This window comes from Osmerus mordax, chromosome 7 (genome assembly GCF_038355195.1).
Source record: "Osmerus mordax isolate fOsmMor3 chromosome 7, fOsmMor3.pri, whole genome shotgun sequence".
NCBI lineage: Eukaryota > Metazoa > Chordata > Actinopteri > Osmeriformes > Osmeridae > Osmerus > Osmerus mordax.
In genome coordinates, this window is record NC_090056.1 from 5,857,812 (window position 1) to 5,919,867 (window position 62,056).

The following is a 62,056-nucleotide window of genomic DNA, read 5'->3' on the forward strand; positions in this document are numbered from 1 at the left end:
TGGTATAGTCAGCTGTGGTTTAGGTGGTGACTCATCTGGAGACTTTAATTAAATATCTGCAGGCGTCAGCTCACACACTCACACAAACACACAAGGTGTCTGCCACCAGATGATGTTCCTGTTCAATGTTTTTTTTTTTTTATCAGTATATTAGACCAACGCACACCCAATTACAGAACCCAACATACAGCAACCCCTGTAAAAATACATTCAAGGCATGATGTCACCCGGTCTGAAACATTGACGAGGTTCCCAGAAGCTGTTTACATGTGAGTCCTGTGTGGCCCCGAGGAGGGCACACGATCACTACACAGCAGGTTAATAATGCACTAATGCATGCAGAGGGAGCCCCAATTACCCAGTGCTTCCATCTCCTCCCTTATCAGGGTCATGGCAGACTGCTTGATGCCTGGAATAGGGATGTTAGTGTCAAGCAGGCACAGTTAGGCGGCAGTTAGTTGAAAGCAGGGGGAATATTAACCAGATATGGACCAAGGAAATGTTGTCTAGAGTAGGACTGAATGTTTGCGGTGAAGGAAGGAGAATATTTTGAGATATTCAAACAAATGACTGTGTCAGTGATGAATAAATATTGTTTTTCTGATTTGCTATTTTTCCCAATTTCCATCTATGTGACTCATCAAATGCTCTAATAATAACTGGTGAAATAGTCAAGGGGAAATAAATTTTCTTCTCTTTGCTCTCTCACCCTCTCGCTCCCTCTTTCTCCCTCCCTCTTACTCTCTCTCTATCTCCCTCTTTCTCCCTCTTCCCCTCTCTCTGTGTAGGTGTCCAAGGGAGAAAGGTGGTGTAGCTGTGTTCCTGTCCTATAGCGGACACACCATTCTCGGTTCTGCTGCCCGAGCCGTACATCCTCAACCCCTGGCGTCTTCCTAGCCTGGGGGCCTTGAGCCAGGCCGTGGCTGACCAGCAGCAGTCATGGATGTGGCTTTAGTGGACTTCGAGAGCCTGCTCGACATCAACAGCAGCCTGGAGGACGAGCTGGACAACCCAGACTACGCCAATGAGACCACCGCCCTCACCCTGGACATGCCCCCAGATCTCAGTCCTGGGAGCAACCACCACCTCCGCCCCCCCCAGACCTCATGCCTGGCCTCGAACCCCTCCCACCACAGCCCCTCGCCCCTCAGGGGGGCCGTTCCCGGCTCCCCCACCAGGCCGCCTCAAGGCAGGCGAGGCCGCCCCAGCTGCGCCAGCATGATCTCCAACTGGAGGCTGCTGCTGAACAGCGAGGGGACTCAGAGCGAGGCCATCTTCAGCAGGCTGGCCAAGGAGTGCTGCGAGGACCTGTTTGTGGACAAGCGGGGCCTGGATGACGGCGACCAGAAGGTCATTATCAACATCGCTGGCCTTCGCTTCGAGACTCAACTCAAGACCCTGGACCAGTTCCCCGAAACGTTGCTAGGAGACCCCGCGAAGAGGATGGACTTCTTTGACCCCATGAGGAACGAGTATTTCTTTGATCGGAACCGGCCGAGTTTTGACGGGATCTTGTATTACTACCAGTCCGGAGGGAAGATTCGGCGTCCTGCCAATGTTCCGTTGGACGTGTTTGCTGACGAGATTCTGTTCTATGAGCTGGGGACCGAGGCCATGGAGCAGTTCAGGGAAGACGAAGGCTTTATCAAAGAAGCGGAGATCCCTCTGCCCACGAACGAAGTGCACCGGCAGTTCTGGCTGCTGTTCGAGTACCCGGAAAGTTCCAACGCGGCGCGCGGCGTAGCGCTCGTCTCCGTCTTTGTCATCGTGATCTCCATCATCATCTTCTGCGTAGAGACACTCCCTGAGTTCCGGGAGGAAATGGACCGGATCATCCCCACTGCGATGCAGCCCTTCAACCAATCGGGAGGCTCGGCCCCTGCCTTCACCTCCCCCTTCTCCGACCCCTTCTTCATCATCGAGACGGCCTGCATCGTGTGGTTCTTCTTCGAGCTGTGCGTGCGCTTCGTGGTGTGCCCCAGCAAGAGGGACTTCTTCCACAACCTCATGAACGTCATCGACCTCGTCTCCATCATCCCCTACTTTGTCACCGTGGTGACGGAGGTGGTCAGCACGCCCCAGGAGAACTCGAGCCAGAACATGTCGCTGGCCATCCTCCGCATCATCCGTCTGGTGCGGGTGTTCCGTATCTTCAAGCTCTCGCGCCACTCCAAGGGGCTCCAGATCCTGGGCCAGACTCTCAAGGCCAGCATGCGAGAGCTGGGCCTGCTCATCTTCTTCCTCTTCATCGGGGTCATCCTCTTCTCCAGCGCCATCTACTTTGCCGAAGTGGACGAGCCCAGCACGCAGTTCGTCAGCATCCCCGACGGCTTCTGGTGGGCGGTGGTGACCATGACGACCGTGGGCTACGGGGACATGTGTCCCATCACCATGGGGGGCAAGATGGTGGGCACCCTGTGCGCCATCGCCGGCGTGCTGACCATCGCCCTGCCCGTGCCCGTCATCGTGTCCAACTTCAACTACTTCTACCACCGCGAGACGGAGGGTGAGGACAAGCCGCCGCTGGTGGATGCCGTGGAGCAGGCCATGAAGACAGACGTGGAAGCCAAGCAAGGGAGCTGCTCCTCGTTGAACAAGGCCAATGGGACCTGGCAAAGTGACAAAGGAAATTACACTGGCCTGTGAGGACAGAGGAGAGACGCCCAACCGGAAGAGATTTTTTTTTTACCTGAACAAACTTTTTGTATTAACTCTTGGTAATAGCTTTGAAGTTTTGGGACCCCACTAGTAGCAGATGTCAAAGAGGAATTTGATCAAATCATTTGTGATTAGGTAGATTCTTTATAAGGTCGCCAATGGTGGTTAGAATGGACAACCGTTACCTCTTGTGCAAATACACTTACTGTTAGCAACCATGCAAATAGTTACATCTTGCAACCATGTAAATAACAACAGCCTATATTAGATTAGGTACATTACATTACATGCGTTTTCATCCAGTAACTAAGTCAAAACACTAGCGATTGATTTACCTCCATGTTCTACATCTTTCAGAGTAGTGTTCAGCCAGCATCCTTCATATGACAGTATCCTAGATTTAAAGAAATGTGTATGTTTAAATGTTTTGTTGACCAGTTTGTGCACCTTCTGGTTCTACATTTACTCATTAGATAACAAATACTGTATTTATTTCATGATGATGTTATTTATTATACTCAAATGTACTTATTTGTTTGTAGTTGGTTAAAGTACTTCTAGATTACTTTAGTTATTACAGTTTAAACAGCTACTCAATCATACTGTGGACTGACAGTGAGTGCCTTTTAATATGTGGTGTAACTTTGGAAACTTCTGATGTTATCAACATACTGGATGAAAAAAATGAATACCCCCTTTAAAAATTACTTTACCAGCACAATAATCTGAATACTCATTAAAAAAAACGATAAAAAATCAAATAATGAAGTATCTCATGTGAGTGTCCAGGTACACCCCTAATGAACTGATAATGGTGGGCCCATCAGCATCTCATTAGCTGTCTATATTTCATCTTGAATGATATCATTGTAAGGGGGCATTAGCATGTTGTGAAAGGGGGCAAAAATATTTTAACCACAATAATACAAAGAAGTAAATACTATCAAACATTTGACATCAGATTAGAGAGACATGAAACCAGTCTTGATAAAAAAAATATAAATTGCAGTACTCCACAATATAGGATAATAGAAAATATTTGATTTTTATGACTTTCAAAACTTCTTTCTTTAACAGGCCTACCTGCAACCCATTATTAATTATTCAAGCCTTTCATTTAAGAAAGATTTCTCTTGTCTTTACCTTTTCAAAAAGGGAACTATTTTCAGTTCTATGGAGACCGTTACACTGTATAGATGATAGTAAATGTCATTTCTCTGTGTACTACAACCTTGTACAAATATTTAATGTATGTCCTGTGGTATTTTCTGCCATGAAGAAAGAGTTAAAAATACTACATATACAGTACTAAATGCTATATGGTGTATGCAGTGTGTGTGTGTTTGTTTGCTGGGTTCTGCGTCTGTTTGGGCACTGTGCCAAGGTTTTTATTGCTTTCGTCATTACCACTGTATCTGTAACCTGTCTCTGCTTTCACTGTAACCTGAGAGCAGACCGAACACACACACTCACGCACACACACTCGTCTGAACACGGTGAATCCAGGTCACTCGGAAGAGGGATGTGGGTCAGCGCCGGGCCCTGTATCTGCTCACGAGGCTTCACCTCTGGATCCAGGCCATGTCGTCACAGGACCTGAGGCCTTCTCAGGATGATACGGGTCTGTTTGCTAGCGAGCCGCTAACCTGGGTGGCCTCGACAGCCTTACCTGGCACCGTAGAGCCATGTAATCCCCCGTGACACCATCCTTTACACAATCCACCTTCAGTACTCACCTGTGCACTTTACCCTGGGCCAGGGCTCAATATTTATGTGGATGCAGTGTTTCATTTCATAAATGCTATTCGTCCCTTTGTAAAAAAAAGAAGAAAGTGGTCGTCCTTTATTAGACGTACAATGCTTTAGTTATGTTAGGACCATATTTGAAAATGATAGAAGATAACATAACATTCTAAATATTAAGGGAAGGGGGCGTTACTATGCAGACGATGCAGGGAATGGAGCAGGTATGTCAAGGAATAATTCTGTGCGTAAACAAGTTACACAGGAAATGAAGGCACTTCGAAAAACGTTTTGGGGGGGTTTCCTTAAAAGGTTCTCTAAAGAACCAGGACATGAAGAGTTATTTGTGCAAAAATGTCTCCTTATGGTATGACATACCCAAGCATTAAATGCAACACAGACTGTTATAGTGGAGATTGTGGAGCAGGATAGGACTTCATTAAACTTGCAAAGGAGAAATCACACGTCATACCATCATACCATGCCTGTAGCAATCCTGTTACACTCTGTCTTCATATCCTGGCAAAGCCATCCTGAAAATAGTGTGTGTGTGTGTGTGTGTGTGTGCAAATGTTTGTGTATGTGCACAGTATGCATTTTTCATACTAATGTTTATTGATAGGCCATGCATGTGTTAACAGCCTGTGTCATCCACATGCGTGTTTGGAAATTCCACAGTGTTCACAAGGGCAGACACGCTCTTTATTTCTGTGCTCAGCAACAGCAAAAAGGGGTGTGCATGACGATCAATGAGACTGGATGAGGCTTCAGATTCGACTGTTGCACCTCCCGTTACTTGGCTGTCCCCGTTTGTCTAAATCTGGAGAAGGTTCATCTGGGAAGTTAGGAAGGGATAGAGGTGATTACATTTGCCAACTCAATCAGCATGTCCACAAGCAGATGTTGTCAGGTCTACAGGGTGACACAAGGTTAGTGTCTGTGTGTGTGTGTGTGTGTGTGTGTGTGTGTGCGCTGAAACATCAACTACTTGCAGCATAGTCCTCTCCGCCCAGACCGCAGCAGAATAGTGAAGCAAATAACCAGGTCTCCTAAGCCCTGCCTCCTCCATGTAGATTAGACCAGGAGAGAGAGGGACTTGGAACTCAACCCAGATGACACACACTGGAACTGTCTCCCTGTCCTAATCTTCTCTCCTTCATTACCAGATCGCTTTAATTTAGGATTGGATGTTTGTGCAAGGCCTTCTCCATCCATGGGTTAGGATTAGTGTCCTTAGGGACAAGTAAAGATTTTTATGGAATGTTGGGGTTTAATAAATCACTAGTTGTCATTGTTGTGTGGCAATAAAGTTTGTATCTATCTATCTAGTTACAGGTGGGGTGAAGTCAGGTAAGGTCAGGGCCATCAACAAGTACCCTAACCCAGTACTAACCCTAACCCAGTACTAACTCTAACCCAGTACTAACCCTAACCCAGTACTAACCCTAACCCAGTACTAACTCTAACCCAGTACTAACCCTAACCCAGTACTAACCCTAACCCAGTACTAACTCTAACCCAGTACTAACCCTTACCCAGTACTAACCCTAACCCAGCAACATCACATCTGCGTTCTTGAAATTCATCTATATATTAGTCACTAACATGAGACTGAGGTGTGTTCAGTGGCCCTCTGATTCCGCAGTTATCCAGAACACACTTTAGGAAACTGTCTGTTTCCAGGCCTTGTGGCAACACTCCACAACATGCGTTTTATTACCTGTGAAACACTGTTAATTATAGATTTGGGCTTGTGTGAAAGTGACTGAGCACCCCCTCACCACACACACACACACACCCCTCTACACCCACACACCCCTCTACACACACACACACCCCTCTGCACACACACACCTCTCTACACACACACACACACACACTCCTCTACACACACACACACACACCCCTCTACACACACGCCCTTCTACACACACGCCCCTCCACACACACACATGCCCCTCTACACGCACACACACACCCCTCCACACACACGCACACACACACACAAGCCCCTCCATAAATCCGTCACAGACACTGACACAGAGAGGCCCGGTGAGGACAGAAATAGCCCGTCTGTGTCGATTCTCCTCCTCACGCAGGCTCTCTCCACCTGGTCAGACAGAGCCCTAACCTTTCTCTCCCTCTCCATCATCCCTCTCTCCGTCTTCCTCCCTCCCTCGTGTCGCCGCAGCCGCGTGGAACTTTCCGTATCTCGTTAAAGATGAAACGCGCTCATGCATCTTTAAGTTTGACAGGAACATTCCAGCATGCTGTTTCAGGCCTGTAGTGACATACACACTCACAACATGCACCCACATGAACACACAGATCTACAGGACGAAACCAGAAAGGCAGCGAAAGAACTGCTTTCTCCTTGAAGCCCCACACACGTTGTGAACAGGGGTGGGTGTGTGTGTATTATTGTGTTTACTTGCATCTCTCTACGAGTCAGAGTTCTGTGTGTGGAGGGTGTGTATTTAAAAGAACACCAGGAGGTTAATCTCATATCATCCCACAAGATTATTTCCGTCTGGTACTCCAAAAATACTCAACTGCCTTTGTTTTCAACAATAGGATTATCACATATTATTTTTTATGGAGAGTAACATAGAAGCACCTAGAGCCAATCCCAGAAAGCTTTTTTTTGTCCAGTCTAGGTCATGCTGATGGCATGACTATGTGTTTCATAAAACACCACAAGCTCCTCGAAATTCCTTGCGTGTATGTGTGCGTGTGTGCAATATTATGAGTGTTTAAGATTATAAACGTGCAGATTTGTCAGTGTGCCTGAGCTCTCTGTAACGGCTAGCAGGGGGGGGGGGGGAGGGGGGAGGGATCATCTATGAGAGCTGATGGACCAGAAGCAAGTCTATGCAGCGTCAGTTTGGCAGGCTGCAACACTAGAAAGAGACCCTTGGATTAACGCTTCAAGCTTTTTAGGGGCAGGATGATGATGATATCATGTGGATTTAGAAAGTCAAGCATGTGATATTCTCTTGAATATATTCTTAACCCCTCCCAGAGAAGTCTTTCTATTACACTGTTCAATTGTCTTTGGATGACTTGATGACTGGTCAAAGGCCATACTGTCGCCTGTCTTCACGATCAGAAAGAATCCAGCCAATAGCAGGAAGACATCACGTGGCAGGTTGTTCAAGGTCATTGTCAAGCTAAACATCACAACTGCTACCTCACCAAGGACTAATTAGAAAGCAGCGACAAAGAGACACAAACTGAAGGTTGAACACATGATGAATGAGTCTTTTTTTTCTTGCTTTACCTATGACGTTTTGAATCTGTGTCTGCTGGTGCCCCTGTGACTAAGTTCCTCCCCTTAAGGCCAGGCTGAGTCCTTAGTGAGTTGTGTTGTCATGTCACAGTCTGGGTTGTGAGGCCATAGTCAAGTGCTGGAGGGACTGTTTGTCTGGTGAAAGGTAGAACCGACCCCAACCACAAACCTTCTGTACCGCTCATGCTCATTCAGACGTGTGTTCAGATGTGTGCCGGTGTGCTAGGAGCTCATTCAAATGAGCATGAGTGGTTGGTTTAGTCTGAGTACCGCGTGTGCGTGAGTGTATTTGAGGGAGGAAGCGAGAGAGAGAGAGAGAGAGAGAGAGAGAGAGAGAGAGAGAGAGAGAGAGAGAGAGAGAGGAAATGAAAAAGATTGAGAATGAAAAAGAGCACCGTGCTCCATGTTAGTGGTTGTGGAAAATATATGGGTCAAAGTTAAAGGGTTTTCCTCCTGCAGACAACTAGAGGGAACACACACACACACACACAAACCCAGACACACACCTCTAAGACTGTGGGACATGGACACCAGACGCTGGGCCAGAGATCAGTAGACCTGGGGTCAGATAAGCTAGCTAACTCAATACATCTAATCCTCCAAACACTGTACGTAGGTAAGCCCCATGATCTCACCAAAAAACTGGTTTTCGCTGGCCCTTCCATGACTACCGCCCTCCTCAACCCCTCATTGGTGAAGGCAGGCACCCTGGTCAACCCTCCCCTCCTCTCCTGTCCTCTCCCCTCATCCATAGTTAACCACAGCTGGCCTCTGAGCCATCAGCATCCGTGTCTGGATACGTTTAACATTTGATGGAGGAGCACTTTGCTCCTGTCACTTACACGCGCACACACACACACGCGCGCACACACACGCGCACACACACGCAGAGAATATCACAGGCTTTCCTACTAGACCCAAACCCCTCTATGAACCCGGATAGTTGATGTAGTTAAATGTGAGATACTACTAGATTAAGTTTTAGTGCTTAAGTTGTTTGTGCTATGTTTGTGTGTGTGTCTGTAACTTTGACGTCTACCTCCCTGCCCTTCCTCCCTCCTTGGTTCCTTCTCTTCTAATTCTTTCATTCATTTATTGATCTGTCTCTCTCTCTCTTTTATCTCTCCAAATCAACAAAACGTTGGTCAGCGCCCAGCACATACGTGTCCTTTCTGCACCCTGTCTGTCCATGTATTGTGCTCTGTCACTGGGAGGATTAGCGAAAGGTTCTGATCCTGTCCTGATGTTATGGTTGCAGGGAGTCCAGCCGGTGAAAGCTGTATTTTAGGAAATGCTTTACTCACAATCTCATTTTAATAGAATTGGAGGTCACATTCCTTTCTGAAAAATGTGTGTGTGTGTGTGTGTGAGCGAGAGAGAAAGAGAGAGACGTGTCATTAAGATGTAATAACAATATGATTGCTCACACAATACGTCCTATAGACCTATGTGTGAGCAAGATTTTTTAACTCTCAACACTTTTTTATGGCTAGTGTGTGTATTATGTGTGTGTGTGTGTGTGTACGATTGCCCTTTCTCAGCTCTACACAGTGTTGCATTCGGTGCCCAATGGCTATCTGGCCAGAGAGGTGCAGCAGATGTGTGTGTTTATGTGTGTGTGTGTGGATGCGAATGATTATGTGTCCTGTAATTATGTCATACTGTGTCTGTGTATAATAATGATATAACCAGATCACTCTCAGACAGCTAAACACCATCCATATGATTGTAACCTAAAACATCGTACAATGTTTCCTGCTTGACACTTGGTTGCACAGAGCAACACGTTCAAATCCGGTGTTAATATTAGGTCTGTTTTATTAATGTCCTGTTAAAGATTCAATAGGTATGATTATTTGGTAATAAAATAAAGGTTGTGTGCCCTATGAACATGTTGTGTACACTAATGAGGCCCTCTGAGAGTTGTTTAGCAACACAGACAGCTCAGTGCTGGTAGAATGTAAATTTCAATTATTTGGCGTGGTCTGCTGCTTTTCAGCCAATTATGTTCCAGCATTTGGGGCGCTGTTTCTCAATGTTAATTTATCTTAAAATGTTATCGAGTGCATCTTTAAGTATACATGGTCTACGTTTATCGAAAAGAGGCAAATACAGTGTTTCCCTTTCAACAAATAGCCTCTCCAGATATGTGTCGGGTTCATCATCACAATCTCCTTTTCGGCTGAATTATGCTGCGAAACTTTTTGTGCGAAAACGCATGTTTTCAAGACTAGCAAGTGATGACAAATATAAGATTTTGTTGTATATTCAAATAAATTTGTGCTGGCGAAGATGATATTTTTTTGAAGTTGTCAGTGCATAGACTGTACAGCCTGTCATCATTATGGTAGAGTTAAGAGGTCGGAGGCAGTCTACTTACCGGACTTTTTGCTTTTGTTTCGCTTTATATAGTGCTAGATCACAAAATTAATTGTATTTGCTGAGTATTTCTTACTATTACTTTTTACTTAGTCGTATATATCATCATTCTCTATCTGTTGCTCACTCGCTGTGTCTCTATCTCTCTCTCCCTCTCTCTCTCTCTGTCTCTCTCTCACACACACACACACACACTTAAACAGCAATGCCTCCATTCTTGTGCTCACTGCCCCACTGTGTGGCCATATTGCATTACTGCATGCATTTCCTCAGCTTACCCTAACGTGACTGGGAAAACACACTGTACCATCTCAAAACTAGTGAGACTGAGGGGACAGGGAAAGGGAACTCTTTAAGCCTTTTGAGATTTGTGGAGGCAAAGTCTGCATCTGGCTCAGAGGGAAGAGCTTGCCGAAAGGAACTTAAAGAGGATTTGCTGTGTGGCTCTGGGTGCCGGGTGCAGAACATATGGTTGAGGCCAAAAAAACAGAAGGTTGCATAGGACCTAATCTTCAATCTCATGGCCCTTTTACTCCCTCTGGATGCTGAGCTTGTGTGGGTATGTGTGTGTGGGTATGTGTGTGTGTGTGTGTGTGTGTGCGCAATTGCTTGAGAACTCCTCTCCAGTCTCATATGATGCATTCTTGGTGTTGCTTTAAGCACACCGCCCTTCTCTGACATGAGAAAGCGAAAGTTTAAAAAGCTACAAGCGAGTTATCAGACATATCTGATTCATCAGTCAGCCCCCCTTCCCTGTTTCTCTCTCTCTCTCTTTCTCTCTCTTCCTCCAGGCTTCTCGTGGCTTACTGCATCCAAAGCATATCTACCTCTACTTTACCATGCCCAAATCTGCAGTTTGAGATTCCACCGACAGAACATTTCAGAATGATTGTGTCTTGTTTTCAAAAGGCCAGTTCTGGCCACGGGGCACGTCCGCGGCTAGGTAATGTCCAAGTAGCCATGTCCAATCCACCTCAAATTGGGCCCTTTAGGTTGGTGGTGGTGAGAAGGAGAGAGCGGAGGAAGGAGAGGAGTGAAAGAGTCTGCTGTTCTGATCAGACTTGTCACATGACTTACCACCCTGTCTGCTGTAGAAATGGCATTCGGTACAGTTTGTTCTAACCTCGTGTTTTCAGCCCTAGCTGGCCCGTTAGAACCGTAAGCACTCACTGAAAAGTAGATGGTTTCCTCAGGACACTTGTTTTGAAACTGGAACCAACAGATTTGTGATGTGGGGGTTCTGACAGGGGGTTATGGTCTACTAGGTACACAGGGCTGGCTTCCTGACTAAAAGTGAGGCCCAGGCTAGCTTCCTGACTACAACTGAGGCCCAGGCTAGCTTCCTGACTACAACTGAGGCCCAGGCTAGCTTCCTGACTACAACTGAGGCCCAGGCCGGGGAATACGTTCTCCACAGGCACAAACTAGGCTTCTTATGGGTTTGAAAATCCACTGTGCATAAATGTGTGAATGACTATAAGACATGGTTTGGTTATGCATTTCTTCCAATATGTTTATTCCAATATATCAAATGTTATATCTCTTATGTAAAACAAACAAACATTGATGGGCTTCATCTTTGGCAAAAGTGGTGTTGTAAGGCATTTAGCAAACAGACTCATATGGTATTTATAGGGCAGATATAAACTATTTAGACATACATAAATAATGAGGATTTAATTCAACAATCCATCTGATGTGGTTCTTTTGTCAAGGGATGGCTGAGTCATAGCAAACAGACCGAATGCAAGCCAGAGTTGAGCCTGGTTTAGTCCCATCTCTCAGCCCTTGACGGATATGTCCTTAGGGGACTTCATCCACACCTCCCTTTCCCCAGGCTCCACCTCCAGCCGGAACAGGACGGTGTACTGGAGAGGGTCCGGAGGAGGAGAAGGAGTGTGGCGAGAGGTGGGGCTGGAGGAGGACAGGTGAAGGCGGAGGTTGGAGCTCCACTGTCCCTGAGGCCTCACCACTGGACCTTCATACTCCACCTCGACCTCAAGCCTGAGAGGACACACACGTGCGCGGGGTCAAAATATATGCTTTGAACGAAACCATCTAGGCCTACACAGGAACGATGGGATATGGCTAAAGAAAGAAACCTCCATACACAATGTGCTCAATCATTCTGAGACTGGAGCACTTGACACAATGTGCACATCCATTCTGTCTTCATTCAAGGCAGCTTTTAAGTAGCACTTTTTTCAAGGAAAGGCTGTGCCGTCTCATTCTTGTGAAAGCCCCACAACCCACCAGTCCTCCATGTTCCTCTCGATGGTGGAGACAATGGTGTTAACCGCGAAGAAGGTGAACTGCCTCAGGTCCTGCCACACCCAGAAGGTGAGATTGAGAGCCTGTGTCAGCCACACCCCCAGGTCACTCCACCATCCTCCCCGGCTCGGAGGCAGAGAGAGACACGTTACTTCAAGAGTATAGTCTGTAAGTACGACATAAAGTTGTGCTGAGTTCGAACGGTTGCATGTTTTGCAAGGTTACCTGGGTATGTTTTGGATGTTTATGAGGAAAAGGCAGAGAGGCAGGGTGACGGGTAAGAGCAGGTATGACAGCAATCGCATGGACATGTAGGTCCACAACAATTTGTTGTTGCTTAGATACGCCAGGATGTTGCAGAGCATTGCTAAAACACAAACACAGATACAACTGACCCAAGGGTCTTGCTAGGAGAGACAGTAAAACGAGTTTTTGTGTATGTGTGTGTGTGTGTGTGTGTGTGTGTGTGTGTGTGTGTGTGTGTGTGTGTGTGTGTGTGTGTGTGTGTGTGTGAGGGTGTCATACACTTTTGTAACCAGGCAGGCATGACCAGGTATAGATCCTGCTCCAGGCTTGCCAGATCCACTACCAGGGAGCCTTGTCTCTGACGGTCTTTGCTGTCAGTCATAAAGATCCTCAGCTTGTCTTCCCAATCTTCCAGCTGTTCCTTCTTCTTCTCCTGTTCAACCTCCTCCTCCTCCTCTCCCTCCTCCTCCTCTCCCTCCTCCTCCTCTCCTTCTCCATTCGTCTCCTCCATCTTTACCTCTGTCTCTCCCCCTGTGTCCTCCCCCCAGGCTGCTCCTAGATCTGTCCATCCATCAGGAAGCAGGGCCAGGCAGGATTCCGACGGTGTTTTGACCAGTGACAAGTACGAGACCAAGTCTGGGAGAAAAGGGATGACGGATAAAGAAAAGGAGAGAAGAGAAACAACTATCTATAAATACCAGGTGGAAATAATAAGTCTTTGCTCATAAATCGCTGCTCAGAAACCAAAGCATCAGAGAACATTTTGACATGGCATCTCTTCCTACTGGCAATAGAAAGACCCTTGCTGTTGGCAAAGAGAACTGTTCAGAAGTGTAACAATATCAGACTCGAACTAACTCCTGTCGTGGAGGAAACGGATGGTGTCCCTGTATCCACTGCTGTAGGCCTTTTCCAAAGTCTGAAAAGAAAAAAGAAAAAAAGGAATACCGGTATGTCAAGTTAGTTCATATAATTCCGTGTGTGTGTGTGTGTTCTCCAGAGCCATATGAGGGCTGAAGTTGGGAGTACAGGTCTCTCACCTCTAAATGAAAGGGGTAGAGAGCATGGATGACTCTGAACCCGTTGGCCACATTCACCCTGAAGGAGGCTCCACTTATGACCACGCAATACCACGATGCGCTCTCTTGGCCTTGGGGGCAGATGTCCATCTCGCCGGCAAACGGGGATACGGTGAGGATGTGACTAGATGGCGCCCCTTTCAGCGGCTGAATGCTGGTGAAGCCGCCATCCACGTAATGCTAGAACACATACACACCCATCTAATTCAGAGCAAGAAACAGCCATGCTGTCTGGCCATTGTTCTTGATTAGATCCTTTTGAAATACAGTGAGCACTCACCACACCCTTGTAACTTGGGGGCACCATTCCACAGTAACCAGGAAAAAAGCAGCTGCACAATAGTGCCTCCATTAGGAGAAAAATAATCAATTATGATCAAATGTTTGACAGTCATACAAATCAATTTTAAATCTGAACACGTTTTTATTAAGTTGTCTGATAGCTGTCATGCGTCACCAGCACATATGGAAGAAAATTGTAAGAGGCAATTTGTCAACTTCTGTACTTCTAAGTAGTATTGATTTGGCTGTCTTATTGGCAGACGAAACCAACCCTGAAAATAAGAATTGGCGAATATTTAACACCAGTCTGTCCGTCTGCACACCTTACATTTTGAAAATCTGAAGGGTTTATTAAAACACAATAGCCTACCGATAAAATGAGAACAAGGAATAGTCATTTCAGTGCGGGCCTACTAACCTGTATCACATCTTCACGGGACTCGTATTTTGACACCAAGGTGTTCTTGCCATCTGGAACTCTGGTCATCGCTACCGCAAGGCGCCCGCTGGCCAGTCGGTGCGCATCGTGCGGTAGAATCTTTCTCATCGTGCGCTCGATCCAATGCAACACATTCCCTGACGGATTCAATGGTCCAAATGCAAGCACCCTCAACTGCCGCACGAAACTTAACAACTCATCCAGAACTCGTTCTGAAAGACAACGTTTTTGAGTGTAGCAAACTGAAAGGTAATTTAAAGTCTGTCTTTTACAGCAAAATGCACCTCAATCCCCAATGCTGAGACGTACAGACTGAAATGATCTTAACACCACACATCGTAGTTTTTGAAGCTTTTGATATTCTCACCCGGTCTCACTTTGCATACCACAGCAGCCGCCACCAGAGAACCGGCAGACGCACCAAAGATTCTCGGTGCAACGTGCAGTACCGTTGGCGCGTGGTTCAGAAAGCACCGCACTACCCCCAGCTGGTAAGTTGATAAGAACCCAGAGCCAGAGAAAGAGACGGAGAGCTTCTTGTCAGCATATAGAGAACTGGATCTCGCTGATGGACTCATGACTTAGTTATGACCCTGCCTTTTGTAAAGTGAGTGATTGTGTATTCTGCGTCTTGAAGAAGAGACTATGACTTATTGCAAGAGGATGCTTGAGATGTCGCGAACGAGAACCAAGACGAGCTCAAGAAAGGGATTGCATCGCTGGGACACTGGGGTGTTTTTGTAGTCACATCCAGCCGAACTAATCAGCAATTCCACACGCAATTTTTATCAAATCATGGGATTGACATCGATGAATATTAGTTTTGTCTCTTATTTGCGTCACTGATCAGATGTGTAATAAACCTTTATTCGTAAGTTCATGATGCACAGCAAAACCTTCTAGTCCCTCTCACCAGGAGGTTGACTTCGAGGGTGCATATGTCACAAGGTGGAAGGGGGGAGGGAAAAGGCTTCAGATTCAAAGTATTGTAGTCAAGACCAGCAGCGTCGTCAGGGGTGGGGGTGGGGGGGGGGGGGGCCACGGCCACCCTGAGAAAATTGCTGGTCCCCCCACTAACCCCAGTTCTGCCAGAAAGCTGCTGGATATCAGTAGTTCTCATTTTTGTAGAGTAACATGTAAAAAGTTGTGTTATACCTGTGAGGCATCGGTCAAGTTTGTCCTGAGTTGCAGTCTGACAGACCCACTCATACAGGCATATTGCCGGTGCAGGCCTCGGCTCTGTGGTGCCCCATGCAGACGTGTTAGCTCTCATCTGCAAGAACGATCTGTTGACCTTCACATTCATTTATGAGGCAAGATGCTAAAGGTCACAGAAGGTTGTAATGATTCACTGTATAGACTCATCTCTAAGATGGAGTCTTATTAGTCTTTTAACAGAGAGAGAAAATGAGAGGGGGAATGACTAGTATTCAATAACTGTATTTGATGATAGGGCAATTGTTTTGGGTGACTCATAACCAGGGGTGGACATTAGCCTAGTACATCTATTTTAGTACTGTAGTTAAGTAAATTCTTCAAGTATCTGCTTTACTTGAGTATAAATATTTTGGAAAGCAAATTACTTTTACTCCACTACATTTGAAACACAAATATGGTACTTTTGACTCCACTACATTTGAAACACAAATATGGTACTTTTGACTCCACTACATCTATGTAGGTTTCCATGACTCATTACTTTGGAACATACCTTTTGAAGTCAGCATATCATTTTTCTTCTCTAAAATGTGGTAGACCATACACTGTGTCCTTTTAAAGAGAAAACACAAAGCTAAAACTCACGTTTAAACGTGGTTTCTGCCTATTTTGAACAGTTAAATTTGAACTTGGCACTGGTGATTATGGCTACGGCGGATAAAAATGACTATTCTTCACAAAATGTAAATGAATAACGTGACAAGTATTTGCCAGGAGTATCTATATTTGGATTCAAGTAATTAAGTTGTGTACTTTGTCCACCTCTGCTCAAAGCCCTGCCTGTGACCTGATCACTTGCATAGTCTCAGTCCTGCTGCTGTCATGCGAGATACAGGCTTGTTACCTCGCCTCAACTGCTCAGGCTTCAAGCAACATGCGCATGAGAACAAAAACAAGGAAGTCAGTATGGGCCAACTTCCTCACCAAACCTCTGCTTTCACTCTCACCCACCCTTAGCTTGGAGATCCTGCAGATTGCTAAAGCTGGATCTCACCTGTGTGTAGAACGTTTTGCTCTCCTCACTGCCTTTTTAACCACCTGCATTCTGCACGGACCTGTACAAACTGCATGGGTACGTATCTCATGTCTCCGTCTTTTGTTTTCAGCACAGATGAGGATGAGACGAGAGGAAGAGATTGCTGTAGACTATTGAGGCACAGTTTGCTTCTGGTGAGCATTCCATTCTTAGACTGCCAGTCTGGACAAGAAAGGAGGGAGGGAGGGAAATCAGAGGAATTGGAACACATGAAATGTAAACGTTCATCTAGCTAGCAGGGTTGTATTGTGCTGACCTATTAGATTTAGACTCAGGTCACATCACATTCCTTAAATGCTTTCTCTCTCTCTCAGACAGACATACACACACACGCCCGGAGCCAGCTCTCTAACCTCTCTGGTTACACCCATCCAAGCCCCTCCCTTCTTCACATCTGGGACTGTAGAGCAGCGAGGCACAGCCAGCCAGCCATCCAGCTCCCCGCTTCTCGTGTGTGTTCAGACTGCACACATCAGCCCAACGATCCTGTTTCCCCCACAGCAGCCCAGCGCCAGCAGCGCCACTCAACCAGGAAGTTCTGACCAAAGAGCATCTGACCTGACAGCGACTCAGAGGATCCTGCAGGAGCCCGGATTCCAAAACCAACCCCGGTTAACTGCACAGAACGAAAACACTGACAGGTATGTAGCATACATAACTGTTGTGACGATATTCACATCCAGCCCCCGGCTTTTCAACTCTCCTTATGTCTGTCTGTCGCTCGTGTTCACACCCTGTCTGTAACCCTGTCTCTCTGTTTCCCTCTCTCTTCCCTTCTCTGTCTAAATCTGGGAATTGTATGTTTACTGAATAGTTTATGGTTTAGGAAACAACACTAATGCAGTGCTCAGGCTTTTTTAAGCTGATCTTTGATTGGTTAAAAAGGAACTGGGGACTTTCACTCAAATCCCAGCAAGACAGAGATCACAACAGCGTATGTGGTGGTTCCTCTCACATACGGGAAGAGCAGGAAGACAATGAAGGTGCTATGTTTATTAGAATCACTGTACGTCTCCAAACCCAGAGGGAAGATTCATCCCCTGGAAGCAGCTCTAACACTAAGGCATTGGAAATGCACATTTCAAACCCATCGTTATTTCTTTCATAATTGTAATTCATCACCCTATTGCCGTTCAGATAGAAATACGATAGATTTATGCTCATCCTAGGCAGTGAATCTGGTGACTGGTGAACGTGAGGTGAAAATCCATGCCACAGGGCACTGAGATTAGAACTGCCCATAGTGTTCAATACACAGGCCTGAATCTGACTGTGTGGGTCATGGTTGTGCGTGCCTGTATCTGGGTTCTGCACTACTGATGTCAGTGAGGACATGAGTATCGGGGAGCCTGGGGTCAGACTTGAAGGATCCAATATTTCCTGTTGTCAGACCGGCTGAGGCGGCCACCTTCGGTTTAGCTCTGGGGTGAATACATGGGAGTATTCACTCACATTACATTTACATTACATTAAATTTATGCATTTAGCAGACGCTTTTATCCAAAGCGACTTCCAAGAGAGAGCTTTACAAAAGTGCATAAGTCACTGATCATAACAACGAGATAGCCCCAAACATTGCGGGTATCCAAAACATGAAGCATACATTGTGAAAACCAAATAAGTCCCAAAGGGAAGAACCATAAGAGCATGCAGTTAAACAAGTTACAACTAAACAACATGAACCTCAAATCCAAAGAGTATTATTAATTTGCATGAAATGCTTGGTTAGTAACTAATCCTATATTATTATTTTGAAGAAAATTATTACATTACATTACATACATCAATATGTTGCACTGCTCATTTCTTGCACATACCAGGCATACCAAGGAATTTGTGCTGTTTGCAATTAGATTGTAGTATTATGCATATAGCCATTTTAATTTTTTTCTCTGTCATGTATGTAAGTTTGAGAGGGTCCATATTTTTAACATGCATAATGTGTAATAGATTAATAAAGAACCATACACGTGTCTAAGTCCAGTTCCTGTGCCTAACCTAACACTGTGTTTTTAATGGTCATGACAGTTCATCCTCTTGGGCTCGAATAGGAAATAAGCTTAATCCAATTGTTTGACCCAAAGTAGAACACGCACATATCAACTGGAATACTATTAATGACATTCAATACCTGCAGTCACTCTGGCTAGTTGTTCTACCTTACATAGAACTAAGCTAAAATGGCCCTTTTTTAGTTTAAGTCTTGCCCCCATGGCTACATAAAAGAAAAGCAAGACCATTGAAGATCAGTGTTAATATGTAATTATTAGGTTTTCTGTCCTGGCATATTAAAACACTATGCAGCAATGTTATAGAATCTGTGAAAATTGGCAGGCAAGGTAAACTTCACTTATTCACCACTCTAGGTCAGTCTGGCCTAACACCAAATAAAACATTTGTCAGCATGTCTGCTAGCAATGGTTAAGACTCATGCAGATTGCAGACAAACTTTATAGCGTATCAGACCACACTGATTGGTGTCCACATAAAATCAACACAGCCCAAACACTCGTCTGTGGAAGTGTTGATTTAACAATGTTAAATTAAATATCTGTTTGAAGCTTTTGTGTGTTGGGGTCCATAATGTGAGTGTGTACGTGTGTTTGTTTGCATGCTCTTTATTGCTTATTTAAAGTGGGTTGTCAGAGGGTGTGACTGGAAATACACAGGAAACACGGCAGTGACCTGCAGGAAGCCGCAAATGAAACAATCGCCCTTTGCTCTGACAAACACTTGAGTCACTCTAAAGAAACACCAAACCGTTTGTGGTAAAACATGTACATTCCCTAGAAAACAGTTCCCTATCGTCACACCTACAAACATATGAGTCTAGAAGGGGTTACAGCTTGGAAGACCAACGTCAGACTACTCAGACACATCTACGACATACCAAAATAAGAGCATAGGTAGCTTTATCCTCCAAAGAGTAAAAAACCTACTGTTCAGTTTATATTGCTTTTCAATATCCATAATATCCACAGCCCCACTCATGTAACGCTTTCCACCATTAACTACTTCTTCGTTCTCATCCTCGTAACCATTGACGTTCCCTTTGTTTGTGTGCCCGTTTGCGTGTGTGCAGGCGGGATGCCATTGGGTGGAGGCAACAAGTGTGGCTGCTGCCAGAAGACGGTGTATTTTGCCGAAGAAGTACAATGTGAGGGGCGGAGCTTCCACAGATCCTGCTTCCTGTGCTGTGAGTAAACGCCTCCTCTCCTGTGCTCCCCACGGCCTGTCCACCAGGAGGTTTGAACCGTGAAACCCACTGATAAACCCACACGTTATGCCCGTACAGTTGTCTAAACCTCAGGAACACTTCCCCCACACTGATAATCTGATGACCCTTCTCTTTCCCTACATGTCCATCCTCCCTCTGAATAAATACTAAACAATATAGGATCATTCCTTATCAAAGACATGCAGTAGGATGGCTATAAATAAAAACCATCCAAAAGCAACTGTCGAGTGTGTGTGGTTTGGTGTTCCGCTCTCTTCCGTCAGGATGTCGGGAATGTCCGCCCCGGAGAGAGGGGGTTGTTTGTTGAGGCCTTGTGGAATGGAGCTTTTGCACATATTTGTGTGATCGATGAGATATGTCGGTTCGCTCCTTATGTAGTCAAATGGGAGACTATGAGTGTTATGGTAATGCCCAAAATTCAGATGAATACAATGTGCGCATAAATGTGTCTCTGTGTGTTTAAACAGTGGTGTGCCGGAAGAACCTGGACAGTACTACAGTGGCCGTTCACATGGATGAGATTTACTGCAAGGCCTGCTATGGCAAAAAGTATGGTCCCAAAGGCTACGGCTATGGCCAGGGAGCTGGGACCCTGTCGATGGATAAGGGGGAGTCACTGGGCATCACCCACGCTGAGTAAGTGTGACACCCTTCTGATGACAGTAACCTAGGTTACAGCCTTGTATCAATAGGAACTCCATCTCTCTCTGACTCTCTCTGTTGTTCCCTCCTAGGCCAGCCCCTCACCAACCCACCAACAACCCAAACCCCTCGAAATTGGCTCAGAGGTTTGGAGGGTCCGACGTGTGTCCTCGCTGCAGCAAGGCTGTCTATGCTGCTGAGAAGGTGGTGGGGGCTGGGAACGTAAGTGAACACACGGACATGCCGTATCTGCGCTCGTACAAAAATGGCGGGAAAGTCGAAATGAGGTGTCAGAGTTTATGGCGGGTTAGCGCGAGTTGGTGTGAACAACACATACACGTCCTGGATGAGCTTTACATTTACATTTAGTCATTTAGCAGACGCTCTTATCCATAGCGACTTACAGTACAGCGACATTCCCCCGAGGCAAGTAGGGTGAAGTGCCTTGCCCAAGGACACAACGTCATTTTTGCACAGCCAGGAATCGAACCAGCGACCTTCTGATTACTAGCCCGATTCTCTAACTGCTCAGCCACCTGACTCCCTTTGTCAACTTTGTCATGTCTCTGTTCATATCCAGGCCTGGCATAAAAGCTGTTTCCGCTGTGCCAAGTGTGGGAAAGGCCTGGAGTCTACCACTTTAGCTGACAAGGACGGAGAAATCTACTGCAAAGGTCACACGCGCGCGCGCGCATACATAACAATGGCTACAATGACATAAGTGTAATTGGCACGATAGGGATTGGGCTCACAGTCTGGGAACTCAGGTTCCTTTCAAAAAACATGATACTGTTTGTGTTGTTACCTCACCTCCTCTTGTTTGTGTTTTCAGGGTGTTATGCCAAGAACTTTGGCCCCAAGGGCTTTGGCTATGGACAGGGTGCTGGCGCACTTGCACATGCTCAGTAGAGACTCGTACAGCAGACAGTGGAAAGAGGGCCGTCCACACAGCCGTGTCCGCACAGCAGTCAAGACAGAATCTTACTTTGTGTATGGCATTGTGTGAAGGTAGGGAAGTGAGGGAAAAGGTCCGTTTGAGGCTCTGTCTCAATGACATGCCACAGAGAGAGGACGAACTGCCCCCAACTTTTTGCTGCCCCTCGCCTCCCCCTTTCTTTCTCTTTTGCTCTTTCTCCCACCTCTAGGGGGAAGATGAGAACAAAAACTGCAAAAAAATCCTCAGATCATGAACATACATTTGATCAGTTTGCCTTCACATAGAATTATAGCAAATACCATCATGCTTTGAAATGGCTCAGAATAGATGTATAGATTATTTGAAACTGTAATATGTTATGATATGACATGATGCTTGATCTGAGCTCCCTTGCCTCAAGTGTTACTCTCATGTTTCTCCCTTCAGCTCAGTTTAGCCCATACAACTACTGTTAGTGATGATTGGCATGCATGCATACAAAATTGTATTAAACACACAAATATGTCAGATAACAGTTCAATAAAATGTATTCCAACACATTATTGCAGCATCTGAGCTCATGGGTGTCAGGAACAGAGTATGTGTTCGTATGTACCCTACGTGTTGGGGTGCAGTAGGGTCAAATGGTGTACAGCACAAAATGATTCGTTATTTGTTACTGTACTGAAGTATTTTTACTTGTACTTTGCTGTTTTAATTATTATTTGATGTTACATGTAAAGGGTGAGGTATCATGACAAGTGAAACACCTGACACAGAGGTTCTCATTAACCAATCATTGCTACTTGTTAAAGCATAACAGAGAGTTACTTTTTGCTACTCATTTGATTACAAACGTAATAGTATGTCAATCTTTGAAATTCTGGGGGGGGGAGTCGTGGCCTTTGCCAACACAGCATTTTACCCGTGCTTCGCAAATTTACAACTGGCTCTGGAACCAATCGTCACTCCTAATGCCTAAACCTCACAGTCAATCAGGGGCAGAGTGGGGAGAGGTTTTCTACATTGATCTAGCCTGTTAATTTTGCTCTCAAAGTGCACTAGATTTATGCGTTTAACTTTAACATTTGAACGTGTTGAATTTTGACGATTCGCGATCGGGGCGGGTCCGACCTTCTTCCGAGAAAGTTCGGTCACTCTTAACACACCTCAAACCAGGGGAAAGTCTGATAATATAATCTGTAGATATTCGGGACATTTCCTAGGATTGTCGGGACTTCACCTAGGATTGTCGGAAGGGGGAAATCGGCCCAAAATCAGCCCGATTATCTTGTGGTGTGTACCCAGCATTAATTATCCTGTTTTATTCAACCTTGGGAGATTCATATACAGCTGGTCACCACTCTTCCTGCAGATTTCCCTTCCTGAAGGTTTTCATTCTAACCACAATTGGAACAAATATGATTCAGCTTGTCAACCAGGTAATTAGAATCTGGTGTTTTGGATTAGTGTTGAAATCAAAAACATGTCCCTCTGCAAATACAATGACTAGTTACACACCTACATATTCAACACATGCAGCTGTCAAATTGGGGATTTAACTTGCTATTTGTTCAAGAGTGGGAGTTAGCCTCTATTAAAACGGTGTCTGAGGAGAGGTTGTCATTCGTATAATATCTAGAAACACCATGAGTCCTCGTCTCACGCTGGGTGCTCTGATCTGTAAGTATCTGGTCTCTCTGGGGAGGGGGGCAGCTCCTTGGAGAGCTGAAGGACTAGTTTATATTTACATCATTAAAGCTTGTCAGTGTTTGGTGTTGTAGAACTAGATTATGGTTTGTGACTGGATTCACTGCAAGGTAAATCCTATAGATCCCATTTTTTAAATGTAACCTTAAATGTTATGGAATGATCACAGTTCCATAGACAAACATTTCAAAGACTCTTGTTCAGAAGTTACTTGCTCTGAGATACTGTAATGACTGTATCTAACATTCCCACTTTTGGTATATTTGTACATTTTAAAGCAACTGTTTAAGATGCTAATCTTTTGGAGTGATTTTTGCATAACACCGAGTGTTACATGTACACACAATGCAGGCAATGACAATTAAATATGTGTAATACTTCATTGTATTAGTGTTACTCTAGGACAGGGTTCTCCAATCCTGGTCCTCAAGGGCCCCTGTCCTGCATGTTTTAGATGTTTCCCTGCTCCAGCACATCTGTTTCAAATGAATGGGTTGTTATCAAGCTCTTTGGAAGCCAGGTAATGACCATTCATTTGAAACGGGTGTGCTGTAGCAGGGAAACATCTAAAACATGCAGGACAGCGGCCCCTCGAGGACCAGGGTTGGAGAACCATGCTGTAGGGGGATAAATATTGGCCAAACAACTGACTGTTCCCCTACGGTTTAAAGGAAGAAGGGTACACTGAACTGTTGACATTAACCAAGTAATACCAATACCATTTGACTATGGGTTAAATCAGAGCAAGAATAGTCAAAGGTTAAATGGATATTTTAATGACAAGGAAAAAATGTTACAAAATGAAGGTTTTAAATCTTACCTACTCCACCATGATTATTGTAAATCAGAGAGAAAACAAGAGGTGGATAAGGAGAAGGAGTAGGACAAGCCAGAGCTGAAGTCCTCAAGAGATGAAGAATTCACAATTCCCTTTATACACAAGAACAACTAATCACACCACATCTTGACCTTTATCAACATATGACTAGCAATGCAACAGTAAGTTACACAATGAGGTGTGAGACCCATCAAGTAGAGACTCAGATTTTAGCATATGAGGTGTGGGCAGGGTGGTACCCAGCCTTGCATTACTATAATGAATTGTTAAAGTTTTGTTTATGAAATGTAAAGGGGTGTGGGTGAGTTTCCACAAATATCCAGATTGAGTTGTAGATGTTGCAACTGGGACTAAATCCAACTGTATACAATACTGTAGTAATGTTCACCGTCCATATTTGACCAGCTGCCAGATTGTGATTGTGGTCTTTGTGTCTGTTTCAGTGCTGGCATGTTGCATGTCTACAGGAGCAGGTAAAACTCAGAAGAACCTGATTGTCCCAGCGCGGATCTGTTTGTGAATGTGTAAATGATTGACAATTATCATTTGTACTGTTTTAGAGACGACAGACATCTGCGAAGGTCAGCAGGCCACCCTGAACTGTGGTACGTTGTTACACTGCTACACTGTTACTGTTGTCCTGCCATACTGTTACTTTCTCATTACATTCAAAAGTTACATTAACTTTAAGAGCATAAGAGTTAACGTCTTCCTGTTTCCAGGGAGTTCTGTGATCAACGTGGTCAGTGCTAACTATGGACGCACAGACAGTGTGACCTGCATCTCTGGTCGTCCAGCCAATCAGATTAGCAAGACGGACTGCATCAACCCCACAACCTCCCTTTTGGTGGCTAGCATGTAAGACATACACACACACACACACACGCTCTCTTGCACACATACTTATTTTGCTCCTTCCACTTTCCCAGATGCAATGCAAAGACAAGCTGTTCTCTGGATGCCTCCAACTCAGTGTTCTCTGAGCCCTGTAATGGAACCTACAAATACCTGGATGTTACCTACACCTGCATTCCCCCAAGTTAGTAGTGTGAGTGTGTGTGTGTGTGTGTGTGTAGACCGTAGACACTGACATTTATTTGTACTGTTTCAGTGAGGACAGTGATCTGTGAAGGTCAGGAGGCTACCCTAAACTGTGGTAGGTTGTTGCACTGAATGCTGTTACCCTGCTATACTGTTATAGTTCCACACTGCATACACTTAAACTACACTAACATTGATGGTAAGAAAGCAATGGTATTTTCTTCCTGTTTCCAGGGAGTTCTGTGATCAACGTGGTCAGTGCTAACTATGGACGCACAGACAGTGTGACCTGCTTCTCTGTTCATTCAGGCAGTCAGATTAGCAAGACCGACTGCATCCTTTCCACAACCTTCAGGATGGTGGCTATTATGTAAGATGCGTGCGTACACACACACACATAGACACGCTCTCTCGTGCACACTTATTTTGATCCTTCCACCTTCCCAGATGCATTGGAAAGACCAGCTGTTCTCTGGATGCCTCCAACTCTGTGTTCTCTGATCCCTGTATTGGAACCTCAAAATTCCTGGATGTGACCTATATCTGCGTTCCCACAAGTAAGTGATCTTTGCATCAGTTTGTGTGTGTATATATTTGATTCTGGCACATTTTCTGTTTCAGTGAGTGTTGTTGGAGTGGACCCCCACTGGACCACTCCTTGACAACTCCTGTAACAGCCTGGACCTGGATGTGAACCTGTTCCAATGACGAAGACTAATTTAATATTGAATAAATTCCTACATTTACATGTATCGGTGTGTTTTGGTTGTTTCCAGACATTCAGTCATAAACGCATCAGGTCAGTGAGAAGCACATCAGGGTCAAGATGATCAGTGATACAGGAAGCACTTGGTTTATTAAACCCACTGAGACCAAAGAAGTCCAGAGCAAAGCTCTGGACTTCTTTTAATTATTAGTTGATGTTACATGTAAAGGGTGAGGTATCATGACAAGTGAAACACCTGACACACAGAGAGGTTCTGATTAACCAATCATTGCTACGTGTTAAAGCATAACAGAGTTACTTTTTGCTACTCATTTGATTACTAACATAATATTATGTCAACTTTAGAAATACTGACAGAAGAATCACGTGCAAATACATAAGGGAGTCAGGTGGCTGAGCGGTGAGGGAGTCGGACTAGTAATCCGAAGGTTGCCAGTTCGATTCCCGGTCATGCCAACTGATGTTGTATCCTTGGGCAAGGCACTTCACCCTACTTGCCTCAGGGGAATGTCCCTGTACTTACTGTAAGTCGCTCTGGATAAGAGCGTCTGCTAAATGACTAAATGTCAATGTCACATAAAATAAACACAGCCCAAAGGCTGGTCTATATAAGAGACCAGGGGCCTGTTGCACAAAAGTAGAATTAAGACATCCGGGATAAATGACTCAGCTGTGCTCAATGAAGCCAAAACATGTGCGTCCAGGCTTAATTGGTTGCACAAAGACCAAGCCAGGATGAGCAGACACGGATTCATTAAGCCAGGTGAAACCAATCCTGGATAGGTGCGCGCTCACGGCTCACTCAAATAGACCCCGCCACAGATCACAGATTAACTGATTTACCATGGCAACTAGAGCCGCGTACTTTTCCCCGTCGGAAGCACAAATCCTCATGGAGGCATACGAGGAGGTAAAAGATATAATTAAGAAGAAAGGCAACACCGCCACAGTGATAAAGCAAAGAGAAAAAGCGTGGCAAAGTATTGCAGACCGCCTGAATGCGTAAGTAGTGCACAATTACATACTCACCGCTCCGCTGAAACATCACAATTACAATTCAAATATTTAATTCACATCTCCAAAAATGCAGTTGTACTGTAATTATGAAACGGTTAAATTTTTTATTGAAATGCACTGCAGATATGAGTGAAATTGTGTAAAGTAACTCCATCACACTGTATAAAGCTATGATAAATTTTTTGATATTTTTACTGAAAACAAGACAAAAATACCAAGTAATTTTTTGCAGTGTGACTCCATTAAATATGTGTGTGTGTGTGTAGATTAAACATGAACGGGCCAAAACGGACATGGCAGCAGGTCAAAATCAAATACAAGAACATTCTGCAGAATGGTATGGTCCCTGACTAATATTTAACAAAGCACAAGCATATATTGTACCCAGAAGGTGCCTGCTCACACATTGTCTGTACTGTTTTAGCAGTGAAAAAGAATACCCACAGACAAGGCACGGGTGGTGGGTCACCAAAGGCTGACCTTACCCCAGCAGAGGACATGGCCTTGGAGCTAAATAAAGGCAGGCCCGTCTTAGAGGGGATCCCTGGGGGGAAAGAGACGAGCATAGGTTCCTCCCAAGATGCCACCCGCTTCATTCAAGGTATGTCCTTCCATCTCTACATGGGATACAACCACATTCATATTGAATCAATTTGGACTGTCTGACTTTGGTTTACCTATTGCCTTGCAGTGTCTGGCAGCACTGTGTTCCTGTTAGAGCCACCAGCACAAGCACCAGACGATGCTGATCCAGTGAGTACTCCATCAAAGGCATACTGTAGGCCTGGCATGTCTTGTCTACTAGCTTCAATATGAATCCGATTAAATGTGATAGGGTGAAGGCCCCAGTGCAGCAGCAACAGCACATGATGGAGACGATGATGAGGAGGAGACCATCTCTCTGGATTCCAGAAGGCATGAGGTATCATGTTAAGACTGTGAAAGTACTATTTACTCTACAATGGTGAGGAGTCCTCATCAAAATCAAAAAATCTAATTTCTTTTACAGGACCCAGATGCTATACAGTGGGAAAACCAGCCTGGCAACATAGTGCGTATTAATAAAAGGACACCACATCCTGCCAAATTCCAGCTGCGCTAATTGTATTGTGTTCACAGAGCTCACAAGCTATCAGAAAGTTGTATGGCAACCACCTCCGGCGCCAAATAGAACTGGCAGACATAGACATTCAGTACAAGAAGAAAAAGATGGAAAATCTTGCACTGGAGTCCGAAATAAAAAAGAGGACAATTAGGAAACTGGACCTTGAAATAAAAAAACTTGAGAGGGAGGTGAGATATGCCTTCAATGTACACTGTATGCTAACTGTAACACAAATGTATTAATCATTATTTTTCTTTCCTCCCCCAGCTCCAAGAAGATGACACAGCTGAAAATAAAAATTAGGTATATTCTCGTAAAGTCAAGTGAGCCATGACATATGAGCTCTTATTGTGAGCACACAGGACGGTGGCATCTTTCTAAGGTTTTTTTTATTTTCCCAGCAATCAGTACAACCAAGTCATCGTTATAAGGCATCGCCCTCTTTTGCCCACCCCCCCAGCACCAGGTGTGGCCACTAGCCTATATGAAGGCCCAAAATTGTGTGTTCCTTTCTGCTCTGACAATGGCATGCCCATTCGTGCGAGATGTGGTGGATGAAGAAGCACTTGTGCTGAGGAGAGCCTTCAGGCGAGAAAGGGTCTTCAGGGACCGGTTGGACCCACTGGCCTTCCCTGATGACCATCTATATGAAAGATACAGGTTTTCTGCAGATGGCATCAGGTATCTATGCAGACTACTGGGTCCCAGGATTAAGCACCGCACTGCACGGAGCCATGCACTGAGTGTGGAGCAAATGGTTTGTGTGGCCTTGCGCTTTTTTGCTAGTGGAGCCTTCCTGTACTCAGTGGGGGATGCAGAACAGCTGAACAAGGCCACAATTTGCCGCACAATAAGGAGTGTGTGTCTGGCTATCAAAGCATTAGCAGATGTCTTCATCTCCTTCCCTGGCCACAGAAGACTCTGTGACATCAAAGAGGAGTTCTATAGGATTGCAGGTAAGAGGATCTACAAATTACAGGACAACTGTTAACACATAGTAGGATACTCATTACTTTGTGTGACAGGTTTCCCCAATGTCATTGGTGCAGTGGACTGCACACACATAAGGATAAAAGCCCCCTCAGGTGCCCATGAGGCCGATTTTGTGAATAGGAAATCCTTTCACAGCATTAATGTTCAGGTGAACATAACTTTTTGATATTGTCCATTGACGAACACTCTGCATTGCCAGTGATGTGCATTGATTGGTGTAATATTCCTCATCTTATGATTTCAGATGGTCTGCAATGCTGACTGTGTGATCAGCAATGTTGTGGCAAAATGGCCTGGCTCAGTCCATGACTCCAGAATCTTTCGGGCCTCTGAAATCTATCAGTGCCTATCACAAGGTAAGCCACACAACCCCTATTTATAACCATCATGGCTGTGTCAAGAATATCACTGTGTTTATGAGGTAGTAATGATGAGATTTTGTGTTGACAGGTGAATTCTCTGGTGTGTTGCTGGGAGACAGGGGGTATGGCTGCCAGCCTTTTCTCCTGACACCTTTCACAGACCCCCAGGAAGCACAGCAGGCCTACAACCATGCCCATGCCAGGACCAGGGCCAGAGTTGAAATGACCTTTGGCCTCCTGAAGGCACGCTTTCACTGCCTTCACAAATTAAGGGTCAGCCCTGTTAGGGCATGTGATATTACTGTGGCTTGTGCTGTCCTCCACAATGTGGCCTGCCTGAGGAAGGAGAGGGCCCCCAGAGTGCCACCAGCCATGGACTGGGACAATCCGGCAATCTTCCCTGATGACGACAGTGGTCGGCTGCTGAGGGACCAATATGTGTTGAATTATTTTAGTTAGTATGTGTGCTTTCAATTTTGGTTAAATATGTCCTGCGGTGGCAGAGGAATTTGGGTTTTTTTGGGTTCGTTTTTTTACGAATTTGGCCTCTTATGATGTTTGTGCGGTATACTGTGTGTAATACAAGGCTGCAGGGAGGCTACTGCATCCATTCATTTGTCTGTTCAGTTGATGTGTATGGATTTGTCCTGCATTTATTTTAGTGTGCAGACATGCAGGGTGTGTTATATACAGACCTTTGAATGTGTATGTATCATTTTGTATAATATGCTTGGATTCTGTGCTTTCCATCTTGTAGAGTCACTGTGACTTCAGTTTCGAAAGGAGCTGATGGTTTACCTGCTTTGTTTTGTCCTTATTCAATAAAGGAACATAATGTTACACATTGTGTTTTTATATTCATATGGAATGTGTATTTGTTTATATGACAGAGTACTAGGGCCACACTGAAGAAAAAGGATAAAGTCATAAATTTATGAGGCTGGTTCTTTCTGCAGAAAAGCTACATATTGTTTTTACAGTTTTGATACTTATGACAATGTGATACTTAATATTCTGGCACATCAGCATGTCTTTGTTTATGAAACCATACTGAAGTACAATTTCACGAAATGCCCCACATCTGTCATTTTAACAACTGTCCTCCTTTAAAACAACTGGTTACAATATTATGACTTGTGTTTTTTTCCCCTCTGTGGCCCTAATATTCTATCATTTTATATATAGCCTTATAGTCTATGGGAAACTGTAAATTATCTAATGATAGCAACATCATCTAAAAATCATTTTTTATCCAAAATCATTGAAATTAATGATCACAAACGTTTAAATAATGACAGTGGGTCTAGTTATATGTGATAACAATGTATAGTGAGCAGTGAAATAACTATTGGTTTCCATTTGTGGTGACTGCTGACTGACATTAGGGATGAGATTAAATAGATCCTGGAATTTAGCCTGGTCTGGAGCAGGCTAGCTCCACAGAATAAATCTCCATGGTAATTTATACCATAACATATCCTCCTGCCCCCTATCCATCTTTAGTGCAACCGGATTACGGATCAATTGAGCCAGGATCACCAAGATATCCTGGCTTAATCCCTTATCCTAGTTTTGTGCAACAGGCCCCAGACGGAACAATATGATTAAATAGAAAATAATCTGTCACGAGAGTTTGTTTGTGATAGAGTTGTGACACAACAGTGCAAATCCAGTTAACAAAACAAAAATGGTGTACTCAGCATCAGAGAATCACAAAGGTTTGGCACCAAGTATCAGGAACTGGAAAACAAACACAAAGGCCCAGTTTCCCAGACATGGATAAAGACTTGTTGTGATTTGTCTGATTATTTTTTTCATTAGAGATCTTCATTTTTCTCTTACATTTACATTTAGTCATTTAGCAGACGCTCTTATCCAGAGCGACTTACAGTAAGTGCAGGGACATTCCCCCGAGGCAAGTAGGGTGAAGTGCCTGCCCGAGGACAGTTGAGGACAGTGGAGGACACTCCACACAGGGCTATATCGCAAAATGCGATATAGCCCTGTGTGGAGAAGCTGCCCCGGTAAATTGTACTACTACGGTACAGTACTAGTAGACTACTGCTGTGTTCGTCTTGGTAGCGATTGCGTTGGTTGAATTGGATTTAACGTTCCGTTGTACGGTTTAGGCTGAAATTAATTATTTTCATGAACAGATTGGCAACGTTTAGGCTGTGGCAATGAAGTTCAGGTTAGTAGTTAGATAGACTTTTGATTAAGTAAGGGGAGTGCCGAACATGTTCTGTCGCCGTTTGACTTCCTACAGCTGTGTAGATGTTTTTGTAGTGTCTCGCGTAGGCTACAGCATTGCAGTGAGCAACACTGGTTTGAAACCACAGGTAATGATAATTTCACCCACAAATCGTTTACTTGTAATGTAATGTCATAATAAATCCTACAACAAAAATGTATTTGTGAGGAATGTTTATTTTAAAGATTGAAAACAGATGCATCATAGACCACTGTAGTATGTGTTGCCCGGGCAACAGGGGCTAATGTCATGATGCTAATGCTTCAGTGAAATAGTAGACTACCGTTTCCAAAAGTAGATGTGGGCCTACTTCCTTAATAATATCAGCTAATATTGTACATTACATTTCATAATTGTGTTTCACATCACAAAGTAAAATGAGTAAATAGTTATCACCCTGGCCTCTTTGCTTGTGGCGTTCCTGCAGCTGCCTTGCAGTAAAGCTATAGTTAGCCTAGCTATCCCCCAAGTTAACAGATGTGAAACGAATGTTCTGCTACAGGTAGTCACGCGTGTTTTCGTGACGTTAGTGACGTAGTGACGTAAGTAACGTCAGTGACTGTGGCTTGCAAATTAGCCACCGTTAGCTTCACTTTTCACCACAAAAACGCAATTTCTACTTAAACCATGCAACGGAACGTAAATAGAAATACAACCAACGCAATCGCTACCAAGACGAACCTTTTGACACCGCCGTTGTGTATGTAGTCCAAATATTGACTGATCCTTAGGGGGGCAAAAATAAAAAATAAATAAATAAATATATATGTGAGAGAACAAAGGTTGTGCTCTCGCCGAAGGCTTGAGCACACCCAATAATATATATGTGAGAGAACAAAGGTTGTGCTCTCGCCGAAGGCTTGAGCACACCCAATAATGTATATGTGAGAGAACAAAGGTTGTGCCCTTGCCGAAGGCAAAGCACACCCAATGACTGATCAAATACCACCTGCCCTCTATAAACACAATGAGTGCACACAATGAGTACACACCTACATATCCAACATATGCAGCTGCCAAGTAGGTGTATTATGTTGCCATTTGTTCATGAGTGGGAATCTTAGCCTCTATAAAACGAGTTGTCTGAGGTGAGGTTGTTATTCATATCTAGAAAACACCATGAGTCCTCATCTCACGCTGGGTGCTCTGATCTGTAAGTATCTGGTCTCTCTGGGGAGGGGGGCAGCTCCTTGGAGAGCTGAAGGACTAGTTTATATTTACCTCATTAAAGCTTGTCTGTGTTTGAGGTTGTAGAATTGGATTATGGTTTGTGAATGGATTCATTGTTGGGTGAATTATAAAGATCCCATTATAAAAATGTAAAGATAATGGCCGGGTTTCCCTTTGTGTCTGTTTCAGTGCTGGCATGTTGCATGTCTACAGGAGCAGGTAAAACTCAGAAGAAACTGATTGTCCGAGCAAGGAAATGTTTGTGAATGTGTAAATGATTGACAATTATTATTTGTATTGTTTAAGTGACGACAGACATCTGTGAAGGTCGGCAGGCCACCCTGAACTGTGGTACGTTGTTACACTGTTACACTGTTACAGTGCTATACTGTTACACTGTTAGTTATACTGTTACTTTGTTACACTTGTACTGTTATACTGTTGCCCTGCTATACTGCTATAGTTTCACTCTGCATACACTTAAACTACAGTTACATTAATAGTAGTGAGCATAAGAGGTAATAACGTCTTCCTGTTTCCAGGGAGTTCTGTGATCAACGTGGTCAGTGCTAACTATGGACGCACAGACAGTGTGACCTGCATCTCTGGTCGTCCAGCCAATCAGATTAGCAAGACGGACTGCATCAACCCCAAAACATTCCTGTTGGTGGCAAGCATGTAAGACACACACATACACACCATGTAAGAGACACATACACACCATGAACACACACAGACACCCTCACATACACACACACTCTTATTCTGCTCTTTCCACCTTCCCAGATGTGATGGAAAGACGAGCTGTTCTCTGGTTGCCTCCAACTCAGTGTTCACTGATCCCTGTTATGGAACCTACAAATACCTGCATGTGACCTATATCTGCGTTCCCACAAGTAAGTCTTGTGTGTGTGTGTGTGCGCGTGTGTGTGTAGACCGTTGACATTGACATCTATTTGTACTATTACAGTTTCAGAGAAGACAGTGATCTGTGAAGGTCAGCGGACTACCCTGAACTGTGGTATGTTGTTACACTGTTACATGGTTACACTGCTACTTTGCTACACTGTAATACTGTTATATACTGTTACTGTTTCACTGTTACTGCTACACTGCTACACTGCTACAATGCTACAGTGTTATAATGCTATATTTATATACTATTACAATTATACTGTTGCCCAGCTATACTTTTATAGTTTCACACTGCATGCACTTAAACTACAGAGTTTCATCAAAATTAAGCGAGCATAAGAGGTAATAACTTCTTCCTGTTTCCAGGGAGTTCTGTGATCAACGTGGTCAGTGCTAACTATGGACGCACAGACAGTGTGACCTGCATCTCTGGTCGTCCAGCCAATCAGATTAGCAAGACGGACTGCATCAACCCCAACACATTCCTGTTGGTGGCAAGCATGTAAGACACACACATACACACCATGTAAGAGACACACACACACCATGAACACACACAGACACCCTCACATACACACACACTCTTATTCTGCTCTTTCCACCTTCCCAGATGTGATGGAAAGACGAGCTGTTCTCTGGTTGCCTCCAACTCAGTGTTCACTGATCCCTGTTATGGAACCTACAAATACCTGGATGTTACCTACACCTGCATTCCCCCAAGTTAGTGGTCTTTACATCAGTGTCTGTATGAGTGTGACATTATGTGTGTATATATATTTGACTCTGGCACATGTATTCCTCTTTCAGTGAGTATTGTTGGGTAGAAGGAGTGGACCATTCCTGGAACAGACTGAACCCGGGGGTGAACCTGTTCCGATGACGAAGACTAATTCAATATTGAATAAATTCCTCCATTTGCATGCATCAGTGTGTTGTGGTTGTTTCCAGATAGGTCAGAAACACATCAGGGTCAAGATAATCAGTGATACAGGAAGCACATGATTCACTAACCCCACTGAGACCAAAAAAGTCCAGAGCAAAGCTCTGAGTTAAAACAAATACAACTTAGTTCCAAATCCTTATCCCAGGCATTACTACATCCTTAAGTATCCTTTTCTTAGTCTAATGTTATGCAATTATACTCATATGAAATGTAGGCCTAGTGTTCAACCCTTTCCAGCCGGATCATGCAAAACAATTATTCCAATGGTTCCTGCCTTTATTATTTTCGCTGTCCACACCTATTTTTATTTCTGAACTGCCAGATACTCGTGACAATAGCTGATTAACATCTAATTGGTTAAGGGGTTACTGGGCTTGAATACTACACGTATCGTTAATATTGTCACATCTTCCCCACATATTTGAATGAGCCTATTTTGGTTCTGAGCTGAGCGGACAAAAAAACTGTTGGCTAACGTTGAAAAACATTAGATTTGTTATTGCAAAACTCATTAAAAAAACGTTTCACAGTATCTCTACTTTACCCAATGATTCTCGTGTACTTTTTACACCATTGCAGCAGTGGCAAAAATCTGCTATCAACTTTGGGGGGGACAATTATATGACATTTTCTCAAGAGCAATTCCTGAGGGGGACACCAAAATTAATGCTGTAACACATAGCACATTAAAAAAGCGCCATTGTGTCCATAATCAGCTAAGTGCTTTCATTGCGTATAATTAATATTATTGAAATTACATATTTATGTTTACAGTGATTTATTGGGAGGGACAAATCATATTTTTCCTAGGATGTGGGGGGTCGTGTCCCCCGGGATTTCCGCCTATGCATTGCAGTACAACGTGGTGAATCAAATCAATAGGTGCGTTCGACTTCATGCAGCGCCGGCGTCGCCTGCAGCCGCCTGTAGCCCAGCTGACTTGGAGCAGCCAATGGCATTCGCAGCCAATGGCATTCTCAGATGCAGCCGGCTGTCAGCGCCGCCAGCGCTGCATGAAGTCGAATCCACCTATTATTTATTCCACCGCCAGAGGGCCCTGCATCACTGACACTCTACTGATCACACGGAAGTGACGTAGGTAATAGGCCTTGTCAACCGGTCTCTTTCTGACGTTCCACTTTTTGCACGATGGTAAGCTTTTCTTTACTACCCAGACATTTAAAAGCAATTTTGAACATGACAACTTTTCAAACGTACCTTCGTTTGGGAAGGATGGTACATCATAATTTACATTTTGTCAGCAGTATGTTTCTCTAAATGTTGTTCGCCGTTTACATCTAAAATGTGTTTAACGAGATATTTTCCTCGCGACGTGTTTAAGCACTCGGTCCCTGGGTTAGGGTTGTGCAGAACATTGCGTAGTGCTGCAACCTGCGTCTGTGACAGTCATAGCTAGCTGCTGATGTTGATGAGTAACTTATTTTTCTCATTCTAATCATGGTAAAACTGAATTGGAAATAATTGTCCCACCACCAGACAAAAAAGAGAAGGAACAACGGCCGCGCCAAGAAGGGCCGTGGACATGTTCAGCCAATTCGCTGCACCAACTGTGCCCGATGTGTACCGAAAGATAAAGCCATCAAAAAGTTTGTCATCAGGAACATCGTCGAGGCTGCTGCAGTGAGGGACATCACAGAGGCCAGTGTGTTTGACTGTGAGTATCCGTTCTCTGCACATGATACAGGAGCAGTTTCTGTCCTCCTGTGACCACCTTTATAGCAGACCAGTAGCATTTGCTATGCCATAGCTCCTCTTGTTTCGCAGTTCAATTTCATGCCCATACATGATGCACATTATTTGTTGTTTGTACTATCACACACCATTGAACTTTATGTATGTTCCTTGTCTTCTATATCATTTGCATATTGCTTAATAAATGTGTATCGGCTGTAAATATAGTCTGTGCTAGAGGCATCACTGGCCAGAACCAAATTCCTTGCGTGTTAACATAATTGGGCAAAACATCTGATTCTCTGTTAAACACCAGTAGTGGCTGATGTTAACCCCCCCACCCCCCCCCCCACCCCCCCACACACACACACACACACACACATCTCCTAAATATGTTTCACCCTCTATTTGGACTGATTTTACATGTCTGTCTTTTCCCCCAAGCCTATGTGTTGCCCAAGCTGTATGTGAAGTTGCACTACTGTGTGAGCTGTGCCATCCACAGTAAGGTGGTCAGAAACCGCTCCACAGAAGCCCGGAAGGACCGCACTCCTCCTCCCCGCTTCAGGCCCAGTGTAAGTGTTACCCCTGGCTCACAGGTTCAGGAAGTCTACAATTGATATGTAAATGTGTTCCTAATGGCGACCAACAATACTGCTGTGGAGTAACGGGCAAAATGGCATTGTCTTAGAACCGTTTCTTTAACTGATCGTAATGTTTGACGACAGGTTGTCCCTGTTGTCGAGAGACGCCTCTCTTTGTTTCATTCATCCGCCCCAATCAAAAGTCCGTTTAGTACCCTTTTGTAATAGTTTTGCGATGTTGTTTTCCATGATGGTTCTGGAAACCAAAACTGCCTACAATACTTTCAGTTTGAATAATAACAAAACGTTCGTTTAGCAGACGCTTTCATCCAGAGCGACATGCAAGTGATTCAAACCTGCGAATATACAATTTGTTAGCAGTACCACTGAGTACTCATGCCTCTGCAGAGTTTTATTGACCTTGTTAACTGTATATTTCTAAAGGGACAAAGCATCGCAGTGAACGTGCGAATCGGAACACCGTCATAACTGGTTTGAAGTGCATTGCATGCGTGTCTAAATATATCCTTTGTTTCCCTCATAGGGTGGCCCCCCAAGAGCTCCCCCCAAGCCCATGTGATGTGGAATATTTAAAGTGACATTTTCATTCAATTAAAGTGACTTAAGAGTACCCGTTCTTTCTCTTTTTTCTTTACAATGGTTCACAGGGTTCGACCAGCCCACACATAGAAACCTGTGGTTTTATCCAGAACAGAGATATGTCATTTTGACTGAATCCATTTGAAAGTTACCATTGCTATCATTTGAGAGTTGCAATTGTTGTCTGAGAGGAAGTAATGTAAAGTAAAATAATAGGGAAAACAGAGTGTTCCAGATGTGCCAGGCCATACATTGTCTCCACTGATCTGGAAATAACTTGAGAGCCTAAGGCAGATATGTATCCATGACCTTGAGGTAATGTTTCTTTGTTGAAGCTAACTTCCTTAGTTTACAAATAATCAATGTCATACAAAGATGGACGTTTTGGTGGGAAATGCATACATCCTTCTTTACTGATATCATTTAGGAAACCAATATATTTTTTACAATATTGCCAATAGATAGAATAGAATATTGCCAGATATCTTAATGTACATTTTTGTGTGCAAGAGAATACAGGGTACAATGGGCTCTACTTTGGTTAAATGAAATTCACAAATACAAATCTATGTAAATGTAATCGTTTAATTGAGTTTTAAAATGTTCCCAGAACATATTGGAAAATATGTTTGACAAAGCAAGCCATGCATTTAGGATTTTTTTAATTTTTATATGACAATCCTCAATAATAATGACCCATGGGCACCTAAATACCCCTGAGCCAACATCCCAACTAATTCTGAAATTACTTTGATTCCTAGTAGAACCTTTATTTGGAAATGTTACCCTGGCTTTGTTAAATTTGTTTAGCCCTTGTGTTATCTTCGGGTCATTCTGACCCATCAGTCGTTGTGACCCACCGTCGTATTGCGACAACTTTACCGCATACAAAAACAAAGTGAAGCATTTTCTTTTAACCGTTGGGCTGTCTCAGACCCCCACATTGCAAAAGTTAAAAAAAAAATATTTTCATTTGTTTTTGAATTGGGTAAAATTGGGTAAACACAACGATGGTTCGTTATGAACCTTTGGGTCATGTGACCGGAAGGCAGCACAAGGGTTAAACAAACTGAAAAAGGGTCCTGAACAGGGTTTAGACTACAGAGTTGTGCTAAAACAGAAGCAGAGCTCTTCATGGTTTCAGGGAGAACCTTGTTTTGGGGTGCGTTCCTCTCCCGAGGACGTGTTCTCCACGGACGATGTGGGAGGTGAACTCGAAGCGGTCTCTGCTGCGGTGACCACAGAGGTTGCACTCCAAGGGCTGGCGGAAACCATGGCAACCCATGTGGAGGGTGAACATGACGTGATCCAGGAAGAGGATGTGACAGTGCTCGCAGCGGAAAGTACACAGGATTCCCCCCTTTCCGTCCACCACCTGAACCTCCTCCCTGGAGGACAGGGCCCAGTCAGGGCCCCTCCTGGCTGCAGTGGTGACGCCAGGCCTCCTTTTACCTTTCAAGTCGTGGCTGTGGCTGGCCCTGAGGCTAGGGAGCGTGGAGGTCGGGGGGTTGTTTGACTGCACTCGGGCTGAGACGGCATTCTGCTCCTCGGCTGTGCTGTCTGTGTTGGTGGAAGCGTGGCAGCCTTGGCTGTGGCTGCGGCCCTCATCCGCCTCCCATCCAGCCGAGGCCCCACCTCCACCTCCCTCACAGTTGAAGGCCCAGGGTCCGTCAGGAGCCTTGTAGCTGGAAACAGGTCTCACAGATACGAGCTCAGGCAGGCAGGAGAGCTGAGGTTCTTCTAGTTTGGCAGAGTTCTGGTCCTTCGCTCTAACCTTGGACCCTGTAGGGTGCCTGCTCACCATCCCCACCCACCTGGCGAGGTCCCTCCCTGGGTGTAGGCTGTACCTGTCCCCCTCCTTAGAACCAGGGGGAAACTCAAAACGGGCATCTTGCATGGCAAGCCACAAGTGCTTTCCCCCTGTGCAGAGAACAGTCAGGTTATCAGTCAGATGCATTTTTTACAGCTCAGTTGTACGGTTGTGTTTTCAGTGTCTGCAGTTTGTGTTTAATACATAACCATCTCACCTAAGAACTTCTGAGGTGTTGAGCTTTTGCGCTTGGTGATGCTGTTGGCCAGATGGGCTATTAGGGGGAGTATTTCTGTGGATGACTGAAGTTCCGGCTCTGTCATTGACCCCATGCTCTTAGACTGTTTTCCTGCTTATAGTAGCACACACAAAAATCCACCAGCGTCAATCTTTGGAAAACCTGCCCATCATAGAGTCAAATAGATCCCAAGTTGGTTGGGGTCTAAAACACAGGTCTACTGACTTGAACTTTTCTGTCTCCAGTGCCTCACACAAGGTGTTTTTATATATCTGTAAGTGTGTGTGTGTGTGTGTTTTACCCTGTGCGGTGTGGCCGCTGAGAGCAGCAGGGTTCTCCAGGCTGTGTACGTCGCTGTGGCAGCGCCCGCGGTGTTCCTCCAGAGCGCTCTGCTGCGTGTAGCTGCGACCACAGTTGCTGCACTTAAAATGCTTACCTGTTGTTGAGCACCCTGAAACACGCAAAACCAAACATTAACATGGTCAACTGGCCAGTTTCTTACGCTCTCTTGTATGGTCTGCGTTGCTAAAGTGATGCCTTAAATTACACTGCTGAAAAGAATAGTTTCTTATCTTAGTTATTTTGATAAAATGTTGTTAATTAGGAACGTTTGTCTATTTCTGCACTAAGGGGAGTGAATATGTTCCCTGCTAAGTTGCTAAATGACGGGTCACACATAAATTCCAAATATGCCAAAAAATATATATAATAAAAGGCGCCTATGACGTTGAAAACACACCCATTTCTTCACCGCAAAGTTCCGACTTAAGAAACACCCGGAGAAGGGACTGACGTCACTTTGCTGAAATCCAAAGTTTGCAAACATCTTTTCTTTGAAATGGAAGCAATAGAAAAGACCCACCTAGGCCATTCACTAGATCAACACCTGTGTGAATGTGTCTTCATCAATTGAAAACACCAACAGGATATCCTGTTTTCTAAAATGTTCTAAATGTCATCTTGTCTGTGGGGAACAGCATATTCTAGTAAAACAAATATAAATTGACTGAAAGCTGATGTAGTTTGACCAAATTTCCCAAAAGAGACTTGAGTCCTTGTTTACACAAAGAGTGGGTTTAGAATGCACATAATTTTATTTTGACACTGATTATGCGAGCAAAGAGTAACAGTAAAATAAAGTATAAAAATGTGTTCGAAGTTTAGTAAAAAATGTGTGCAAGTTACAGAATCCCTCTAATTACGTATGGAAACCCACAACAGGTGGCCCCTGCCAAGCCAAGGGCCCTGTGACTCCTTTTCCCCCGGGCTGTTTCTTACCCGCGTGGGTGCGGAGATGACCAGCCAGTGCGTCTCTCCGACGGCAGGCATAGTTACAGTGGGGGCATTTGAAAGGCTTCTCTCCTGAATGCAGCTTGGTGTGACGCAGGAGGTTCCCCTTCTGTGTGAAGGCAGCGCCACACTCCTCACACTGGAACGGGCGCTCACCTGCCGACCAGCACGGGGACACACTGGTCATGGTTTCCTCTTCAAAGGTATTAAGGAATTTGTCTCGTTAGCAGAGGATAGAGAGTGAGACACTCTACTGAGTGATTCTTTGGGGATTTTTTAAGAGCTACAGTATCGGTCCAGTGCACACACCCACTGGCCCCTCCATCCCAGCTCACCTGTGTGACTGCGTTTGTGGACCATCAACACGTTGGGCCCATGGCACATCATTCCACACACGTCGCATTGGAGCTTCCCATTCGGCAGTCGTACGGCGCCCAGGGATGAGGCTTTCAGGCTGGCCAGCGCACCCTCACTGGTTCTTCTCTGCTTTCCTTGCCGTGCAGCACTGACCCCTGCTCCAGAGACTTCTCTGTCCTTCAACAGGTCACCTTCCCTCACTTCCCCTCTCTCTGGTGGCGAGGCACCAGATGACTGCCCGCTGTAGAGCTCAGTGTTGACAGAGGTGGCTGGGTGAAGTACAAAGTACTCAATACATTGATTGGTACATACACAAGCATTTTACAGTGTTTGTGCAGAGGGATAACACATGATGTACATGTATATGTATATAACATATATATCACATGTAGATTGTATACAATGTATATAACCCACATGTTCCAGAAAACGAACCAGTGATGAAGCAGTTTGGGGAAGACCGCTGGCTGTTGGAAGTGCTTTCTGACAGAGCCCCGTCCCCTCCGTAGAAGTCCCATTCTGTGGCAGGATCCACTGTTCTACCTGTAATGAAACACAGTTTGCATTCCCCTATTGTTTGACTTCTATTCTGACAAGATTTCCCCCAAGGCCAGATGCACTACTTGATCATCAGACACGTCGTTTCTCCTTACCTGAAACATAAGGGGCTCCATTGCGGTGATCAGCTGCGTTCATTCTCACCGGATATCTGAGGAAAGGGACATTTAGAGACACAGAAGAAGCCTTAAGCCTTCTTTGCAAAGCAATAATTGTGTTGTTTTGAAACGGTCACATTTGTAAAAGTCAAACTTGTAAAAGTATATATTTTCCCCCTTTACCAGTTGTCTTCCTATTGTTGAACGGAGGACTGCAGAAATCAGTCTTTAGATTCTCCTATTTTGCCCTCATGTGAGTTCCTCAGAAGCTGTCATCAGAGGTGCAGCCTACTGACATTAACTGCCCCTCCTCCTCCTTCAACAGTGAAGAGTGAGATCGCAAAAGACAGCTGGGTCATTCCAAGGAAAGTGAACATTTTAGATTGTATAGATTTGTAAAGGTGATATCAGATTGCTTTCTGCTTTACGCAAAAAAGACAAAAAATGAAAAAACAAGTACATGTAATGTTTTTAAAATATGTTTTGTATTTTTTTAGCTTGTGGTCTTCTATAATACCCCCAAGGGGATAATTGTATTGACATTGTAAGTATCAGAATAAAGGAACAGTTTACCTGTTTGCATTATTAGCTGCATGTACAGATATGGATGTTCATGTGGATCACTGAAGCATTGCCTCCTATTCAGTCTGCAGGATGATGAATTGCAACCCCCAAAAAAACTAATAGTGTCTAAATAAAAAGTGTTATTTTAATGATTAATGTAAGATCAAGCATACACAGGGACAGGAAACTTAAATAGCCAGAAATAGTCTCAACGCTTTATTTCAAATAAACACATTTCTAATAAACATGACACTTACTTGCGGACATGATGTTCTCTAATTTACCACAAGATGTCAGCAAAGGACTTGGGCTGATTGTTCATTACATCTGAGAGACAAACACGTAATCCACTGCATAGTACAAAGCCTTAAAATAATTGGTATCTAGAATTACGAAATCTTGGTATTGTGTTGGTATCTGATGAAAAAACTGATGAAAATACATCTCCACAATGTGACAGTGATTTGGTGTGATGACTAACTAGCTTGATATTTAAAGTCAGTACTCGCACAGCACACCGCATTCCTCCAGACCACTGAAGGGTCAGTGTGCGTTGAGGTCGAGTCACTTGTGTCGATCAAACTTGTGCCTTCGGAGCAGAATCTCGTAAGCTTCCTGGATCTTTAGGAACATCTCCTCTGCCTGGGCTGCCTGGCTGGGGTTGTGGTCTGGATGCCACACCTTCACCAGCTCCCTGTAGCTGTGCGTGATGTCCTCCAGAGACGCCTCCTCGGTCAATGACAAAACCTGACAAAGCACACACGTGTAACTTCATCAATATGACGAGCGTGATACTATTTTCCCCAGGAATAAGAAGAAGAAACGTATTGATCATGCGAATTTCCTCGTTTCCACCGAGGAAATTCCGTCTCTGCTTTTCTTCCATCCTGCTGTTCTACCACCAAAGGCAACCAGAAGCACAGATTTGTACATCAACCCATGTGAGCACGGGGAGAAAAGATAACTCAGAGGTAGCCCACCTGAGCAGCAGACTGTGCCCTAGGTGAGAATCGAAAACAGTTCGCACTCACCGTTAATGCCTCTCTCTCTTGGTGACTGTACTCCCTGAGGAGTATTTCTAGCACCTTCTTCCAGGCCTCCTCAGTATATCCCCCTCCCGTGAAGAAGCACAGCATCCTGTAGGGTATCAGTAGGAGGTACTCCACCACACCTCGCAGCCAGGGAAAGAACCAGAACACATCCAGCAGGGCTGCCAAACAGTCTGAGATGTAGTAGAGCGTAGCGGTGGTGTTGTGGAATATACAGTATCCCAGAGGAGCGGAGAAGGCCAGCCAGGCCAAAGCCAGCCGGGTCAACCGTGGCACTGTCAGTGAGACGACACAGGAAGTTGATGAGTCAGAGTCAGAATCAACAAGGTATTGCTGGAGACCAACTATTCAAACCGAAATTGGTAAACAGTGAAATTGGAATCACAGAGGAAAGACAGAGGGGCAAAAGAGGTACTGGACAGAAAATAAACCAATAGGAAAAAGCAGGACAGTGCGCCGTGAAATTCCCACCTAGTTTCTGACTCTCAGGTGACCGAGGGGGTTTGAACTTGCGGTGCTGGGCTGCTGTGAAGCTGGCAGCCAGACTGATAGGCAGAGGAGACAGGCTGCTGCCATAAAAGATAGGGGAAGTGACCACACAGGCCGTCAGTGTCTTGTGGAGATCTGAGGTCTGCTGGCCCACGCTGGACACCAGGTGCACTCCTGCACCCACCGACAGCGGCAGGACCAGCAGGTAGAAGAAGCTGAGCGTGTTCAGGCCTATGAGAGCCACCACGCCAAAGTAGACCCCGACACAGACCTGCCCGGCCAATCGTACCGGGCCCACAGCAGGGGGCGCAGGTCTTCTTCTCACACCTGCTGCCTCCTTGTTAGCTTCGGACACGTAGGCAGGGATACGGTAGAAGTCTCGAGACCAGCCCACACCGAAGCCCCCGAAGGTGAGCATCCACAGCAGTGCATGGCTGTCTCTTCCTAAGTATAAGTGGTGCAGGCCCAATGGTCCAGCCATCGCCCATAACGCATAAGTGACTGTCACTCGTTTGCCCATGGTAGGTCGTCGGTAGATCACTGCTTGGACGATGGAAGAAACTGAACTGACATCCTTCCCAAAGAGAGCCCGCAGTTCAGAAGCAAGCTAGGGAAATGAAGGGAAGGGTCAAATGAGGTTAGTGTTGATGTTTCCTAAATGTGTTTCAAGGCACAATTGTTTCATTTTTCTGAATCTGAGGGACAGATTACCCAGTTATTAACACATTTTTATTGAGTGCAGCAGTCACTAAATTATACAAGTATACTACGTTAGTTACGGTTATATTAAAACACCCTTGAAAAGATTTAATCACAAATGTAATCTGAATAACCACGGTATCTCTCATTCAGTTTTAATCTGCGCTCTAATTCAGTTTTATAAAATGCACAATTTATTCCGAGGACACTTTTGAAAAATTCAGAGTGTAAAGCTGTTCACACCCCACACAAAAATAAAAAAGCTACTTGGTATTCATAGGTCATCTGCAGTATAGCCAGCCGTCGGATAGATTCACTTACTTGAAGTTGTTCAAAACTAAAACCATGTAAATGACTCGTTATTCAACATGGCCGTATATTTCAATTTACTTGATTGATTAATTCATTTGAAGTTTTAATCTTACCCCAACAAATCTTTTCCACTTGCCTACAACTTCCGTCTTTTAGAGCAAGTCGTTGCTTCAGTTCTATGGACTTTGGATGATGACAAAATAATTGTCACTGCGCACTGGCTTGAATGGGCATGGATTTAATTGACCCCTCAAATCAACTATAGGCTACTGAAGTCCGGTTAAATGTGGTTTCGGCCTTAAACTTTAAAGTTTGGGAGGTATTCAGATTCTCATTGTTCATAGCTTATTATTTATATTATTTTAAGTGTGTAGAATTTTTTGTGTTTAACTTTTTATGTTGTAGATTTGACTAAAGTACTTTTAAGCCATATAGACACTTGAATGAATTTTGGACTGGCCATGCTTACAATATACAACCAATCATCTCGTGAGGAAGTTCGACCTGACATGATATGTGTCTACAATCGTTTATTATCACATGGTGGCGCGTGTGTTCTTCACTGCGATGGGCATCCATTGGTCAAAATGTAACCATTTTTTATTTGAGCACTGATTCATTGTAGCACAACAGGAAGCATGCGTAGCTACGTCCCCACCCCCATACTACCTCTCTTTTCTTTAACCGCCCTCCCCTTTCTCCGCCCCGTCCGTGATCATTGATTGCAGGCTCCACTTCAGGGTTCGCTCCCGTGGTCTTGGTAGTTCTAGTGTGACATGAAGGAGATCGTCCATCTATCACCGCATTAACGTAAAGCAATGCGGGACCGTTTAAGATACAGTAACTGTTTGTTCTAAATTCAGTTGACATCGTTTTTAGCCAGACGGACCCTATTTGACGGTTTTTTAGTTAGTAGGTTATGGTTGCGGAGGATGGATGCTGACGACGTGTCGGTTAGAGAGCAACTTTTCCACAACCGTGTTCGAGAGACAATAGTAAGTTCATAAAAACAGTGTTAGTTTTTTACGTAGACAGTAACTAGTTTAGTTTACAACTAGATACACATGGAATCAAGTAGCTGTTGGTCGTTGAAGTGGGAGCAATACTGAACCGCCACGTTATTGTATAAAATCAACAATGGTTTTGGAAATCATTGAATGTGATTGTAATATGCAATATGCATTATTGTAATATGCATTACACTCTAAGCACTCACAACTAAGCACTCCCGATATCCATGCATGGATATCGGGAGTGCTTAGTTGTATGTCCTCATTGTGTAGTAAACAACAAACAACGCTATGTAGAATAAGTGTCTGCAGCTGGTCATTTGGTAAGAATGTTGCAGAAACAAGGGGGGAGTGGGGACGACTGTAATATTGAGCTAACCTCTTTGGGTAGCCTACGACCCAGCCTTGCACCTGGGGCCCTGTAAAGGCCCCTAAATTACATAACTGTCAGTCCCCTACTCAAGTCCAGTTCAGATGTCTTTGTCTCTGTTTGCATTTTTGGAATGCTATGATATTCTTTTTATAAATTATGTTGGATCAATTTACCTGAACTGATGGAATGTGAATCTGGAACGGAGTGGAAAGCTCATGCTGAACTTCAGACCTGACTGGCTTTAGTTACAACACGGCACATGGATATTAATCTTTAACCCTGATAATCACAGCAATTCCCATGTGTGCACTTCATGTACCATAACAGCTGGAGATAATTTGTACAGCGTTGCACTGTACACACCCATAACTTGTTTGGATGATAACTTGATGACATGCATCTTGAGTATGTTTGTTTAAACATGTTTTTACTAGCTTTGTACAGTACTCTCAGTAGGTGTACTTCCTGCTCCATGCTTAGCTATAATGCTGTCAATGTCCTCAAGCAGTTGTTTGCATTTCACACACAACTTGTTCACTGTCCACTAGGTTTTCAATAAGGCCCACAGGTGAGACTGACTTCGCCATGTCACGTCACACCTGCAGTCAGGGAATACACTTGTAAAGAGTTGCATGAACGAATGAGACGGCTTAGCCAAACATGCTTAACTCTTTGGGGTTGGAACAGCATTGCCCTGCAAGGGAGGTCAGGTCATTGAAATGGAATTCTGTTTTTTAATGTTTTTTATTCACAATGTGCCACGACGTAGTAGAGGTTCTTTGGTATGGTACTTGTTAGGGATGAACAAAATGCTGACTATATATTTCATGTTTCAGCAGCTGATAGTAACCTAAAGCGTACAGCAAGACAGGAAAGATGTTAGGCCACAGCTTTGTAAGAGAGGCAAAGCAAGGAGCAAATTCACCAACTTTTGTTCCCTTTAAAGACTTGAAGGTCTTAATTTGGATTTTTGGAGCCAGTGTTCAGACATCCACAAGGAAAACCCCCCACAGCTGAGATGCTGATGTTCTGTTACACCAGCTAGCCTTGGAGTTAGCCAGATGAACCACACTGCACAGAGACAGCCAGACACCCGTTCGGTTTCCAGCTGTCTCTTAGTTGGGTACGCAGATTTACTGCCATAGTTGGACCTCTGATTTAAAATGATTACTGGCTAATCTTTGTTTGGGAGCTTCCACTTGTAATCATTGTTTCTTGCTAAATATCCCCTCTGTATTGCAGCAGGCTACGATTTCCTGGTAGACAAGCCACATGTTTGTCAACAATAGGGCCCCAAATCTAAAGATTTTGTTTTATCAGGTGTGCACTGGATTAAGGATTATTGAACTATGCAACTCTTGATTCGCTAAATTCTTTAAAACCAAATACTGTTGCATGTTTGATATTCTGTTCTGTTTTGCAAGGACCAGTCACTGTGTATACATACAAAACAAACATGCTGATCTCTCTTTAGTCTCACTGGACATTGTCATTATCCTCTTATTCTCTATATAAGAAACCATACTGCAGTTAGGGGAACTTCATTGGGGTTTGACATCTCTCACTGCACGGGAGGAGCACTTAGCGACCCTCAAAATGACATTGTTGTCATTTCAGAGTGGGTCACACTGCCGAGTCCACCATGGAAGAGGCGTGGGGGTGGGGGTGGGGTGTCTGTGTCTAACTCCTCTTTTGTTACTGTTCCATTGTTAGAGATTCTCTGCGCGTGCAGTATTTGGAAATAATGTAGGCATATTAAATTGACGTCAGAGGCAGTGTATGAGTAGTGTGTGGGAGTTCTGTAGGCCTAACTGTTTGTTACAGAACAGCTCTCCCAGGTCCTTCCGTTATGGTTACAGAAGGGAGCAAAGAAATCAAGGTATAGTCAAGTAAAGGCCACTTCAACTCCTGGAGCTTTGCTGAATGTTTACTTCTTATAAAGAATATATAGGCCTATTTAAGCGTCCAAGGGTTTGAGTAATATCATAAAGGGCCATCATTTATCTGAGGGGAAACGATAGGTCCTTGATTTTGTATCCTGAAAGGAAAGCCACGGCGTCCGGCAGCCCCCGCAGCATGTTGTCACATTGTGCCCGCCCGGAGGTGCCCTCTTCACATCTATTGTTGACTGCTGTCGTTCTCACCTCGTGGGTCAGTTCCTGCATCCTGCCACCCTTCTTGCTCTTCCTCTGAGCTTTTAGGGAGCGTTATGGCGGCTGGCTGGCCGGCTACTCCACCTAGGATCCTCTCCAGATTATGTTCTGGTTCCGAGTGTTGCTCCCACTTAGTTCAGTTTGACATGAAAGCACGACTAATGTTGGACCGGCCATGGATGATGATGTGTTCAATGTAGGCCATATTAGATTAATGTTTCAATGGGGCTATTATGAGGGGACTGTGAAAACCTCTGCATTCCAAAGTCATTCTGGAAAAGAGACCAATAAAATGGAGGACACACAGAAACATAATGTTCTAGAAGCAAAAAAATGGTCCTTAGTAAGCTACAGAATACAGTAATTAATTAAAATGTTAAAGGACATCTTGTCTTGACACTAGATTCCAGAATGCAATAAACTCGCCACCTTATATATAAAGTATATATCCTAGGTTGACCACCATGGCTATGCTCTCTGTGCCAAAGAAGCGTGGACCACTCATTCACTTATTGTGTTAATAGGTCGATAACACACAAACATGTTATATTCAGTCCGACAGCCAGACCACGAAGAACACAGACTGCTGTTTGATGGCTCTCAGTGTTATCTCTTGTCGGGGCCTGTCTCCCCACACAGACAGTATATTGACGTGTCTACGTTTAGTCTCCCCTTTCTTTATTTCTTTCTGTTCTTTCTTTCTTTCCTCCCCTCTTAATCCTCACTCTCACCCCGTTTCTCCCCCTTCGTCTGGATGAAGGGGTAATCTCCTCCGACCCCATCTGTCCGTTTTGACCTTGTTAGACCCGTCTTCACAATCCCTCAACTGGTGCTGACATCGTTTTGTTTGTGTGTTCATTCTTAGAGGTGAGTAGTGTATGCTGTTGGATCGCCATTTGATTGGGCCTACATTTTTGCTTTTTGGGGACATAAAAATGTGCTACCTTGATGAGCTCACCGTTATGCAAGTGTGCTTGTCTGTCCCAATCTGTTTGGTCAGCGTTGTCTCTGTGCCTCCCTCCCACCCACCCACCAAAGAGTCTCCTATTCTGTTCCATGTGGTCGTCTCCTCCAGTATCTGTGCCACCTATCCAGCCAGACCCCTCTTCTCCCTGCCTCCCAGATAACACCGTTACGTCACGTTGCTGTTGACCGAGGAGAGCTAGAGACACAGGGCTGTGCTATCACCTTGTGATAGCCAATCAGATAAAGAGCCCAGCTTGACATGGCAGGGAGGATTGAGTACTGTCTGTTCAGAACTCCCCAATCACAAAAAAGATATCCTTTGTTTCTTTTTTTTTCTATTTTCTTTCTTTGAGGTGTGTACATGTTCTCCTTTTTTCTTTCCTTTTTTTATGGCAAAACTTGACCTTTAAAACATAACTTGGATCCTGGGACAGTACTCTAGTACCAGGGTTATGTGATCCTGGGATCCAGGCGTCAGATGGTTGTGCGGTTAGGGAATCGGGCTATTAATCAGAAGGTTGCTGGTTCGATTCTCGGCCGTGCATAAAGACATTGTGTCCTTGGGCAAGGCACTTCACCCTACTTGCCTCGGGGGAATGTCCCTGTACTTACTGTAAGTCACTCTGGATAAGAGCGTCTGCTAAATTACTAAAATGTAAATGTAAATCCTGGAACAGTACTCTAGTACTCGGGTTATGTGGTCTGCATATCTGGTCCCACAGGAAGAGCCATGACCTTGTTAAACTCAGTTTTTTCTCTCTCTCTCTCTCTCTATTCAGATCTGTGTCCTCCTGTTCACATGCCTCTACATTGTGTCCTACCTCATTCTCACTCACTTCAAGAAGAATGCTGACTTTGTCACTGGTAAGTATAGATATCAATCTGCAAATATCAAGGTAGTCCCAAATCCCAGATTACAGTCCCATCTAAACGTGCTAACTGCAAAGTTATGGTCACATTTTTCTACATAAATACACATAATAATACCATACGTGGTGTTGAAGCTGAAACAGGCCCTGGGATTGTACAGAAAGTCCCGACAGGCTCAGACAAAAAATAAAACTATCCCCCAAACAGAGACCAAAGTGATCCCAAAGAGCTAGATCGAGCAATGTTGAAAAGCTAGCTGATGACATTCCCTTTCTGGAATGTTCTCACTCTGCAGCAGACTTTGCCTCCTGTGCTCTAGAAAACACAGCAGCAGAAACTCAATCGAGGTTCTCGAGGTGTCTTGTAAAGTTTGGGGACGATTCTACAAGTGGTATGCTACAGAATTAGGACAATTCATTCATCTTTACCCAACTTAAAAAATACACATAGTCTGATATCCAGGTGTAACAACAGGCTATCAATCATCAGGCCTGGAGCTTGTCCAGAACACTATGCTCCAAATGACCTGGTGGAGGGAGTTACAGTGGTTGCAGAACCCCCACCTCAGTGCCCCCCTTAGAGATGTGAAGTGTGAGTGTGCACATGTTTGTCAGGGCCTACAGAAGGGACAGGAAGAATGTTCCTTGAAGTTACCTCCCCCCTTACCTTGCCTTCAGCCTGAGGCCCTGCTGCTGCAACACAAACAGACTGCTGCTGTTCATCTGGGATGCATAACATGCTGTGGGTGAATTCCAGCATCTAGTTGAGTTTTGTGGCAGTATTTCTTCCCCCATTGTGTGTGTGCTGAATAACAAATACATTTTGGGGGGTAGCCTCCTATAAAGACATATGGCTTAGTGTTTAACCCAACAACACATTTAAAAGATTATTTCAGCTTGGATAGAAATGGTACGTATTCTCAATTCATTTAAAACAGTGACTCAGACTATTGGACTGTGTTACCTCATTGAGGATTAAGAATCTTACGTTTGTAAGTGTCGTGGTGCAATTGAGGCAGAAGTTATGCAATCAGTTCAATAAAGTTATTGAAAGCAGCTGCTGCTCCGCCAACAGACTAGCCTCTCTCTTTGGCTCGGCAGAGACTGTGACTGTGGGCCGGCCAGCTCATGTGTTTATTGAGTTTTGGAAAGGCAGTCTGCAAAGCCTGCTCAGGGGTTAGCTCGTACAGTGTTGTTTCCAACACATGCCCTCCTCGGGCAACAGAACAGTTTGTACCTAGCAGCCTAAAAGCCGAGTTTTGCTGTTAAAATGCTAGCTAGCTCATCTGGTTCTCTGGATGTTGACTGATTTGTTTGTGTAGTGCTTTCATCTGTCTGCCCAGTACTACCTCAATGGTTACTGATGCATCATTCATTCATGTGGTAAATAGTCCTCATGTATACTTATCGTCTTCAAACCTTCTTTGTATTGATTTCCAGTATGTATACAGCAAGAGTGTTTTCGCAGGACGTCTTTGCCAAAGTTTGACAATGGTGTATTCATTTGCCTGAACCCAGCCCAACCCTCTTTTTCTTTAGAAGATCTTGCACGCAGACACATTTCTACTATTCTGTGGCCAGGGAGATTTATTTAGATTAACCTCTCAGAACCGGGCTGGACCGCTGTGCTCTCGCCTGAAGCAAGACCACAACCCACATGGATCCGTCTTTTACATTCCATCCTTTTTATCAGTCCCCCCCCCCTCCTTCCCCCCCCCCCCTCCTTCCCCCCCCCCCCCCTCCTTCCCCCCCCCCCTCCTTCCCTACAGGTCAAAATTCCTCCAGTTCCTTTGGTCAATATACAAATAGTCCTGTCAAGACTTTACTGTTGAAGCTGTCTATGGTATAAATGAACATGTCACTTTTGCCCTCACGTTATCTGTTTGTCTGTTTCTGTATCCCCCCCCCCTCCCCAGATGACATTGAAGATGCTACGGTCAACAAAATTGCGTAAGTCAAAAAGCCCAACGATTTACTGACCCAGCGGCAGTCCACATGTCGGCTGCCTCCCTAACTCACCCTGATTGGTTAGAATGTGATTAGATTGTCAGTGTGGGAGTCTTGGTTAGTATCTGGAAGTGGATAGTTTGGCTGTAGTTTGATATTCCTCCCTGTGCTTGTCTGAATGCCCTTTGCCCTGACGCATTAGCCCTCAACGGTCCTCTCCACAACCTGAGCACAACACACAAATACACACAAACATGGATCCAGTCAAAATACATAACACATGTACTGTATGTTATGATGGTGTCATTTATGGAGGTCAATGTCTGGTACAGCAACCAAAAGTCGAATAGACGGAAGACCACAGACATGAGCATTTAGGACGTCTAAGTGAGTCAGGTGGCTGAGCGGTGAGGGAATCGGACTAGTAATCCGAATGTTGCCAGTTCGATTCCCGGTCATGCCAACTGACATTGTGTCCTTGGGCAAGGCACTTCACCCTACTTGCCTCGGGGGAATGTCCCTGTAATTACTGTACGTCGCTCTGGATAAGAGCGTCTGCTAAATGACTAAATGTAAATGTAAGTGTGGATGCCAAGTTTCTGGTGCACAAACAAGGATGTCTAGAAGTACACAGGGGAAAGATTACACTGAGCTATGTGGACTGATACGACAGATAACTGCTCCATAAAGATATGCTTTTGGTACAGTTTGCATCATACATGATCTTAACCACCCACAAGAAGTCTAGCTGTATCCCAAAACACGACAAACCTATTTAACATGCGTGTCTGGAGCTCATCCCAGGCCCCTGAACTGACCCTAACTGCAAACAAAGATATGTGTTCAGTTGTACAGAACCCAGATCAACAAGTACAAAGAGGAAAGATAGGGATAAGATTAGGTAAAAAAAAAAAAAGTTCTGTTTCTTAACTTGAACTTGATAGGTCTACCCCCCCTCTCTTCCCCCTCCTCCAGGCTGTGGCTGTGTACGTTCACCCTGTCTGTGGCAGTGTGTGCTGTGCTTCTGCTGCCTATCTCTATCCTGTCCAACGAGGTGCTCCTCACCTTCCCACAAAGCTACTACATGCAGTGGCTCAACGGGTCGCTCATCCACGGTAGGACGGCCCGCCGGTAACACACACACACACTCGGCTTTGTCACACAATGTCCCCTCGGATCTCCATGCAGACAAGGCCATCAAACAATGTAATGGAAAAATGATATGCATGGGTGACTCGCACAATGATAATGACTTGCTAGAATCAATGTAGTCCAATCCTCTGCACTATCCAACAATCAATTCTGAAGCCAGTGTAGTTCCCTATGGCTGTTTCTGGTCTCCAGAGTGTTGTGATGTGAATGGATATTAGACGGATATGTAGTACCTCCAAGAAATATCTGAACTATCATAAAACACAAATGATTTTGCTGTCCTCCACCGTTGTTTCTCCATCAGGCTTGTGGAACCTAGTCTTCCTCTTCTCCAACCTCTCCCTCGTCTTCCTCATGCCCTTCGCATACTTCTTCACCGAGTCGGAGGGATTCGTGGGCTGTAAGAAGGTACGCGCTGGTCCGTTCGTGCCCACGCCTAGCTTTGAACTGTCCCTTTTAATCCATTGAAATACCGAAAAACACCATTGAAGCTGTTGAACCAAAGCTACTGAAGTATACTGTCGTCATAGTGATTGATTACGTTCCTGTGTGTGTGTGTGCGCTCAGGGAGTGATGGCCCGTGTGTACGAGACAGCTGTGGTGCTCCTGCTCCTCACCTTGCTGGTGCTGGGCATGGTGTGGGTGGCATCGGCTGCCCTCCACCACCACACCGCTAGGGAGAGCCTCTACGGTGAGCGGGCATGGAAGGCCGGACCATGTCCAGCCCCAGTCTGTGCTAGCTTCACCCCCACACTCCTACTCCCCACACTAGGGAATGCACTCGCATCCATTCATTGCTTTGTAAACGGTGGCTCTTTTTACGGCTTAGATTACATTGTTCTATGCGATGGAACCCAATATAACTAAGCTGGTCGTTTTTGTTGGAGAGACCCACAATGGCCATATCTCAATCTTGTCGTCCTCTTGTCTGTCCCAGATCTGTGGGAGTACTACCTACCCTACCTGTACTCGGGCATCTCTCTCTTTGGAGTGCTGCTTCTCTTGGGTAAGTCCACTCACCGATCCATCCTCAAGGATTCCATCCTCAATGATTCACATGCTATCTGCCTGGACTGGCTCTGTTGGCACTTCCTGTTTTGACGCCACCCCCCCTCTCTCTCTCTCTCCTTTCCCCTCCAGTGTGCACTCCCTTCGGCCTGTCGCGCATGTTCAGCGTCACCGGCAGCCTATTGGTCAAACCACGGGTGAGTGACGAGCCGATATATCGACGCCATCTCCACATGTGGACGTGGACGGCGCCGTGAGGTCACTAACCTGTCGCTCTCCCTCCCTCTCGCCCGTGTCCCCGTCAGCTGCTGGAGAACCTCGAGGAGACGACCAGCTGCTCGGCGTTCGAGGAGGCCTCGCTCTCCAGGAAACTGAATGGTGAGAGGACACCCGAACCGTCAGCGCAACGCAAACCAAGATGGCCCCTCCCTTGTCGATATATTGTCCGAGCTCCTGTTGTTGTCGTTGACCGTGTGTGTGTCTGTGTGGCAGGCGGAGCTGCGTCTTGCTGGATCAGCCTGAACGTGGAGGTGGTGCGGAGGCAGTTCCTCAGCGTCCAGGCCAAGCGCATCGCCCTGGGTGAGACCGCCGGGACGGCCTCGGCAAAACGCACGCCGCGCGTCTCGCCGCGCTCTGACTTGAACGGGGGGCCCGCCTCCCACCCCTGTTTCCTCCACCTCCCCCACATCCTCCATCACTACTGCAATTCCCGTCCTAACGATCTAGATACTAACTGATTTCCTTTACTTATAAATGGTGTCCTCTTCATGTAAAATATAACTCAGGATTGGATAATTCACAGATTAAGTGATTCGCTAAAAGCCTCCAAGACTTCTAAGCACACCCGTATCTTCCTCCCCCAACCCCCCCCCCCCCCCCCCCACCCCCACCATTTTGCCCCGTAGAAATGCGTCAGAGAGCGTCGCCGTGGCAACGCAACCTGGGCTACCCGCTGGCCATGTTGCTGCTCCTGGCGCTGACGGTAACCACCTTCACCTGGCCACCGTTACCTGGGCCACCGCACCAGCAGAGCAGGAACCAGAGTATTGACTACAGTACTGTTGTCTCCCCACCCCCCCCTCCTCCTCAGGTGATGTGTGTGCTGATGGTGTGTTTCAATGTGCTGGAGCTCCTTTTCGACGAGACGGCCATGCCCAAAGGGATGGAGGTGAGGAGACTCCCCATGGAATAACATTTGGTCATTCAGCAGGCGCTCTCATCCAGAGCGACGTACTGTTGCGGTGGTATTCCTTGACGAAGACGAGTTCCTGATTTTTTTTTTTTTTTTGTCATTTAGCAGACGCTCTTATCCAGAGCGACTTACAGTAAGTACAGGGACATTCCCCCGAGGCAAGTAGGGTGAAGTGCCTTGCCCAAGGACACAACGTCAGTTGGCATGACCGGGAATCGAACTGGCAACCTTCAGATTACTAGCCCGATTCTCTCACCGCTCAGCCACCTGACTCCCCTTTTTTTGTTGGCCGCGTAGCTGCTGGACCCAGCGGTGCAGGGCTTGTGCCTTTGGGCTGACTAGAGCTGTGTGTGTGTGTGGTGTGTGTGCTCCAGGACCCTCGTCTGGGCACGGCCTCCTTCTCCATGTTCGGCTCCCTGGGGGCGGCGATGCAGGTGCTGCTCATCCTCTACCTGATGGTGGCGTCTGTGGTGGGCTTCTACAGCACCTCGCTCTTCCACGGCCTGCTGCCTCGCGCCCAGGACACCAACCTCACACAGGTGCCTCGCAGAGCCACACCTGCTGGCAGACTCACTTCCTGTCTGGGTGTCGTTTTTTGGTGTCGCCAACTTGTGCTAAAACCTTTTATCTCATCAGATCATCGGGAACTGTGTGTCTCTCCTGGTTCTGAGCTCGGCTCTTCCTGTCTTCTCCCGCACTCTTGGTAAGTGTGTGTACACACACACACACACACACACACACACAGGCAATATCATCGTCTTTTCTACTGTTGTCCTTGTAGCTGTGTCCTCATGCATAAACCCATATAACATTCAAGGCCCTAGAGGTCTGTTTTCAGTGGTCTCGTAGGTGTAATACCACATTCTACCACAAGAGGGTACTAGTGTTCCGTCCACTGCGATCCCCGCGACCGCATGGAAGAGCGGTCGTCGTAAAACTCACTAAAAGTGATTTTGGATCTAATCTCAGGGATCACCCGCTTCGACCTGCTCGGGGATTTCGGGCGCTACAACTGGCTGGGGAACTTCTACATCGTGTTCCTGTACAACATGCTGTTCGCTGGAGTCACGTCGGCCTGCCTCATCAACACGCTCACCTGGGCTGTACAGAGGGAGCTCATCAGGGCATTTGGTCAGTCCGCCACGCCGCTACCACTGTGTGTGGGTGGGTGTGTGTGTGTGTGTTGTGTGAAAAGGGATGTCTGTTCCATGTGCTGCACCCCTCGCCATGGGATGGAGGGTGGTTCCCACAGCTGGTGGGCAGTGTGGTTTGGTGGTTCCAGCTCTGTGTTTCTCTATGGGCTGGTCTCCTTTCCTCAGATAGAAAGCGTACAATCCTCTCAGGAAAGCAAAAGGGGGGTCGGGAGGGGGGGAGAGCAGGTCGTCGTCATCCCTCCCCCCCCAGGGGCCGCCAGGACCCCACGGAGCACACCCAAACAAACACACACACACACCCCACACACATACACACCCTCCGCCCAACACAAACAAGGGCTCTGAGCAATGGAACAAGCTCCGCACACACTTCCAGTCGTGCACACACACACACACAGGCTTACTCTCATATTCTAGCTACACACACAGACTCACACTCGCACATATCAACACACGCACACACTCCCCTTCCTTCACAGGCTCTGATAATATCAGCTTCACTCTAGGCTCTCCTGCTCATGTTCCCTCTGCCTCCCCGCTGGCTTTTGTTCTGTGATTAATGGTCTTTCTTTTCGACTCACTCTCTTTTCTTTTGTCTTTTGCTTTCCTTTTTTCCATTGGTCAGCGCTAATAGTTATCATTGGCTGCAGTTTGGCCCCCACCTTTAAACTGTGAGTAAACACTGTTCTTGTTTGACTCCTGCAGGTCTCCACAGGCTGCCCCAGACTGTGTCCAGATCCACCGTCCCCTTCAAGCTCCTCCTGGCCAATGGGCTCTCTAAGATCCAGTGACGGCCCCTCCCCTTCCCCCCCGTGCCACCTCTCCATGGCTCCGCCTCTTCCCGGAACCTCAGCCTCCTGGAGAGGCTTTCTCATTGGACCATAGGCACCTCGCTGCCTAGCCTTCCCAGCCTGCCCGTGACCCGGGTAACCAAAACGGGAGTGGAGAACGGAAGACGTGCAGTTTGGCCAATGAGCATCGTGTCCCCGTCCAGGTTGAGCTGAGGAGGGGCGGGCCATCTCTGGGTTCTTTGACTGCAAGGTTCCTGTCACAGAGTGAACCCTAAACACAACTGGAACACAGACGCAAAAGGGATCCTTTTTGAGTTCTTTATATTGTTTGTTCTTGACTGTGAACCTTCTCCAGGGTGGATGTGAACCCTCGTCCCGTCCCCCCTCCCTCAAAAGCGTGCAGCCGAGCTATTTGGGGAGATGACATCACGGTGGCTGCGTCGACCCTGTTTCCTCTTCCTGCCCTGGAGTTGAGCGAGTCATCTCTCTGTGCTTCTTGCCCACTCTCTCTCTCCCTCCCTCCCTCTACCTACTATTTTAGGGCTTCGGCCTAGTGAATCTCACTTCCCTGTTTGTTTGGGATTCTCATCTGCACTGGTGTTTTTAACTAATGAGAGGATGTTTCTGATTGGGGAGGCGGAGAACTGTTCTTGCCTCTCATCCTCGATGGTTAGCCAGGACCCGTTGGGAGGGGCAGGGAAGTGTGTGTGTGTGTGTGGGGGGGGGGGGGGGGGGGGGGGGGGGATTTAACTGTTGCTGCTGATACACCTTCAACAACATACTCAGCTTCCCCCTGAGTTAGAGTCTGGATTTGTGTTTTGAAAATTTCTCTTCAAACATTTCCAGCCAGCAGTAGGCTTACATTTAGCAATAAACAAGTTTGCAGTGGTTAAATCTATTGTAAATAGTTAGTAATGGCTACATGAAAAACTGAAAAAACTTGAGATATACATCTAATATTTTGCCTGTTGGTAGTTACAGTAATGTGTCATTTCTATTCATGACACAAGGATAATTTATTTGGGGTCCTTTTTCAATTCGATGTGACTGTCACTGGCGGCCTGTGAGTTCTTAGCCTTCTAAGACCAATTACTGTGAATTGTTTTGAGTTTGAGTGAATACATTTAAAGTGCAATACAGTTTACAAGAGAGTTAGTCAGCTGGTTGATAGATGTGTTCTTCAGTAAAATTCCATGCTATTTCCTCTTAAATAGAACAATGATCTAGTTAAGTAGTGTCAATACCTTTTATTATCCAGTTATATTTATTTCTTAAATGAGCCGTTATCCGTTATCAAACTACTTGACTATTACTCTTCACGAACCATTCCAAGAGTGTTCCATTATGCTGCAATTGCAGTGACAATTGTCTTAGTAGCTTAGTTTTTACCTTGTATAACGTGTGTAGAGAGAGTATTCCCTCAATCATCCTCCTCCCTTTGCTGTATCAGCAAATGATGATGATCTGGGTGAACCAGTTGTTTTCCCATGTCACCAGCAGGGTACAGTGTCTCCCAAACTCACCGTTTCGCCTAAAGATTTACCTGATGTTTATCCCCTCTCACTGGTCAGCCATCGCATATTTCAATGTACCTTGTGAAAGAATGTGCTGGTTTTGGGGAGCAGAAAGGTTGAATGTGGGTGGGTGAACAATGGGGGGGTGATGGATGTTCCCTGTCAGGTGACTCAGAGGCATTTTTGTGAAAATTTCTGTAGAAGCTCATAATTAGTCAGTCCAAATGTAAAATGATCAACTATGGGGGGGGGGGGGGGGGGGGGGCTTTTGAAGTGAGAGTGTGACAAAGCCATGTCTTGAGAAGTCATTCTTGAGAATTTCCTCAGGGAAATAACGTTTTTATGGTTTACTTTTAAACAGGACAATAAATCAATTTCACATGGTTTTTCTAAACACTGTCTTGTCGTTTGTCCCGCTTACTTCAGACAAACTGTTACGTCGTATGGTGGTCTTTGACTCGAGATGGCTGTTTTGGTTTGAGCCCATCCCTAGTGTGAGTGTGTTTGAGTGTGAGTGAGGGTGCGTGTCTGTCCTCCCTGTCTCTCCACCCCTCACTGCCCTTCTTTAATCAGGGCCAGAAGAAAGCCGTGTTTTGGCCCGTCTGTCAGCAGGAGCCCGTCGTGACGCCGCCGCCGTAGCCTACGCTTTCCCGCTTCCCCCCCCCCCCCCCCCCGCTCGGATGCTACCGCTAGATAAACCGTCCAAATCAGGAGCAGAGGCGACGCTTTCTCGCTTTCTCTCCTTCGCCCCCTCTCCCCCACCCACCCACCCTCCCTTGCTTCCATCCGTTTTCCTCGCCTATTATTCATTTCCTCTGCCATTTTTCTCCCAAAGTCAAAAGAAGATTTGGGGAGGGGGGTGATTAATTCGTCTCCCTCTTGATTTTTGTTTTGCATTTCTTTTCTTATTTTCTTTTGTTAGATGTTCAATTTGAAGTCATTACATTTCTGCCTTTGTTTTGTGTTTCTTTTCCTCTGCTAAAAGGGAGTAAGACCAATTGTTCCCGGAACGCTACTTACATATCAGTCCCGTTGTTGACCCTGTGGGATGAGGGCACACATTGTAGAGGCATGGATTTGAATGAATACAGCAATGAAGCTGTGTGCGTGCGTGCGTGCGTGCGCGCTATTTCAAGTGGAAGTAAAGTCTAGCGAGAGAACTATCTGTTGTAAGGGAGAGTAACAAAGTGAGAAACAAAGAGAGTGCAGTCAAAGTGCACCACACTGTTAGGGCTTTGTTGATTTTAAGTTTGCCATTTTTAGCCAAGTGGTAAAAATGTTGTTAGAAAATTTATGTTTCACTGGTGCAGTGTCCAATGTATATCAGACTGTAAATAGAAGAATTGGCAACCAGTCGAACTGACAAAATGTGCCGCACTCTAGGCGGCAAACCCCTAATATGTTTATATTTATTCGTCTAAAAGGGGGGTTTATTTGTCTAAAACTGCACATCCTTGTGGCCTGAGTCTTACACATGCCCATGAAGACTTCAAAATGACCTCTTGGAGGTCCCCTAAAAGTTTCTTATTAATTATTCAAAAGACTATTTTGTTATCTTATCATTTTCATTTCCACTTTTAAATGTTATCAAATCTTGTTTGGAATTTGAAAATGTTTAACAGTAACTTAATATTACCCTCCCTGATATTCACTCTATTACATCGAGCCATACTGACGCGTTCAATTATGAACCCGTCTGAAAAACCGAAATGTTTTGGTACTAAAGACTTATGAAATAAATATGACCCCTCAAACCCCCTCAGTTTGAACTCTGCTTCTGCTGCACTTCCACTTCAGACTGCTCAATTAGCGAGGGAATAGAGCCACGGACAGACACACACGCACACATTCCTGGCATCATAGACCCCCACAGTCTGCAGCGTCCCATCAATCAAACCATTGATTTCCACATGTTTTTTATCAGACATTAACTGGGGATGTTTTCATTTTAAGTTATGGCACTACCGTGTATATTTACATTGACAGCATGAATGGCTGTATGCCAAATGTACTGTTATCATTTATTTAAGCAAGACAGTTTACAGATACACTTGGTGCCTCGTGTAAGTGATTAACTGCATCGTCATGGCCCCAAATATGCAACCGTGTTAAGACATTGCTGAATGAATACACAATTGATGACACAATTCTCCAACAAAAGTCACACAACCGCTTTCTGTCTTTACGTTTGTGTTCCAGATGCACCATGCCCTGGGCACCACTCAACCTCTCTGTTCACCGTTTCCCGCCTTAAATTCTCTGAAATGTAAATAAACAGGACAGAGTTAAGCTATGTAAGTTCTACATCTGGACAAAAAAACATATTTTGGGAAATATTATCACTTGTTTACAAATTATCATCCAGATATAGTGCTACTGTATCCCATGTTTAGTGTTTTGAACTACTAGACCATGCCAATTTCATTTGGTGTCACTCAAAGCTCACCATGTGCTTAGCGACTCGGACCTAACCTTGGTTCCAACCGAGGCATTCAAATGGCACCACCCCAAAAGTAGCACAACATGGTTTATAAAGTGTCGTAAGAGTACAGCCTAGGTAACACCCAGTATTTGACTGGTTGTCCAGCGTATGGTAGACAAGGCAGGAGACACAGGCACCCTGTAAGGGGATGAGATAGGCTATCTTTATTGTCAAAACACACGAATGAGGGGAGGGGGGGGGGCGCAGATTAGCTTCCCTGACAGTCGGCTGTTTGATGTGTGTGCCAAAGTGCATTAGGGGGCTATTATTCCCGCCGTTGGACGTTGGCACGACGAGAGCCACTCACAGGAAAAGGCGAGACCTTCTCGCTAATCAACTGATAACGGGTCACACTGTCCATTTGCCGTGGCTGTGCCACCCCCCCTGCCTGCACACTCACGGCACACTCGCTTCACACTGAATCACAGGCCTTTCCTGCTCCTTCTCCCGGCCTAGACCCATGACCTGGGCTAGTCTAAAACAGTCTGTACTCACTCATGACCATGACCATGACGCTGTGTTTGGGTAAGTAACCTACTGACACAAGCTGATGGCTCTGAATGCTTGGAAGGGTATCTAAATCTGGCAGCAGGTACA

The 62,056-nt window shown here is 45.2% G+C and overlaps 10 protein-coding genes across 15 annotated transcripts; 6 read left to right on the forward strand and 4 right to left on the reverse strand.

Moving 5' to 3' along the window:
* Positions 1–939: 939 nt before the first annotated feature.
* On the forward strand, positions 940–2,688 carry LOC136945686 (potassium voltage-gated channel subfamily A member 10-like). Its single transcript, XM_067239661.1, has one exon. The coding sequence runs from the start codon at positions 940–942 to the stop codon at positions 2,644–2,646; it is 1,707 nt and encodes a 568-aa protein (XP_067095762.1). The 3' UTR covers positions 2,647–2,688.
* Positions 2,689–11,577: 8,889 nt separating this feature from the next.
* On the reverse strand, positions 11,578–12,985 carry LOC136946389 (uncharacterized). Its single transcript, XM_067240701.1, has 4 exons — positions 12,866–12,985; positions 12,566–12,707; positions 12,323–12,466; positions 11,578–12,073 (listed from the first exon to the last, which is right to left on the reverse strand). Exons 1-4 carry the CDS (start codon positions 12,966–12,968, stop codon positions 11,851–11,853), a joined length of 612 nt encoding a protein of 203 aa, XP_067096802.1. The 5' UTR covers positions 12,969–12,985; the 3' UTR covers positions 11,578–11,850.
* LOC136945237 (patatin-like phospholipase domain-containing protein 2) lies at positions 12,977–14,520 on the reverse strand. The gene is made up of 6 exons (XM_067238982.1): positions 14,366–14,520; positions 13,946–14,011; positions 13,627–13,845; positions 13,445–13,505; positions 13,029–13,222; positions 12,977–12,985 (listed from the first exon to the last, which is right to left on the reverse strand). The coding sequence occupies exons 1-6, from the start codon at positions 14,492–14,494 to the stop codon at positions 12,977–12,979; spliced, it is 678 nt and encodes a 225-aa protein (XP_067095083.1). The 5' UTR covers positions 14,495–14,520.
* Positions 14,521–16,534: 2,014 nt separating this feature from the next.
* Positions 16,535–21,990, forward strand: LOC136945712 (cysteine and glycine-rich protein 1-like). Of its 3 annotated transcripts, none has more exons than XM_067239700.1 (7): positions 16,535–16,676; positions 16,955–17,281; positions 19,723–19,836; positions 20,346–20,514; positions 20,613–20,742; positions 21,101–21,194; positions 21,353–21,990. In XM_067239700.1, exons 3-7 carry the CDS (start codon positions 19,728–19,730, stop codon positions 21,427–21,429), a joined length of 579 nt encoding a protein of 192 aa, XP_067095801.1. In that variant the 5' UTR covers positions 16,535–16,676; positions 16,955–17,281; positions 19,723–19,727; the 3' UTR covers positions 21,430–21,990. The 3 variants fall into 3 exon arrangements, with proteins under 3 accessions (XP_067095801.1, XP_067095802.1, XP_067095803.1); XM_067239701.1 differs by having other exon boundaries at positions 16,959–17,281; XM_067239702.1 differs by having other exon boundaries at positions 16,558–16,676; positions 17,142–17,281.
* Positions 21,991–22,995: 1,005 nt separating this feature from the next.
* On the forward strand, positions 22,996–35,416 carry LOC136945450 (rhamnose-binding lectin-like). Its single transcript, XM_067239272.1, has 15 exons — positions 22,996–23,119; positions 24,428–24,457; positions 24,545–24,589; positions 24,707–24,842; positions 24,914–25,023; positions 25,096–25,140; positions 25,260–25,395; positions 25,473–25,582; positions 32,957–33,001; positions 33,193–33,328; positions 33,437–33,546; positions 33,621–33,671; positions 33,932–34,067; positions 34,176–34,285; positions 34,373–35,416. The coding sequence occupies exons 1-15, from the start codon at positions 23,086–23,088 to the stop codon at positions 34,387–34,389; spliced, it is 1,251 nt and encodes a 416-aa protein (XP_067095373.1). The 5' UTR covers positions 22,996–23,085; the 3' UTR covers positions 34,390–35,416.
* On the forward strand, positions 26,452–30,092 carry LOC136945449 (putative nuclease HARBI1). 3 transcript variants are annotated; one of them, XM_067239271.1, is made up of 13 exons: positions 26,452–26,754; positions 27,036–27,106; positions 27,194–27,370; positions 27,461–27,522; positions 27,605–27,691; positions 27,779–27,820; positions 27,889–28,062; positions 28,142–28,160; positions 28,507–28,555; positions 28,661–28,830; positions 28,900–29,015; positions 29,112–29,223; positions 29,318–30,092. In XM_067239271.1, exons 1-13 carry the CDS (start codon positions 26,597–26,599, stop codon positions 29,686–29,688), a joined length of 1,608 nt encoding a protein of 535 aa, XP_067095372.1. In that variant the 5' UTR covers positions 26,452–26,596; the 3' UTR covers positions 29,689–30,092. The 3 variants fall into 3 exon arrangements, with proteins under 3 accessions (XP_067095372.1, XP_067095370.1, XP_067095371.1); XM_067239269.1 differs by having other exon boundaries at positions 28,507–28,830; XM_067239270.1 differs by having other exon boundaries at positions 28,507–28,830; positions 28,924–29,015.
* A 115-nt stretch (positions 35,417–35,531) lies between the features above and the next one.
* Positions 35,532–37,415, forward strand: rps26 (ribosomal protein S26). Its single transcript, XM_067239273.1, has 4 exons — positions 35,532–35,660; positions 36,006–36,183; positions 36,645–36,775; positions 37,329–37,415. The coding sequence occupies exons 1-4, from the start codon at positions 35,658–35,660 to the stop codon at positions 37,362–37,364; spliced, it is 348 nt and encodes a 115-aa protein (XP_067095374.1). The 5' UTR covers positions 35,532–35,657; the 3' UTR covers positions 37,365–37,415.
* Positions 37,416–38,325: 910 nt separating this feature from the next.
* ikzf4 (IKAROS family zinc finger 4) lies at positions 38,326–41,979 on the reverse strand. Its single transcript, XM_067240644.1, has 8 exons — positions 41,919–41,979; positions 41,733–41,788; positions 41,497–41,622; positions 41,058–41,348; positions 40,711–40,878; positions 39,734–39,883; positions 39,412–39,543; positions 38,326–39,304 (listed from the first exon to the last, which is right to left on the reverse strand). The coding sequence occupies exons 2-8, from the start codon at positions 41,773–41,775 to the stop codon at positions 38,517–38,519; spliced, it is 1,698 nt and encodes a 565-aa protein (XP_067096745.1). The 5' UTR covers positions 41,776–41,788; positions 41,919–41,979; the 3' UTR covers positions 38,326–38,516.
* A 513-nt stretch (positions 41,980–42,492) lies between these two features.
* On the reverse strand, positions 42,493–46,422 carry dnajc22 (DnaJ (Hsp40) homolog, subfamily C, member 22). Of its 2 annotated transcripts, none has more exons than XM_067239087.1 (4): positions 46,405–46,422; positions 43,820–44,444; positions 43,331–43,623; positions 42,493–43,046 (listed from the first exon to the last, which is right to left on the reverse strand). In XM_067239087.1, the coding sequence occupies exons 2-4, from the start codon at positions 44,355–44,357 to the stop codon at positions 42,864–42,866; spliced, it is 1,014 nt and encodes a 337-aa protein (XP_067095188.1). In that variant the 5' UTR covers positions 44,358–44,444; positions 46,405–46,422; the 3' UTR covers positions 42,493–42,863. The 2 variants fall into 2 exon arrangements, with proteins under 2 accessions (XP_067095188.1, XP_067095186.1); XM_067239085.1 differs by lacking the exon at positions 46,405–46,422 and adding an exon at positions 44,962–45,008.
* On the forward strand, positions 45,664–58,171 carry lmbr1l (limb development membrane protein 1-like). Its single transcript, XM_067239084.1, has 16 exons — positions 45,664–45,843; positions 50,130–50,214; positions 52,136–52,169; positions 53,142–53,281; positions 53,623–53,726; positions 53,886–54,009; positions 54,256–54,324; positions 54,459–54,523; positions 54,632–54,704; positions 54,819–54,905; positions 55,232–55,308; positions 55,417–55,494; positions 55,893–56,057; positions 56,155–56,221; positions 56,488–56,649; positions 57,378–58,171. The coding sequence occupies exons 1-16, from the start codon at positions 45,781–45,783 to the stop codon at positions 57,461–57,463; spliced, it is 1,479 nt and encodes a 492-aa protein (XP_067095185.1). The 5' UTR covers positions 45,664–45,780; the 3' UTR covers positions 57,464–58,171.
* The last annotated feature ends 3,885 nt before the right edge of the window (positions 58,172–62,056 follow it).

Coding starts and splice junctions, on each gene's coding strand:
- LOC136945686 (XM_067239661.1), top strand. CDS start 940: ATGGATGTGGCTTTAGTGGACTTCGAGAGCCTGCTCGACATCAACAGC.
- LOC136946389 (XM_067240701.1), bottom strand. CDS start 12,968: ATGACTGACAGCAAAGACCGTCAGAGACAAGGCTCCCTGGTAGTGGAT. Junction 12,467..12,565: donor AACATCCAAAACATACCCAG/GTAACCTTGCAA, acceptor TCTGCCTCCGAG/CCGGGGAGGATGGTGGAGTG. Junction 12,074..12,322: donor GAGAGGAACATGGAGGACTG/GTGGGTTGTGGG, acceptor GTGTCCTCTCAG/GCTTGAGGTCGAGGTGGAGT.
- LOC136945237 (XM_067238982.1), bottom strand. CDS start 14,494: ATGAGAAAGATTCTACCGCACGATGCGCACCGACTGGCCAGCGGGCGC. Junction 13,846..13,945: donor CCCCAAGTTACAAGGGTGTG/GTGAGTGCTCAC, acceptor TATGTGTTCTAG/CATTACGTGGATGGCGGCTT. Junction 13,223..13,444: donor CCGTTTCCTCCACGACAGGA/GTTAGTTCGAGT, acceptor CTTTTCTCCCAG/ACTTGGTCTCGTACTTGTCA.
- LOC136945712 (XM_067239700.1), top strand. CDS start 19,728: ATGCCATTGGGTGGAGGCAACAAGTGTGGCTGCTGCCAGAAGACGGTG. Junction 20,743..21,100: donor AGGTGGTGGGGGCTGGGAAC/GTAAGTGAACAC, acceptor GTTCATATCCAG/GCCTGGCATAAAAGCTGTTT. Junction 21,195..21,352: donor CGGAGAAATCTACTGCAAAG/GTCACACGCGCG, acceptor TTGTGTTTTCAG/GGTGTTATGCCAAGAACTTT.
- LOC136945450 (XM_067239272.1), top strand. CDS start 23,086: ATGAGTCCTCGTCTCACGCTGGGTGCTCTGATCT. Junction 25,583..32,956: donor CTATATCTGCGTTCCCACAA/GTAAGTGATCTT, acceptor GTATTGTTTAAG/TGACGACAGACATCTGTGAA. Junction 34,068..34,175: donor TTCCTGTTGGTGGCAAGCAT/GTAAGACACACA, acceptor CCACCTTCCCAG/ATGTGATGGAAAGACGAGCT.
- LOC136945449 (XM_067239269.1), top strand. CDS start 26,597: ATGGCAACTAGAGCCGCGTACTTTTCCCCGTCGGAAGCACAAATCCTC. Junction 27,371..27,460: donor TGCCACCCGCTTCATTCAAG/GTATGTCCTTCC, acceptor ATTGCCTTGCAG/TGTCTGGCAGCACTGTGTTC. Junction 27,821..27,888: donor AAAACCAGCCTGGCAACATA/GTGCGTATTAAT, acceptor TTGTGTTCACAG/AGCTCACAAGCTATCAGAAA.
- rps26 (XM_067239273.1), top strand. Junction 36,184..36,644: donor AGAGGCCAGTGTGTTTGACT/GTGAGTATCCGT, acceptor TTTTCCCCCAAG/CCTATGTGTTGCCCAAGCTG. Junction 36,776..37,328: donor CTCCCCGCTTCAGGCCCAGT/GTAAGTGTTACC, acceptor TTTCCCTCATAG/GGTGGCCCCCCAAGAGCTCC.
- ikzf4 (XM_067240644.1), bottom strand. CDS start 41,775: ATGAACGCAGCTGATCACCGCAATGGAGCCCCTTATGTTTCAG. Junction 41,349..41,496: donor TGGTTCGTTTTCTGGAACAT/GTGGGTTATATA, acceptor TACTTCACCCAG/CCACCTCTGTCAACACTGAG. Junction 39,544..39,733: donor CAGCGGCCACACCGCACAGG/GTAAAACACACA, acceptor TACTATAAGCAG/GAAAACAGTCTAAGAGCATG.
- dnajc22 (XM_067239087.1), bottom strand. CDS start 44,357: ATGGGCAAACGAGTGACAGTCACTTATGCGTTATGGGCGATGGCTGGA. Junction 43,624..43,819: donor ACCTGAGAGTCAGAAACTAG/GTGGGAATTTCA, acceptor TCTCACTGACAG/TGCCACGGTTGACCCGGCTG. Junction 43,047..43,330: donor AAGAGAGAGAGGCATTAACG/GTGAGTGCGAAC, acceptor GTGCTTTGTCAG/GTTTTGTCATTGACCGAGGA.
- lmbr1l (XM_067239084.1), top strand. CDS start 45,781: ATGGATGCTGACGACGTGTCGGTTAGAGAGCAACTTTTCCACAACCGT. Junction 50,215..52,135: donor GAATGCTGACTTTGTCACTG/GTAAGTATAGAT, acceptor CCCCCTCCCCAG/ATGACATTGAAGATGCTACG. Junction 56,650..57,377: donor GGAGCTCATCAGGGCATTTG/GTCAGTCCGCCA, acceptor TGACTCCTGCAG/GTCTCCACAGGCTGCCCCAG.